The 72089-nt window shown below is 39.9% G+C and overlaps 1 protein-coding gene across 1 annotated transcript; it reads left to right on the top strand.

The window, feature by feature from the left end:
* The first annotated feature begins 32474 nt into the window (after positions 1 to 32474).
* On the top strand, positions 32475 to 57183 carry tmem185 (transmembrane protein 185). The gene is made up of 7 exons (XM_039766562.1): positions 32475 to 32659; positions 34630 to 34806; positions 38203 to 38410; positions 42236 to 42319; positions 44998 to 45174; positions 52391 to 52514; positions 54133 to 57183. Exons 1-7 carry the CDS (start codon positions 32622 to 32624, stop codon positions 54372 to 54374), a joined length of 1050 nt encoding a protein of 349 aa, XP_039622496.1. The 5' UTR covers positions 32475 to 32621; the 3' UTR covers positions 54375 to 57183.
* Positions 57184 to 72089: the final 14906 nt, after the last annotated feature.

Raw genomic sequence — 72089 nt, 5'->3', positions numbered from 1 at the left:
ATTCTTGACCTGTTTGTCCATTCCCTGAGGAATAATAACAAGTAGACGATATAAACTAAAGAATAACCAGAAAAGTTCTTCAATGGAAATACGCAGCATTGACCCTCAGAAAATGAACCTGAAATGCAGAGTCTGTACATCATATTCATCACTTCTGAGGTGTAATATCTTTGTTACGTCAACACACATTCTAATAATGACTTGGTCACATGAATTATCATACATCATTTACCTGGTTTAACTGCTAGCCCTTCTTGATCAAGGGTGTCATCATTTCCCAGTTTCTCCAAAATGTTGCTTACTGATGAGTCAGAGATAATGTAAATATACATGTGTTCCCCTGCTGAGTTTTCTTTTATAAATCCCGATGTTTGCGTGGAAAGCTGTGTACACACATTTTGAGCCTCTTTTTATGTATATGCAGTTTTAAAATTCTGACGCACTGATAGCATCACAAGCTTTCAGCTGATATATTCCATTATGTAAAAGGTTTGATCAAAAAATGCAAGAAATTGTTTTTTTGAATTTTTAGGACCGCTGGAATAGAAAGACTGGTCCCTGGACAAAGGAAATCATAGTTGTATGCTGTTGTCTCAGAATATTAACAAAAGTGTTTCCCTTTTAGTACAAACTGCTATGAATACTTTTCAGCCAATCAGCACTTTTTCACCCAACATAACAGTGTGAAGTTTCACTATTGGTTGCATGAGTCAAACGTTTCATTTACTGTTATCGAGTTTCTTAGTTATTTATAGGTAATCATTGTAGGCCTAATGCCTCCATTGCCATAAATATTGTGTCACATTCTATTTGCAGAAGTTGAGGTTTAGAAGAAACACCATTTAGGATTTGGATCATTTTTAACAGTACATACTATAACATCAAAATGCTTCAACTGTGTACTGAGATTTTGTTTCATACACAGTATACACATATATTTACTAGTGAGATTTTATTGAATTGACTGTAACAGACTTGTGATGTATTTCATTAATCTGCCTGTTATTATCAATTTTTAAAAACTGAAAAATTAAGGAAATTGCAAAAATCTATCTATCTATCTATCTATCTATCTATCTATCTATCTATCTATCTATCTATCTATCTATCTATCTATCTATTGCCTTTACCATTAATCCGTATTTTTATTTGTTTGTTAAAGGTAAGGAGCTGTTGATACTTGTTATGTTTCCTGAATAGTTACTTCTTTCAGCTCCTCTAAAAGTCATGATGTATTTTATTACTACTGGTGGCTCATATAGAGCAAACAGAACTTCTCTATTTTTGGAATATATTCTTTTGCTTTCAACCAAAATCAACCATTGATCACATCCCTTGTGAAGCTTTGCTAAGTAGTAGTCTTCAAAGGAACAATGATGTAAGGATATAAAAACAATGCTTTCATATGATCAGAAGTTTCACGTGTGTTTAGAACTTCTTGATTGTCATCATGCATTTCTGTCTCTGGTGTGTTCTTGTATTCTGGACTTTGCTTTACATGCCTATGAGCCATCATGTTTGTCTGCTGCTCAGTTGTTCTATACTTATGATTACTTCTTGTTTTTCAATGTGGGTCTGCACCTTGTCTTCTTCTTTACCCTTTCCACATAACTTAATCAGCTTCTGCAATTTGCTTGACATTCAGCAGATGTTATCTTTCTTCATTTCCTTTCTGTCTTAATGGTGCTTATTACTTGGTTTTGCAACCACTTTGCTGAAAGCACACAACCACAGGACACTTTTCCATTCTTTATGTTTATTAAAATAATTTGATGATCAGTAAGCATAATGCTTACACTTAATTATGAATTCTGTATAAGTATGCACTGTATCCTGGAGGAATTTTCAAAACATATCAGGCCATATTCAGGATTACTTCTTGCGTTCTGTTTCTAAGTCTTGTCTTCTTAGTTTTTCTTGTTCTTCTTCACTTAATTGCCTTCTGTGATGTGCTTGATGCTCAGCACATGTCACTGCTCCTCTTTCTCTTTATGCCATCATGACTGTTATTACCTGCTTTGTTAATCACATTTCCTTAAACACATCACCACTGATCACGGCCATCAGGTATCACCACTAGATAAAATGTTTTGAATTTGCAGAGGTTTTGGCTTCATCAATTTGTAAGGGTGATCATGTGACAGACCTATGGATTTTAGTATTTTATCTATACTGTATATAGGGTGGTCCAGATCTAATTATGCAATTTTCATTACGCTATAACTTATTAAGTTTATTACATAGAAAATCACCCAAACAATCCCGGACCATCAGAAGTGTGCGAACTGACGACATGAAGAATCATCTTCTCACCAAACAGGAATCATCCCTGAATAAATCGAAGTCATCCAGACAGTCTGGATCTGCATAATTAGATCTGGACCACCCTGTAGATTGTTTCATATACATGAATTTTTCTCATTCAGTACTAAACTAGTTAACCTTAGTTATGTGCACACAACTGTATTTTGTGCTCACTTAATCTTCACATACCGCATACTATACAGTATAGCTTAAAACAGATCAACATATTCTTGTAGTGCTATTCATAATCATATATTACATAGTGCCTATTCATTTCTATCTATTTGCCTATTTTTTACTTGTTGTTTTTATTCTTATTCATCTTGAATCGTGACCTATTCATCATAAGGAGCTCTCTAAATGACTATCATCACCACAAGGATTGCATTTTTTGGAAATAAAACAAATAAGGCAAACAAACAAATCTGATGATTAGATCGGAGAGTTGAATTAGTACTCTTGAGGATGAGAATTTCCTATAAGCTGCATTATCATAAAATTCTTTGTATTTTTTTTTTGCTTCCATCTTACCAGAATGCCAAGATCTCATCAAAAAGTGCTTTTCATTTAGTCCGCTGGAGAGACCCACACTAGAAGAACTCCAGTTTCATCCATGGATATTTTAAATTCTATCTGAGCAGAAGAGAGGTCATTCTGTAAGTTTTCAGATAGTCCATCATGCACAATATTTGCTTTGGGATATTTTCTCTTGGTGTATGCCAGCCTGGCATGTGAGAAATGACCCTGTCATTTGTTTTGTTGTGTAGCCGTTCAGCCAGAGTACCCATCAGGCTAAGTGTAAGATCTTAATAGTGCCAATGGACTCTTCACTAGCTCTTAAAACAGATCTAGAAAAGCACTGATCATGAAGAGAATGCCAGTTAGTGACAGTGAGTATCAACTCCTCTAACACGAAATCCAAACTAGGGAGCTGTAAGTGGCCGTGAAAGGGAGCCAAAGAGCTTGAGAAAATCTCAGTCTTCATCAAGGCACTATAGATGAATTAATTTTACAATCCACAATACAAGTATAATCATTTATAATTTTAAAATACTAACAATGTTATTTAAAGTATAATAAAGTGCTTTCACCTCGTAAATGTAAAGGACACTATACAAAATCAAGCAGAATTAAAATAGCCATATAGATTAAAGTAACAGCTATGTAATTCATTTTTGTGTTTAAACACGTGGCTAAGCACACAAGTGCATGCTATAAATTGATAATATATATACATTTCACATCAGTTGTAAAATCATGCTAAATATACTGTATATTTGTGTACCAACTTTTATGAAAAAGCAGACTGACTGATATATAACAAAGATTTGAGTTACTGTCAGGCAGGATAAGAGTAATAAATTGGTCTCTTTTCAGGAACTAATGCCAGTTTTAAAACCTCAACTACAACTGGTTTGTGTATCATCATTATTAGATCACTTTTCATTTTTAATCAAATGTTAATATTAAAAAAAAGAGGTCCACCAAGATGTCCATTTAAGAATTTCCTTCCCTTCTGATAAAGGCTGTCTTTGCAGTATAGCAGTGGCACATGCAGGAGCGACCATCAACATAACATCATATTGTGTTTGGCTTATAATATGTTTGCTTTTTTAAGCAACCTTTTTAAAAGACAAGTACATTACCAAGATATTTTCAAACATATGTGTAGTTCATTAACTAAAAATTGTTTCTTCTAATTATTAGTAAAATGGTTAGAAAAAATACACAGACATGTACTGGCAAGCTGCGGAACAGTAAACTGTAAGGAATTACACTTAAATCCTCCAGGAATCAATAAAAGACACACAATGGAAGTGATGTGAAATTGACATCTTAAAGGACATATATTTTGTCTGATGAATTTTATACTTATGCTAACTTCTGTCTGGAAAAAAGTCATAATTTAAAAAGTGGATAGGCTTTATCTTCCCCCTGCAACCGTAAAACTGAAATAACCAAAGTTAGAAAATAAATGGATGAATACATTAGAACATTAGAACACTCTAGACAAGAACAGGCCATTCAGTCCAACAAAGCTCGCCAGTCCTATACAATGATTTCTTCCAGAAAAACATCAAGTCTTGAAAGTCTCTAACGTCTTATTGTCTACCACACTACTTGGTAGCTTATTCCAAGTGTCTATTGTTCTTTTGGTAAAGAAAAACCTCCTAATGTTCATGCAAAATTTACCCTTAACAAGTTTCCAACTGTGTCCCCGTGTTCTTGATGAACTCATTTTAAAATACAAGTCTCGATCCACTGTACTAATTCCCTTCATAATTTTAAACACTTCAGTCATGTCACCTCTTAATCTTCTTTTGCTTAAACTGTAAAGGCTCAGCTCTTTTAATCTTTTCTCATAATTCAACCCCTGTTGCCCCGGAATCAGCCTAGTCGCTCTTCTCTGGACCTTTTCTAGTGCTGCTATGTCCTTTCTGTAGCCTGGAGACCAAAACAGCACACAGTACTCCAGATGATGCCTCACCAGTGCATTATAAAGGTTGATCATAACCTCCTTGGACTTGTACTCCACACATCGTGCTATAAAACCTGACATTCTGTTAGCCTTCTTAATGGCTTCTGAACACTGTCGGGAAGTTGATAGCTTGGAGTCCACTATGATTCCTAAATCCTTCTCATAAGGTGTACTCTCGATTTTCCGACTGCCCATTGTGTATTCATACCTAACATTTTTACTTCCTATGTGTAATACTTTACATTTACTGACATTAAATTTCATTTGCCACAAATCTGCCCAAGCATGTATGCTATCCAAGTCCTTCTGTAATGATATAACAGATTCCAGATTATCTGCTAATCCACCTTTTCTAGAGACACAATTCTAGCACACAACATGTCCACTGCACGACACACCTACTGTACTTGACAGCTGACATTATTCATGAGTCACATAAATCTCCCACAACCCTAATCTTAACCACAGTGTAAGGATGTTTTATGATAACAAAGCACAAGGGCACGTTGAGAAAAGCATAAATGACTTGGGGTGTCGTGTAACATCACTGACGTGTAATGTAAAGGCCGCTAAATATTATTTGATGTGTGGAATTTGATTGGCTCTTCAATGTAGCGGAGCTCTGGAGGTCTGCAGCTAGACTCTAGTGGGTATTTAAATACTTTACTCATAGATGGAAGTCATTCATAGCCATAAATCATTAGATTAGTGGTCATAAAACCAAGTCAAGTGAACCAGACTGTGAACCTGTACTTCTCATACAAATTCTCATACGTTAAACAAAATGTTATCAGACTGTACTGTTGCTCTGTCAGTGGTGGAATCAGGCAGAGACAGAAAGTAAATAAGGACCGGGAGATGAATGATCCAAATATCAGAGACTAAATACAAGCAGGGGTCATTAATAAAGTTAATATTACCAAAGAGGCCGATGGCCAATACACTAGCCAAAAGAAGAGTCAAGAAAATACAGCTAAAGAGTCTAAAAAACTGCAGATTTACTACAAAATGCACAAGATGCTTTATATCTGTTGTGACACATAGGGGGCGCTGTCTTCCCCTTGAACCCTCAGACCAGACGCCAGACACCATATAAAAGTCCAAATGTTGACTTTATTTATTTTCAAACGTGCACAAAGCACCTCCACCTCCACAGTATACAATAAACAATCAATACAATCCACAAAAATTAATCCTCCACACCTCCGGGCAGTTGAATCACCCTTCCTTCCAACTCGGCTCTCTGCTGGGATCTCCCACAGTCCTTTTAAACTCCTTGACCCAGAAGTGTTTCTGTCCCTCAGTCCATGTGACTATATAACACTTCCGGGTCGGGTACAACTCCTTTTCTTCAGTACGTCATTTCCTCTGTCTCCTCGACTGGGAAGTACGTCCGGGCTATAAGGCAAATAGAAGTCCCTGGTCCTCCCTGCAGCGTCCCCTGGCGGTCCCCACGTTATCCAGCAGGGCTGTGAAGAAAGACTCCAATGTCCATGATGCCCTGCTGGAATTCGGGGCACCTCCATGTTGCAGTGGGGGCTCCATCTGGCAGCTTGGGGGTATTGGCCGGGAGCAGCTGCCGGCCATATTCCACACTGTCCAGAATGTCGAACAATGAGAGGGCTGCAATGCCGACCTTTACACTGTCACACTAGTGATGTCCAAGTTCATCCCCCAAACAACAGGTCACCATGGATGGCAACGAACAAAAAAAATGATGGTGCCTGTGAAAAAATCATAGGCACCAGCATTCATTGATCAGTGGGTCATGATGTGAAATATTTTTAGGAGCTTAAATCAACAAAATATTTAAGTAAATTAATTCCTCATGCTGTAAACACTGGAGTGGAAAACAAAAACCTGGAAAATTAATAGAAAAACTGGAGAACAATTTAAAAAGGAGTCAATTGATAACAACAGTCCATTATGGTATACACAAACACATCACGTAGATGTGATACAGTAAAATGATGTCATCAGCAAGGCTGGAAAAAAACACTGTTAGGGTTCGACACAGCAGATCATCTTCTTCCATATCTTCCTGTCCTCTGCATTTTGCTCTGTCACACTCACCGCCTCCATGTCCTCCCTCACCACACCCATAAACCTTCTCTTTGGCCTTCCTCTTTTCCTCTTTCCTGGCCGCTCTATCCTTAGCATCCTTTTTCCCAATATACCCAGCATCTCTCCTCTGCACATGTCCAAACTAACGCAATCTCGCCTCTCTGACTTTATCCCCAGACTGTCCAACCTGAGCTGATCCTATCCATCCTCGTCACACCCAATGCAAATCTTAACATCTAAATAAAAATGGATTAATAAAAAACTACAGTTAAAAGTTTCAACCCAAAGCTGGTCTAAAAACAGCAAATCTTGACAGCAGCAGATCTCATTAACTTGGAAGGTTTGGCTGACTCTTTATACAGACTCTGTGTGGACCACCAGTGTAGTTGGGGGTCCTAGTATTGGTCCCTGGAGGCTCCCATGGCTGTAGGTTGTCATTCTAATAAATATCTGCTTTTAACAGGCCTGCTATTTCATACATATCATGTTTGCTTTCCATTTCTATTTTTATCATATCAATACAGAAGGGTTTGTTTACTTTTTATAGGGAATTTAAAAAGATTTGTATATTTTTTCTATACAAATAAATGTATTTTCTGAATCTTGCGTGTTTTGGCTCTTGTTAAGTTATCTTTTGCCAATATTGATAAAAGCTGCTGTAAGAGAATGAACACAAACAGATCATGATGGGTTGGGGCACCAAAGTGATCCCTGTGTATTGTAAAGAAGAAAATAAGAAACGTTCATCTTTGCAGATGTGGATCCCAAGCTTGACTGCCTCAAAATGGTGGAGGAGGTGGTTTTAAGAATGGCAAAAGGGAAGAGCCAGGCTCAGTAGAAATGGAAACTGGAAGCGACAACATTGGGGACTAGTCCATCCATTCTCTTCTCTGCAGCATTAGGTGACAGCGCCAACCCCTAGTTTGGAGTGTAATTACAATTAAATTAAATGTACAGTACGTGTGTGTGACACTGCATTCACCAGCTATCAGAATTTACGGAGTTGTCATTTATGATGTGACACCTTCCCACCTTAGTCTGTGGATTTAAATTTCATGTTGGCATTTTAGGAGAAACACAAAGTCCTTGTTAATTTGCTGCTTCTCAATCCAGATAAAAGGTAATTAAAGAATAGCCAGAATTCTTTGTGAAAATGAAAAGCAAAGGAAAAAAAATTCAGTGCACCTTAACAAAACAACCACCAAATCCTGTTTCTGCATAATATGTTGAGAAGTCAATGGTACATCAAATGAAATTTCCAACTAAAAGATTTTCTTTATTACCTGATCTTTGTTCATACTTGGGGAAAGTTAATGGAGTGAACTCTGGAGAGAAACATGCATTCAAATATATAAAACATGTATTAACACCTATGTAAAAATGCATCATCTTTGAAAAAAAAATCACATGATGGTGTCTTGCAGACTAGGAAATAAGAGGACAAGAAAAGAATTTTATTGAAAGCAAATCAATGATTGTGAAACTGACCAGAACAGAGGATCTCTTTGCTTAAAGCGTATCTTAGGTGCAAAACAATCCACACTCAGTAAGGCCTAAAAGCAGCCACATTTTTGATTGATTATGGAGTAACACAGTGGTTAGCATTGCTGCCTCCAAGAGACCAAGTGCAAATCCCAGCTCACCCACTAGCTATTATAAGAGATGGCCAGCAGCCTAACCCAGCCGAGACATCCCCAAAACACAAGTTGGCAGCTCCCCAGGATTATAACAGAGCCCCATATTCCCACAGGGCAATATGGGACTTGGAGTTCTTAATTTCAGTCCTGTTGGGTACTGTGTGTACCTCCAGGGGGTGCTGTGGAGGAATTTATGTGAAACGAGGTTTTTGCCTAACCCGATAGTGCTGGCATGCCAAGTGGGCGGAAGAACAGAAGTACTTCCAGGTTAGCCAATATAAAAGCAACCACTTCAAACTCAGTTGAGGAGCCAGAGTCGGGTGGAAGGTGCATGAAGTTTGATGAGAGGAGTGGAGGAGAAAAAGAGACAGAGAGAATCATTTGTGTGCATAATTACTTGTGACTGTAGTGGTGGAAAGCATTGTGAAGGGTTTCTTCACAATAAAACATTATTGTGCTTTTAACTTATACTCACATAAAGGATTATTAGGAACACCTGTTCAATTTCTCATTAATGCAATTATCTAATCAACCAATCACATGGCAGTTGCTTCAATGCATTTACGGGTGTGGTCCTGGTCAAGACAATCTCCTGAACTCCAAACTGAATGTCAGAATGGGAAAGAACGGTGATTTAAGCAATTTTGAGCGTGGCATGGTTGTTGGTGCCATACGGGCCGGTCTGAGTATTTCACAATCTGCTCAGTTACTGGGATTTTCACGCACAACCATTTCTAGGGTTTACAAAGAATGGTGTGAAAAGGGAAAAACACCCAGTATGCGGCAGTCTTGTGGGTGAAAATGCCTTGTTGATGCTAGAGGTCAGAGGAGAATGGGCCGACTGATTCAAGCTGATAGAAGAGCAACTTTGACTGAAATAACCACTCGTTACAACCGAGGTATGAAGCAAAGCATTTGTGAAGCCACAACACACACAACCTTGAGGCGGATGGGCTACAACAGCAGAAGACCCCACCGGGTACCACTCATCTCCACTACAAATAGGAAAAAGAGGCTACAATTTGCACAAGCTCACCAAAATTGGACAGTTGAAGACTGGAAAAATGTTGCCTGGTCTGATGAGTCTCGATTTCTGTTGAGACATTCAAATGGTAGAGTCACAATTTGGCGTAAACAGAATGAGAACATGGATCCATCATGCCTTGTTACCACTGTGCAGGCTGCTGGTGGTGGTGTAATGGTGTGGGGGATGTTTTCTTGGCACACTTTAGGCCCCTTAGTACCAATTGGGCATCGTTTATCATTAAGCTCGAATCATTTCAAATTGGTTTCTTGAACATGAAAATGAGTTCACTGTACTAAAATGGCCTCCACAGTCACCAGATCTCAACCCAATAGAGCATCTTTGGGATGTGGTGGAACGGGAGCTTCGTGCCCTGGATGTGCATCCCACAAATCTCCATCAACTGCAAGATGCTATCCTATCAATATGGGCCAACATTTCTAAAGAATGCTTTCAGCACCTTGTTGAACCAATGCCACGTAGAATTAAGGCAGTTCTGAAGGCAAAAGGGGGTCAAACACCGTATTAGTATGGTGTTCCTAATAATCCTTTAGGTGAGTGTATGTCCTCAGTGTCTGTTCTGTTGGGTTTGAGGAGCGGCAGTGCCCTCTAGTGACCACACTATGTTATTAGATTTCCCTCCCACATCCCAAAGATAAGCATGCTAGATTGACTGATTCAGATTGTCCCCATATAGTGTGCCATGTGACAAATTGGCATATTACCATAGTGTTTATCCCTTTCTAGCACCACAACACTGGCAGAAGCCTGAACTGGATTAAGTGGGATATGTGCAAAATTTGTATTCATAACCATCTTGATATGTCCCGATTATTTTTATGCAAATTGGATCACTGCTTCTGGGTGCAACTGTTGTCTGTCACAGAGTGCTCTAAAGGCAGGAGTTAATAAAGACACATGAGGAGAATTGGGCTCCCACGGGGTAGGCCACATTAATTTCTGTTATGGCAATATTTGAAAGAAAAGGATATCCATCAAATTGGTGAAGGTACGAAGAAGGAATGGCATGGAAGAAATGCATAGTCAGAAACAGGTATCAGTCAAAAACCAGGAGAATGAGCCAACCAAATAGTCAAAATACCGACCACAAGAAAGGAATCGAAACCAAGAAACATGAGCACAAAGTCAAATACCAGGAGTTCAAAAATAAATAAATCACAAGGACTAGGAATAGAAAGAGTTCTGGAATCCTAAAGATGCATGCCATGGCTTCATTTTGGACGACCTTTAAACCTGTTGGCAATTGGATACAGAAAATGCATACAACACAAAATTGTGGCACCCATCAGTATCCAAGATGGCATTGCAGTAAACAAAAATAATTGGTTTTAAAATGAAGCATTCAATTAGAAAACTGAAGGAATTCTCATAATACTTGCTCTGGAAACACCCCAGAACACCATACAGAAATTTGGCTTGGGATGTTACAAAGTCCACAAAAAATAAATAAAAATTGTCAACGTAACATCTTGAGGATGGTTATCAAAAACTAAAGATGATGTGGTGGTGGTTCTGCTGGCTCTCATAGAGGTGGTACTGGAAAAGTCAGAGTGGACAACGGAGAGGCAGGGTTGGGTTGTCTACTTCCATCCTATAGAAGAAAAGCTTAGCCATATGAGTCGCTGTGTAACTCCACATCTCTCTCCACCCAAATATGTCCTCTCTAAATTGGACCAAATAATAGCTGTGTTTTCATCACACATTTGACAGTGTAAAGTGTACCAAGTTTGTGCCCCCATAGGTCATGTTGCTCTGATTGTTTCAAAATTGCAGAAAAATAAATGATGTATCTGTCTGGGCAAGAGAAGCATTCTTGTAATCTTGGATGTTAGAGTCACTCCAACTTGCTCAAAGCAACATGTTTGCTTCTTCAGATTTTTTTATTCATTAATATTGGATCATATTGATATTGTAGATCGTTTTAGGTTGGCTCTTACCTGCACTTGAACACACCATGTTGTTCTGATCTACCCAGCCATAGTCTGGATCTCAGTCCAATCGAATATCTATGAGATGCACTACAAAGTCCAATCCATGGATGCCCCACCTTGTTACTTATCTCTCTATTATAAATAAAAATCTTGAGATGAGACCAGACTCTTTTAAAGAGATTTTTTCAAGTGCTGCCCTCCTCTCAACCATTTACATTTAACAGCCCACGCCCACGGTCCTCTCACCTTTCATTCATGCGAATGCGTTTGTCAGACACAGTTCCTGCGCTCTCAGCTCTTAGAAATTTTTACTTTTTCCTCCCTTCAAGTTCCCAATAAAGAAGACTTATTATGTCCAAATCTTAATGAAGAATTTCATCCCGAAGGGTTATCAACAGAAGAAATGAGTTCACAGGCAATCCTAGCACAGAGAAATGATGAAGTCAAACAAATTAACGTGAAAATTGTCAATCGGTTACACGGCAGATTGGTTAAATGCGTATCAATAGACTATGCTAAAGCAGTTGGTGGTGATGGTGTGGAAGATGAAAACATCAACTTACAATATCCTGTAGAATATCTATAACCGTTAACACCATCCGGTTTTCCACCTGACAAATTGCTGTTGAAAGAAGGGTGCATAGTAATGTTATTGCATAATTTATGTCTGAGTGATGGGCTATGCAATAGGACAAGATTAGTTGTATTCAAAATTGGTCAAACAATTCTGACATGTAAAATTTTAACAGGCGTCAAGAAAGGTAATGTAGTACATCAGATATACGTTGCATTGTCATGATGTAACTCCAAACACAGAATCAAAATTCAAAGCGATATTGATGAAAATTAATTCCAAATATTGTTTTTACAGAAGTGTTACAGTAAAAGTGTAAGTTTAAAAAGTATTTGCGTGTTAATTTCAAAGCCAAACAGAACGAAAATGTATAACGCAACTAATACCTCTAACGCTACATGAAACATAATTTTCTTTCAATTTATTCTTCTTCTTCTTCTTTCGGCTGCTCCCGTTAGAGACTACCACAGTGGATCATCTTTTTTAATACCTTCCTGTCCTCTGCATCTTGCTCTGTTACACTCACCACCTGCATGTCCTCCCTCACCACATCCATAAACCTTCTCTTAGGCCTTCCTCTTTTCCTCTTGCCTGGCAGCTCCATCCTAGATAGATAGATAGATAGATACTTTATTAATCCCAAGGGGAAATTCACATAATCCAGCAGCAGTATACTGATACAAAAAACAATATTAAATTAAAGAATGATAAAAACGCAGGTAAAACAGACAATAACTTTGTATAGTGTTAACATTTACCCCCCCCCGGGTGGAATTAAAGAGTCGCATAGTGTGGGGGAGGAACGATCACCTCAGTCTGTCAGTGGAGCAGGACAGTGACAGCAGTCTGTCAGACAGCTTGTGAGACATGTCTTTCTACTGCAGCTCTTATGAGATATAGACCTTCTAGATGCCAAGGCAAATGGACTAGTGTCCTCACTGGGATGGAGAGTGAATCATTACCGGGCAAGGAGGTCATAATGGAAGGACAGCATGGAAGAGACTGCAACCTGGCTAAGATGAGTGGCAGTCCTTATCCCATTCACTGTAAAATACTAATGGATGGGCTGTGTCTGTGGGTAGGGGCTCAGTGGTGCCCCTGTGTGGTTACAATTGGCATAGTTGTCCGAATTTCTGGCCATCCAAGTGACTGAAACCTGCTTTTTATTTAGAAAAAATATATCATCACATGTGGCACAGTGGTGCAGTGATAGCGCTGCTGCCTTTCAGTTAGGAGACCTGGGTTCGCTTCCCACGTCCTCCCCGCATGGAGTTTGCATGTTCTCCCTGTGTCTGCGTGGGCTTCCTCCAGGTGGTCCGGTTTCCTCCTGCAGTCCAAAGACATGCAGGTTAGGTGCATTGGCGATTCTAAATTGTGCTGTGTATGTGCGCCCTGCCTGGGATTTTGTTTCTTGCCTTGCATCCTGTGTTGGCTAGGATTGGCTCCAGCAGACCCCCGTGACTCTGTAGTTAGGATATAGCGGGTTGGATAATGGATGGATGGATATCATCACATGGGGACTTTACTGAGCACTGAGTGTTACTGCATTGTAGCTCCAGAATGGCAAGTCTAATGAAGAAAGGCGTCAAACTGAATTTTAGATCTCTTAAAATGCAGGTCAGTTTTTAAAATATCTGAAACTCATTTCTAGATATCTTAAAATACTTTAAATTTTAAGATATCTGCAATACATTTTGAGGTATCACCAATGCTTTTCAAAAGACTCTAAAACATTGTCACATATGTCAAAATAACTTTTTGTGCATTTTACTAGGCACTCTATGGCTGCAAGGTTTTGTTCCAGTTTTCTTCACAATCAGTCACTCAAAGGACCTCTTGTTGATCTCATTGTTTAATTAGCTGACTTCTTATTTTACATTCACAACACTGCAATAGGATGAGATTTTCATTTATAAAAAAAAAATTATATTTGTGATATATCTGTAATTGCTTAACTCTCTGTTTTTTTTCTTAATAATTAATATTACCACAAATGGTGCAGCTGTTTCCATATTATCCAGCTGTGTGCTTACTAGTAAACTACCTGTGCTACACATCTAAGGTGGCAACAGCATTATCAAGTTTGCCTCATCAGCAGGTGGGAGGTAAAAGCAACAGGCTCTAGTTGCGGACCTCCAGAGCTGCACTCCATGCTTAATTTTACACGTCAGTGATGAAGTCTGGTTACACTGTGGTTAAGATTAGGGTTGGGGGAGGGGTATCTGACTCAAGTCAAGTAAACCAAGTGACAAAATCCTGCAATCCAATTGGCTGTCCAGCAGAAGTACTGAATCACGGAGCTGCGGAGGTCTGTAGCTGGACCCATTTTGGTAAGAGACTGCCCTCTTTAGGCAACCTGTCTAAGATGGATTGAAATCTAAGTAATCGACATAGACCTCAGCGTTAACGTTTATAGAGCTCCATCTAATGGAATGTATTTTGTAATGCATTTAGTAAATAAATGCTTTGCATTTTTCTCATTCCAACAAATTCCTTATTTTGTAGTAATAAAATGCATTACTACAAATGTTTGTGATGTGCCATCTGTTGGAATGACAGGGATATAGCAACTGGAAAGACATACAGATACACACACACTCATCCATGTATTAATGTGGATAACGGCAGATAATTAAAAAGATAAATAAAAAGATAGCATAACCAGGGCTGATACAAAAATATTAGAAACTGAGAAAAAACATTTATTTATTTAGGGAAGAGTCTAATTGAAAAAAGAAAATTAATTGGAGCAAAAATCTGCGGCCACCATGGGCCCCTAGGACTGAACTTTGAGGCCAGTGCACTTGATCATCTGCCATTGGTTTTTTGAAGTGATCGCATTCTTTCTCCATGATCATTTCTGGCAAAACAGGTGGATCCTTTATTAGGTGCCTTTACTGGTTCAGTATGGATTTCCTTCGCTTCTGGTTCCAGCTGAATTTACTGTATACCCCTTGTCAACCCCATACCACTGGTCTTTGTTGCTGGTGTACACATATTCTAAGTATGTGGTACAAACAGCACCCAGACTACCAGATCTGCTCACTTTGGACCATCAAAATGTTTTATCATATCTTCCTCTGAAAGACAGACAATGCAATCCACCTGTGATATTCACAGATGGAGTGTTGTTACTGTAAATATATATAATCATGTATGGAAGTTGTTCTATCCATCAGAAAGTGATGGTCACCTGTAGTGAATCCTGTAGCAGATGGACCACTCGCCCATTGCTGCAGGGTACTGCCTGAGTCCTACAAAGGCAGAGGGTATCCCATAGTACCTTTCAGTTTATTCAAATGCACTTGGGACTTTAGTGAGTTTGGTTTCTTTGCAATTTTTGTTGTGTTTTTGTGATTTATTGGATTTTTTTTACCTTCTGTGTTCCCTAAAGCAGGAAGTTCCCATGGACCCTAGCAGGGTTGCCTCATGGAACGACCATTCCCATGATGCCTTGCAGTTATGGAAATGGGTACTCAAGCCCAGGGACGCTGCCATCTAGTGGTTTGGGAAGGCATATATTTCTGAGACTGAGCCTCCTTCCATTGTTCAGTCATATCAGCTTCCCAGCTGGTTAAGGCAATGATATCAATCCTGGCCGGGACACCTGCCCATGAATGTGTTCCTTCACAATAGGCTCTGGCTCCTGGAAATGCCGTAATGGAAAAAGTGAATTTATAAACAAAGCAAGTCTCAGTATTTACTTCTCAAATAGGTTTTTATGTGTAGACTTGTTGTCTTTTGGTTGTAACAACATCATCTCAAAAATGTTCAAGCAATTGATTTTTAAATGATTAATGAAGGCTCATTATGGCATAAGGCAACCACATTTAGTATTTAATATCATTATCTTGTTTGAGTCAAAGGAGATAATTCACATTTAGAAATGTTGTTAGGGTACTAGTGTAGTTTTGTTTTTGTTTTTTAATTGGTGGTTGGTAGATCCATAGCTCATTTTAAATTTGATGTTTCTCTTCTACAGATGGTGGCCCTGATAGTGAGTTGCGTGGCACAGCAAATCCTGCAGGTCAAGGCTGACATTTCCCATTCTGGTAATTTGAGAAACTTGGTAAGAGCTGATGATGGTTCAGTACTAGAGTGGAGTGTGACCAGGACAGACAGACTGGGGGGTGAGAGATTGATTTTTTTAGTAGCGGGGGAAAATGAGCAAACCATTACCATTACAATCACATATGACATACTGTTGGTGTGTTTTCATTGCACTCTAGTTTTCATTATTGATGAGTAAAGCTATGAGAACCCAATAAACAAAAATGAATAAACACTGCTTGGAGCCACATGAATATGCATTACCTACAGCTATCACAGCATAGTTTGTGAATACCAGCATATTAGTGCATTTTGAGTACATTAATTTTAATTACATTTGGATACCGAGAAGCTGGCTTGAAATTATCTTTAATTTAGGAATGCTACACGCAAAATACAGCAAATGGAGATGCAGTAACAGGATCAAATTGGACATTTGTGTCTGAAAATAGTGGACATGATCCAGATAAGGTGGTCTTCACATGTTATTTTCCTATTAATATGATCGGTTATATGAAGACACAGGGTATACAGCAATTCTGTATGGGAGTATGCCTTGACAATTGGCTCAAGAAAGCAATGCCTTTACAAAGTTTGTTACTATGAATGGCAGACTAATAAAACTGCTTTACTTCTGAATTCTGTTTTCATTGTCATCCCTTGCTTAAATGACAATGGGCAGTCTTTCTTTTTGCCTCCAAAAATATTTTATTACAACATTTTTACAGGCCCAAGCGAGATCCAGTAGTTCTTACTGGTAACTAGATATTTTTCATTCTTTACTGCAAAATAAATGTGCTTTCCTAACATCTTGATTTATGGTGACTTATAAGATCAGAATCCATTACACTGTTCACATACTTTTGCAGCTGGAGCACAAGTAGGTTAAGGGAGCTAAACAGGGTCACACAGTAAGTCAAATTTCATTTCTGAAAAGGTCCAAAACTCAGCCCCTCCACAACCTTGAGCTTTACAACCTTTACTAACATTTTAGGAATTTAAATCACAATATTCAAATGTGTCATCATCTGACAGATGTCCATAGAGAACTAGAAAATCCAACTTAACTTCATATGTGTAATTATTGATCTTGAAATAGTCTAAAATGATACCCCATATGCTTATATTTGAAATATGTCATTTGTAACCTTCTAGGAGTAGCTCTAAGAAGGTTAGGACCACTTGTTACGGTATTACATGTATTTATGTATTTGTATTTTGTATGTATTTTCGGTAATGTTTATAATTGAGCACTGTCACGTAAAATGTGTTATCATGCATGTGTGCATGAGAGACGGCTTAAGGGCTTTGGCGAAGGTAATTACCCACTCAACCAGGTGTTGCCACAATGTTCTAATGTCTTCTCCTCTCCTTCCTCTGCGGAATGGAAGACTGACAGCCACTCCATTGCCGATGTCACTTCTGTCGTCCGTCCACCTGGACCTGCCTCTTTCTGCCACATGACCACTTACATGCTTACTTATCTGAACTTATCATTACTTACAAACCCAAGTGCACATTAAGATCTCAAGATGCCAGTCTGCATATGATTACAAGGATTAATAAAATAATGGTAGGAGGTTGAGCTTTTAGTTACAGGGTCGTGGAGCTATGGAATAGTCTGCCTCTTCAGTTACAGCTTTTAAATCCAGGGTGAAGACTCACTACTTCAGTTTTGCATACCCTGACTAGAGCTGCTGATTAGATGTGTATACTGCATCTCTGTGGTCTGTCATTAGTACTGAAATATAATAGGATATGTACAGTATAACTGTTACTAACACTGTTCTGTTTCTCTTCTGAACACTGGCCGCAAGCTTTTGAGTAGCAACTGAAAGAACTAGATTGTAAATACAAACTGTGGAAATGAGCTTCCTTCACAGAGTGTCTAGGCTCAGTCTTTGAGATAAGATAAAGAGCAGAGACATTCAGGAGAAACACAAAGTAGAGCCGCTGCTCCCCCATTTAAACAAGAGCCAGCTACGGTGGTTTGGGCATCTGATTAGGTTGCTGTAGGCATGTCCAACTGGGAGGAGACATTGGGGCAGACGTAGGACACCCTGGAATGATTATATCTCTCAGTTGGCCTTGGAATGCCTTGGTATCCCCCGAGAGGAGTTGGTGGGCAGAAGCTGCATCTGGGCATCTTTGCATAGGCAGATGCCATGGCGACCAGAACCGGCTAAGCAGTAGAAAATGGATGGATGGATTGATGGACAAAGTTGAGTGGTTTTATAAACATTTTCATACTAAGTTAAATTACTGAGGGAAGCTTATCACTTATTTTGTGTAACAACTGCTTCATACAGAAATGTCACTGACAGGGGTGGATCTACCATCAGGGTATATTGGGTGCACGTCCAAGGTCCCGTAACAGAAAGGTGACTTTTCAGTTTTTCATGGTGAAATATCCGAGAAATGAACAAGGACTCCTCCAGTTTGATGAATCCGTCAATGAAACTCTCTGCTGAGTTAAGTAACCCAGAGGCCAGAGAATATCTTAATCTGGGCTTGACAACTGGTCAGCACACCAGCTGGACATGACAAAGAACAAAAAATGAATAAGTGAAGATGTAACCAAAAAACAGGTGAAATGCATAGCAAGCTAAAAAAACAGACCCAAGGAGATTTATATTACATTTACTTATTTGGCTGACACCTTTATTCAAGGCAACTTATAACATTTATGAAACAATTGGTTACATTTCTTTTTGGTTTTTGGTTTTTCAATAGGAGCACAGGTAGGTTAAGTGACTTGCTCAGGGTCACACAGTGTCAGGGTGTGAAGTCCAAAGCCTTAACCACTACACCCCACTGGTTTAAACAAAAAAGCAGAGTTTGCATAACAAGTTTTAATACTTGATGCAGGCTACATATTTCATACTTAATTTAAAAAAACTCTAGTATAATAATTTTTAATTGAACATTCATCTGCGGTGGACTGGCACCCTGCCCGGGGTTTGCTTCCTGCCTTGCGCCCTGTGTTGGCTGGGATTGGCTCCGGTGGGCCCCCGTGACCCTGTAGTTAGGATATACCGGGTTGGATAATGGATGAATGGATGGATGAACAATCATGATTTCAAACAATAAAAAAATAATGTTTATTCTTGCAATGAGTGAATATGACGTCAATAAATGTTTGACAATCATGATACCTGAATATATTCAATACTTGATGGACATTAAATAATATTTACTCGTTATTCCAAACAAGTTGAAAAACAAATGCTCAAAAATGCGGCCAGATTCAGTTTTGTTCTTATATAGTACTCTTCAATAAAAACTGACAGATTAAAACCAGAGGCTATAGGCATCAGCAGTAATTTGTAAAACTGAATTTCATTTTGGTTAATTGGCAGGACACAAAGCGTACAGATAAGAGCAGAATGAGGTCATCAGTGGAGTGAGATCATCATTAATGGAGTCCCTCCGGGGTCTGTCCCGGGACTGTTCATTTTTTTTGATTTATATTGTAGCAGTTGGAATGAACCGCTCAGAGTCTTCATTTTCAAAATGGTGATCTTTTTATGAATTTTGGGGACCCCAGGAATACTCCCAGCCTTGGCCCAGCTTGCACACTTATAGACAGATGAATGAAGAAAGGATAACAATAAACAAACAATGCACAAGAAAAATCCCACCCATATTCCTCTGGCGTCAATAACTATTTAATGACTGAAGAAATGAAACTGAAAGAAACATTAGGCACTCACTACCTGGTAAACATACTAACAACACACTCCAAACACAGTTCAGTGCACCAGGTGTGGGTGACAATGGTGTATGGAATAGAAAACTCTGCAGAGACCTCTGAATGAAATGTATAGTTTTGTCCTGCAGGTTCATGTCGTTGCAATGAAAATTTGCCGTAATTGGTAGTGCTCCAACAATTAAAGCGTATCAAGCCAAAATGAAATTATATGAACAAACGAGCACAGGATAAGCATATAAATCTGAAAAGAACTGTAATCCACGGTGGTTGTATCTGTAATCCAAAAGAGAGTGAAGCATAGTAACAAAAAGACGCAAAAGATTGTGATTCCGTTCAGCTCCTTTTTAAAGAGGGTGTCTAATCATCCTTCTTCCCAGCAACCCCCACCCCACTCTGAAGCTGCCCAATGGTGTTATACTATTGGGGCTGCTGGGATTTGTAGGCCATTTAAATAGCACTGCTGCGATATAAATGACATTGATTTCAGCATAGTTAGTAAACTTGTGAAATTTGTAGATGACACTAAAATTCGAGAAATGGCAAGACACTGAGGAGGCAGCAAATACAATTTAAGGACACTTGGAAAAGCTTCAGAACTAACTAAACATTTGGAAAATGCAGTGTAACGTAAAAACGTGCTAAGCACAACATGTGTGCAATAGGGATATGGAAGACAATGAAGGAAGTAAACTTTGAAAAGGATTTAGGGATTTATGTTAACACAAAATTTTCATCATCCAACCAATGAACAGATGTTATTAAAAGGGCAAATAAAATGTTAGGTTATACCATAAAAAATGTTGAATATAAATTCAGAGATGTTATACTAAGACTATAAAATGGAGTATTGAGACCACATCTGGAGTATTGTGTGCAGTTCTGGTCACCACACTACACGTAAGACACAGCAGCACATCTGTGCACAGAAGAGCAAGTAGGTGCATCCCAGGACTTAATAACATATCATACTCTGACATACTCACAGAATTAAACTGTTTCCTCTCAAGCAGGGTAGATTGTGTGGTGACTTAATCCAGCTCTACAAATTTCTCAAAGGCGTTCATAACATAGATCCAACAGAATTCCTTCAACTTCACTGTGAATCACGTACACTAAAACACTAGTTGTATTTAAGGGCAGCTACATTTAAGAACGAAGCTAGGCATCACTTCTTTACTCAGAGAGTTGTGGGAATCAGGAATTCTGAAGCAAAAACCTTGACAACTTTTTAAGATGTACAGTATTTGGATAAGATATAGAGATAGTTTAGCCATTAGCTAAACAAATGAGCATGATGGACTGAATGGTCTTCTCTCATTTGTCAAATGTCTTACATTCTTATGATTACATTTTCGGGAAAATGGAGGAACAGAGTATTATCCAAACTCTTTAAAGAAATTGCAACCATGTATAACAGACTGGTTTCATTTTTCAGGAATTATTCTTATGAACCCACTTATACCATTCGTGAAGACAATCCTAAATTAAGGCAAAAGACAACAACCAAACCCAAATGGGACATCATTCAATTGTTTGGCACAATCTCGCACATACAGAACCACCAAAGAAAACTCTATAAAGAGGGTAACCATCCAAGGACCTGATGGCAGGTGCCTGGTACTTTATGGCAGTAGCACTAACTTCTGCAACACTAGGCCATCTTGCTCTCAGCTGAAATGACTCAGTGTTTTTAACTCTGTTTAGGATTCTGATCAGTCAGCTTCTGACAACAAGGAGCTTGTCTAAAGCTAAGTGGAGGAAAGGCATCAATCAGACCATAGAGTAAATATGAAATGAAATCAAATGCCTTTGGAATGTAGTTCTCTCCATCCATGCATCCATTTTTTACACCTACTTACTTTAGTAGAAAAACCAAACCCCGATTTGGCAGCATTGGGTACAGGGCATGAAAGAGCTGTAGACCATCACAGATCAGGTGTATATGTAATACACTGTATCCCCATTGTTTCAGATGTATCAGCAGAAGTTGTAAAAATATGGCTGGTTGATTTAGTGGTTGTGTCTTGTATAGTTTATATTAAACTAAAACTGGCCCAACGCAATGATAATTCTTTCTATTGGTAGCATGTGAGTTTCTAGAGCTGATTTTGGTTTATTTATTTAAGTGTCATCAGTAATTCAGGAGATATGCCTGCATATATAAAGCAAGCAGGGCGAAAGGCTTCCCGTTTTCTCTTAAATTGTTGCAAATTTAAAAAAGATTTTTGCCTTCAAGCCTCAAGGTCCAAGAAGTATTTATTTTAAATGGTTGCCTAGGCCCCTTTGTAAAAGAGTAAATGCAAGACACATTGTCTCTGGTGTGACCATCTCTTGAATCATTTTAAGGTCAGTTTTGAAAATTCTCCCTCATGTCTTCCGGCACTGTTCAATGACCTGTATCTCATGTCACTAATTTATGTTATTGCTGTCAAATGCTATTGCACCTAGAACATCATTTAATGGCTGCATCCCAAAAACATCCTCTCTGTCTGTATTTTGATATTCATGCTCCGTAATGTTCAGCTCCTTGCAAACAGTTTCCTGTTCTTTCAACAGTTCCTGCACTTGTACCTTTAGGAAATGAAGTTCTTCTTGAAGATTCACATTTATGTGGTCACAGATATCCGTGTCTCTGTTCTGTACCTGTTTCCTGATGATTCGAATTTCCTCTTGAAGGTCCTCAGCCATGTTAACCAGTCCAGAGATTTCATTATCTTTGTTCTGCAGGCATAGATTTTCCCCATTTCCATTCCCCTGATTAGCTATTTCCTCATCTGTCCTTTCCTGCTGTTCACTGATGATATAAAACTCTTCATGAAAATCTCTGTTCCCTGTAGAATGTGCACTTGACTCCATAATTCTTTTGTTCAGCTTGTCCTTGACAAAGTGAAGTTCTTCTGTGTTCTGATTCTTCCTTACAAGTTCATTGATTTTCTTGTCTCTTGTCTGCATTTGCATCTCAACAAAGGACAGTTGTTCTTTTTCAACTGCTTCTTGAACTTGCTCAACAGTTTTCTTATTTTTGTCATTCGCATCTCGTGGGCCTATTGTTAGCTTAATATGTTGACAGCTTCCCTGTTCACCAATTTCTACTCTCCCTTTGATGATACAGAGTTGCTCTTGGAGTTCTCTATTTAGTTTAACTTGTGCACTCATCTCCGCTTCTCTTATTTGCATCTGCTTCTGCAGATGCTCTATTTCCTCTTGAAGGCATGCATTTTCTTTTACGTGTTCAGTGATTTCTGAATTTTTTCTCTTTACCTCGACCTTAAGGCTTTGAACTTCATCTTGCATGAGAACATTCATTTGTAAATATTCCCGTATTTCTGAATCTCTTTTCTCTATCTGCTCCTTAAGACCATGAAGTTCTTCCTGTAAGTCTCCAGTTACATTTACTTGTTTGCTCCCATCTGTGGCTATTTTCTGCATCTCCAATTTAAGACTTTGAAATTCCTCTTGCAGACAGCCATTCACTTTTATTTTTTCACTGATCTCACTGTCTTTTTTCTGAACCTGCCCTTTCAGACACTGTAGTTCCTCTACAAGATATTTATTCACTTTTCCATATTCAATCATTTCCACATCTCTTCTACATACTTCTTCTTTAATGCTCTGCACTTCCATCTGTAGGTCCCCATTGGCTTTCACATACATACCAATCTCCACATCCCTTTTCTGCACCTCTACCTTAAGACTCTGAAGTTTTTCTTGCAGGTCTACATTCACTTTTTCCTGTTCAACAATCTCTGCCTCTCTCCTTTTCACCTGCATGTTAAGGCTTTGAAGCTCCTCCTGTAAATATCTTTTTTCTTTCACTTGTACAACAATTTTCTCATCCCTTTCCAAAACCTGTGCCCTCAGACTCTGAAGTTCTTCTTGCAGATCTGAATTGGCTCTCTCAAACTCTCTGATCTTCTCATCTTTTCTCTGTACCTGAATGTTAAGGCTTTGAAGGATCTCCTGAAGATCGCTATTGGTTTTCACTTGCTCAATGATCCTCTCATCTTTTTCCAAAACTTGCACCTTAAGGCTCTGAAGTTCCTCTTGCAGGTCTGAATTGGCTTTCACATACTCTTTGATCTTCTTGTCTTTTTTGTGCACCTGAATCTTAAGGCTTTGAAGTTCATCTTGAAGGTCTGAATTGGCTTTTAGATGTTTTTTGATCATTTCCTCTTTTCTCCACATCTCTTTTTCAAAGCTCTGAAGTTCCTCTTGAAGGTATCCATTGTCTTTAACATGTTGACTGATCTTCTCATCTTTCCCCTGCACCTGCTCTTGGAGACTCATCAGTTTCACTTGAAGTTGTCTGTTGTCATTAGCATATGCACCGATTTTCTCCTCTGTTCTCTGTATCTGCTCTTTAAGCTTATGAAGTTCCTGTTGAAGATATTCTTTGTCTCTTACATGCTCACCAATCCTTTCCTCTCCTCTCTGCACTTGCTCTTGAAATTTCTTAAGTTTCTCTAGAAAGTCTCTATTGCATTTAATATAGTCTTCAATCTTCTCATCTCTGTTCATTACTTGCTCCTTAAGGTTCTGGAGTTCCTTTTGAAGGTCTCCATTAGCTTTAAAGTATTCATCAATTTTCTCATTTTTTGTCTGCACCTGCTCTTTAAGGCTCCGAAGTTCCTCTTCCAGGACTACATTCACTTGTATGTGTTCACCGATTTCTGCATCTCTTTTCCTTGCCTGCATCTTGAGGATGTGTAGTACCTCTAGCAATTCCTCATTCACTTTAACATAATCATTTTTCTCTGTATCCCTCTTCTGCATTTCAATCTCAAGTAAATGAAGTTTATCTCTCAGACTTTCATTTGCTTTTATATGTATGATGATCTCTTCAGATCTAACTCTCATCTGCTCCTCAAGAACCTTCAATTCGCCCTGCAGGCGCTCATTCAACTTTGCTTGTTTGTCAGTCTCCCCTTCTCTGCTCTGCATTTGCATCTTAAAGAAGATCAGCTCACCTTGCAAATTCTGGTTCTCCTTTGCAAGTTTGTCAATTTCAGCATCTCGCTTCTGCATCTGCACCTTGAGAAGAGAGAACTTCTCTTGCAGCTCTAGATTAATTTTTATATATTCACTAATCTCAGTTGTTGTCTTCTGCATTTGCTCCTGGAGCACATGAAGATTTACTTGGAGATCTTCATTTAGTTTTATGTGTCTGTCTATGTCAGCATCTCTCTTTTGCACATGTATCTGCAAGACTGGAAGCTCCTCCTGGAGTTTCTGAATCATGATCACACTTTCACACATCTTGGTGCTTCTCTTCTCCTCTTGCTCCCTGAATAATTTCATCTCTGCAGAGCAGTTCTGTAAGAAAGCTTCCTGTTCATGCAGAGCTTGTTTCAGTATGTACACCTCAGTATCTCTAGCCTTTAACTGACAAGTCAGGTCCATCATCTTGCTAGCATCAGATAACATGCGCGTGACCAATTCTTTGTTTCTTTTGCTCAGGCTCCAAAGATGACCTGCCATGCAAACCCCTGAAACAGCCAACATCCCTTTAACTGCCACACACACTGAGAAGGAATGTTCAGGTAGAAGAGGCAGACACACTCCAGAATGGGTAGCAATAGGAGCCATGACACTGATCGCTCTGCTGCAAAAGGAAATCATATTAGAAGTGTAACAGGGATTCATGTAAAGAATCCCTGGTTAGTATTTATGAAACATGTGTGAACCTCCAACTAAAAGATGTCCCTATCTCAGAGAAGACTGTCTACAGCAAACTCTCACTGGACTTATATGCATGCATCGTTGCTAGGAAACCTTAAAAAACGCGAGATGTTTTAAAGTGGAATACAAGGAAGTCAAGTTTGTAATGAAAGATATTGTCAGGTTAAATTAAACTCCTAAAATGAGCATTTTAATATTGCTTTCTTTATATTTGGCACTGTTGTTATTACTTTCTGTATCTTCTAATACAACCTAACTGCATCCTCTTCCAAAATGAATCACCATTGAATTATTTTAATCCTCACAGGAAGCCACAACATTTTCTTGTAGCCCTCACTACAAAGGCAAGAAGAAACCCTAGAAGAAGTAAACTCAGTTGTGGGACATCGAGGTTGCAATATTGGAGCTCTCCAGGGAACTGTCCTGCCTCCCTTACTGTTTAAGGGACTTCCGGTACAATATCAGCATTCGCTACCTACATATATTTTCAAATGACTTCTCCATCATAGACTGCATTAATAAAAGGGATGAGCTCAAGCTTGTGGAGGACTTTGTCTTGTGGTGTAGGGAGAACAACCTGCAATGTCAGCAAGATAAAAGAGATGGTGGTGGACTTCTGGTGTACCAAAGAGCCTCTGAGTCCAGTCACCAATCAGAGGGAGGATGTGGAATTGATGCAGAGTTACAAGTACCGGGGAGTTCACATAAACCGCAAACCAGACTGGTCTGAAATCACAGTACGGTTGTACAAAAAGGACCAGAGCAGACAGTACTTCCTAAAGACAATGAGGTTTTCTGATGTATGCAGCAAGCAGCTAGAAATGTTTTATCAGACAATACAAGTCAGTATGTTGTTCTACACTGAGATTAAAAGAAGCACAAAGCCTGAACAAACTTATTAGGAAAATTGGATGCCAGCATGAAATATCCCCTCCAAGTGGCACTCTCATGAGCACTTTTAACCATAAACTCTTCCTCCATGGTGTGCTAAGAAGCTCCTCTGGCGACCTTTTCTACCCACTACATTCAGGTATATTTAATGATTCCTCCCCACGTCCCAAACTAAATGCTTATACTTTTTAAGTTCATTTTGCACTTTCTGTACAATATATTTATTATTTATATATGGATTTTATTATTTGTTCTGTGAATCTATAATTTTGTTTTTATGTTTCTGCTGCTGTATGCATCTAAATTTCCCTTTGAGATTAATAACATCTAATCTAATCTAATCTAATTAACAATTCTACAATAATGCCTACCAAGTGAATATGGTAATTAGTACATAGAATATAGTACATCTAAGCTGTATGTTCTAGAAATACAGAAGGGAACAGTAGTACCTGAAGAAAATGCATCTGTACGTTTGGCCAAGAAGCAAACTTCACACAGACAGTAAACGATCCTCTAAAATGGTCATTATCTATATATATGTTCTCAAAACCTTGCATACTACCAATTAATTACATTGATTCCATTATTAAAGATTTTGGCTAAAATCTTATGATCAGATGCCTACCCTAACATTAACCCTCTCTATCTAACCAGCTTGAGACGGGCACCAAGTTAGGCTAGTTTGGGTAAGTTTAAACACCTAGGATCAGTGGTAGTTCAAGATCGAGAACTAGATAGGAGAAAGCCGGCAAAAACAAAATGGAACACAATGCAAAAAGCATCAGAAAATGTAAATGAAAAGGGTTTGACTGGAGAAAAGGTGTAGGACCATTCTGTAAAGAGAAGTTTGACCAGCAACACCACATAGTGGGAAAAGACGAAGAATCAAAAATGAGATGAGAAGCCGGAGTCTATGGTGGCAACACTAGGTAACTAGCTGGAACCAATTCCAGATGAGATGCTAGTCCACAACAGGAGACATTCATGAAAACATTCACTCACACTGATGATGGCCAAGCAGACACTGAGTGAATGTGCAAAGTTCACACAGAGGAAACTAAGCCAGGACTCAATCCAGTCTTCTGAATGTGCTTTGTGGCAGCACTAAACACTGTCATTATTCATACAAGACTTGCCTATAAAAATTATTCATCCATTGGAATATTTCACATTGGCTTTTCTGACAGTGATTAAGAGAAAAGGACTCTTAAATTTCAAAGTTAAAACAAATCTCTGTAAAGTGGTCTGATTTAATTACCACTAGTGAGTGTCACCAAGCCCCAACCACATGACACAACTCAGCCAGACACAATTCCAGTTTAAAATATAACATCTTGACAAGGTTAACTCAGTCCAGCACACTATAAACAAACACATATATACCTTTCCTCTCCTTCCATTCCTCCCTTGCAAGTGTTGCCCTCTACCTCACGACTCCGACTTGCCTTCCAGGTGAGACAGCCCCCTCTTCCAGTGCAAAGGGAAATGCATGACAAAGTCCTTTCAGGTCATTTGGAACTTTCCCAAAATAGGGAAGTGCATCCTTAATGTGGTACCCAGGGATCCTGACAGGGTCACCTTTGGCATACTACACGTCTCAGGCCACACTGTGGGCATCCAAGCTGGGATCCAGTCAGGGGTGTGTTGCCACCTGTTGTGCTGGGGTTGAACTGTTCATAATAGCCAGTCATCCCCTGTCCATCCATTATTTGTTCATCTTGCCTGGGATATAAACTGAGGATCATCCCCACTGAGTTGCACCTTCATCCCTGTGATCCTTCAGTTATGACCTCCTAACGTGGGTGGGACCCAGTCAGTCCCCAGTCCATCCAGTTCGGCACTTACTATATATACACTATATATCCATCCATTTTCCAACCCATTGAATCCGAACACAGGGTCATGGGGTTTGCTGGAGCCAATCCCATCCAACAGAGGGCGCAAGGCAGGAACCAATCCCGGGCAGGGCGCCAACCCACTGCAGTACACTATATATATACTTCTAAAAAAAATTAAAGGAACACTTTTTAATCAAAGTATAGCATCAAGTCAGTAAAACTTCTGGACTATTGATCTGGCCAGTTAAGTAGCAGAGGGGGTTATTAATCAGTTTCAGCTGCTTTGGTGTTAATGAAATTAACAAGGTGCACTAGAGGGGCATGAGGCAATACCTGGGCTCTACAAAAGTTGCGCAGATAGTCCAATTTCTCCAGGATGGCACATCAATACTTACCATTGCCAGAAGTTTTGCTGTGTCTCCCGTCACAGTCTCAATGGCATGGAGGAAATTCCTGGAGACAGGCAGTTGCTCTAGGAGAGCTGGACAGGGCCGTAGAAGGTCCTTAACCCATCAGCAGGACCAGTATTTGCTCCTTTGAGCAAGGAGGAACAGGATAAGCACTGCCAGAGACCTACAAAATGATCTCCAGCAGGCCACTGCTGAGAATGTCTCTGACTAAACAATCAGAAACGGACTTCGTGAGGGTGGCCTGAGGGCCCAACCTCCTCTAGTGGGCTCTGTGCTCACTGCCCGGCACCATGGAGCTCAATTGGCATTTGCCATAGAATACCAGAATTGGCAGGTCCACCACTGGGTCCCTGTGCTTTTCACAGATGAGAACAGGTTCACCCTGAGCACATGTGACAGACATGAAAGAGTCTGGAGAAACCGTGGAGAACGTTATGCTGCCTGTAACATCGTTTAGAATAACCGGTTTGGTGGTGGGTCAGTGATGGTTTGGAGAGGCATATCTATGGACAGACCTCTACAGGCTAGACAGTGACACCTTGACTGCCATTAGGTATTGGGATGAAATCTTTGGACCCATTGTCAGACCCTAATGCTGGTGCAGTGGGTCTAGGGTGCCTCCTGGTGCACGACAATGCCCAGCCTCATGTGGTGAGAGTACACAGGCAGTTCCTGGAGGATGAAGGAATTGATACCATTGACTGGCCCCCACGCTCGCCTGACCTAAATCTAATAGAACACCTCTGGGACATTATGTTTCGATCCATCCAACACTGCCAGGTTGCACCTCAGACTGTCCAGGAGCTCAGTGATGCCCTGGTCCAGATCTGGGATGAGATCCCCCAGGACATCATCCGTCGTCTCATTAGGAGCATGCACCTCACCCAATATTGTCAGGCATACATACAAGGCCATACAAAATACTCCGAACAATTTGGGAGTTGCTGCAATGAAATTTTGGCAAAATGGACTAGCCTGCCACATAATTTTTTCACTTTGATTTTTGGGGCGTCTTTGAATTCAGGGCTCTGTAGGTTGATCATTTTCATTTTCATCAAACGATGTGGCATCCTTTTGTCCCTAACACATTACCCAGTCTATATCAGTACAGATATCCAGCCTGATTTTTTTTTCCCATTGAGATCTCATGTGTTTTCAAAGTGCTACTTTAATTGTTTTGAGCAGATCATATAGAGTATATATACTGTATATACAGTATATATATACATACAGTATACAGATATATACATACAGTATATATAAACTGCTCAAAAAAATTAAAGGAACACTTTGAAAACACATCAGATCTCAATGGGAAAAAGAAATCCTCCTGGATATTTATACTGATATAGACTGGGTAATGTGTTAGGAACGAAAGGATGCCACATCGTTTGATGGAAATGAAAATGATCAACCTACAGAGCCCTGAATTCAAAGACGCCCCAAAAATCAGAGTGAAAAAATTATGTGGCAGGCTAGTCCATTTTGCCAAAATTTAATTGCAGCAACTCAAAATTGTACGCAGCACTTTGTATGGCCCCTGTGTTTTTGTATACATGCCTGACAACATCGGTGCATGCTTCTAATGAGATGACAGATGGTGTTGTGGGGGATCTCCTCCCAGATCTGGACCAGGGCATCACTGAGCTCCTGGACAGTCTGAGGTGCAACCTGGTGGCATTGGATGGACCAAAACATAATGTCCCAGAGGTGTTCTATTGGATTTAGGTCAGGAAAGTGTGGTGGCCAGTCAATGGTATCAATTCCTTCATCCTCCAGGAACTGCCTGCATACTCTCACCACATGAGGCCAGGAATTGTCGTGCACCAGGAGCCACTGTACCAGCATAGGGTCTGACAATGGGTCCAAGGATTTCATCCTGATACCTAATGGAAGCCAAGGTGCCTTTGTCAAGCCTGTAGCGTTCTGTGTGATCCTCCATGGATATGCCTCCCCAGACAATCATTAACCCACCACCAAACTGCTCATGCTGAATGATGTTACAGGCAGCATAATATTCTCCATGGCTTCTCCAGACCCTTTCACTTCTGTCACGTGCTCAGGGTGAACCTGCTCTCATCTGTAAAAAGCACAGGGCACCAGTGGTGCATCTGCCAATTCTGGTATTCTATGGCGAATGCCAATCGAGCTGCATGCTGCTGGGCAGTGAGCTCAGGGCCCATTAGAGGACATGGGGCCCTTGGGTCACCCTCATGAAGTCTTTCTGGTTGTTTGGTCAGAGACATTCACACCAGTGGCCTGCTGGAGGTCATTTTGTAGGGCTCTGGCAGTGCTCATCCTGTTCCTCCTTGCCCAAAGGAGCAGATACTGGTCCTGCTGATGGGTTATGGACCTTCTATGGCCCTCTCCAGCTCTCCTAGAGTAACTGCTTGTCTCCTAGAATCTCCTCCATGCCCTTGAGACTGTGCAGGGAGACACAGCAAACCTTCTGGCAATGACACGTATTGATGTGCCATCCTGGAGAAGTTGGACTACCTGTGCAACCTCTGTAGGGTCCAGGTATCGCCTCATGCTACCAGTAGTGACACTGACTGTAGCAAAATGCAAAACTAGTGAAGAAACAGTCAGAAAAGATGAGGAGGGAAAAATGTCAGTGGCCTCCACCTGTTAAACCATTCCTGTTTTGGGGGTCATCTCATTGTTGCCCCTCTAGTGCATCTGTTGTTAATTTCATTAACACCACAGCAGCTGAAACTGATTAACAACCCCCTCTGCTACTTAACTGACCAGATTAATATCCCATAAGTTTCATTGACTTTATGCTATACTCTGATTAAAAAGTGTTCCTTTAATTCTTTTGAGCAGTATATTTAGTTTACACTAAATTGAGGAATGTATACTGCTGCTCCCACTTTTCTTGAATCTGGACATTTAGAACAACCTGTATATAGTCATACCAATATGGTGCAATATCTTTTTTCAAAACATGTTGACATTCTCTTTTATTATTTATCATAGGTACTGTGGCAAAGGTGCTATATAGGAGTCGACCCGATACAGACTGACAGAGGAGGCACATATAAATGAACAAAAAGATTTATTTTCTTCACCTGTGGGGCATCTAATGACTGATCCAGTGTCAAAGGGGCGTCCCGACCGGGCATAGGTCCCAGCCATATTCCACAGTACATATTTCCTCTATGGAGAGATCAACTATAGTATTTTAAAAAATAAAACTGGGTGGAACTTTGGCCCAATAAATTCTACTAAACACTTCCCCACATATTTTTAATTTTTAATACAGTTCTCCCAACGCTACCTCCATATGCTACACATTGGCAACACTTTTTTAGTCGGCTGCTCTGATGTCAACTTTACCCAGCATGAAACTCATCTTAAATCTAATGGCATTTCTCCAGTTTCCATTTGCAGAGCTAACATAAGAGATGTACAAAAAGCTCTTGTACATATTCTCAGGGCTGATGATTATGTCAGTTCTAATTTCTTTGACCATTTTTTAGATGCTGCTCCATATGCCTCATCTCATCTCATCTCATCTCATCTCATCTTCCTATCCGTTTTGCCTGGTGAGGTTCAAGATATCAGGAGGCCCAAGCACGTCAGTCAAGACTTTCCTGACCCCATCTATAACTGATCTTATCATGCAACACCTGTTACCAAATAGTTTGTTTCATTTAAATATTTCCCCCTCGGAAGCGTATTGTTTTTGTTTTTCTGTCCGCCTAAATGGTACTCGTCTGGTACACGATGATTGACAACTCAGGAACCAGTCGAACACTTAGTTTTATCTTTCTCCCGCCCATAGTGCTACGTGATTGGTCAAATTTCCAGTTTCATTCTCCACTTGGGTTTATTCCCCGCCTTTCTCTCTCTTGGGTGGGTTGAGCTTATTGCGGTCATGTTTGGAAATCGGTTGGGTGTTACACGTTCGGGCTTGGTATTTTATTATTGGGCAGACTCGTCAGAGAATTTACACTCTTAAAATTATATTAACGATGGTTGTGAAGAAAAAATAATCAGCAATGAACTTAAGGGGATTTTTCCAGGATTTCAACCCGAGGTAAAGATTCTGGTTCCACTAGGAAAAGGAACGATTATATCAGTGATTTAAGGCCTGCTAAAACTACAGAACTGAGCAACGCACTGAATAGCGCTTTAATTGGTCTTTCCGACGTATGCGATTGCCTCCTTATAATCCTTTCGCGTGCTTTTCTATAGATTTTGTTAATCGCCCACTTAACCTCTTATCATTTCCCACAACACTGTCCCCCCCACTGTTTCACTCGTAGCTTCAGGCCTGGGGTTCAAGTAGGAACTTATGCCGGAACGATGAGTTGCAAAGTCGGTAATCGTGTCCACGCTGTACCTTCCTTACTGTCAAGAACCACTTTCGTTACTCGTTGTGAGACGAACGGCTCGTGTACTTTGAGTTCAATACAGTAAGGGGTTTTTGTGTCATCGGGACTGTTGATGAGGTTGGCTCACAATCGAAACTAGATTACTGCCGGCATTCTGCTACATTTTCTGTAGTTTGAGAGTCGAGGAAATTAAGGGAAATTGCTGTTGTACTGTAAATCTTTTTCTCTTTTATGTGTATAGCCGGCTTCAGCGCATGGTCAAATTACCTATCCAGTTATCTAATTTTAAGAAGCCCTTGACTCTTCAAAAATTGCTTATAAGCACAAAATCTCACCTCACTCTTCTCTCATCGTGAATTAAGGAATATGCTTTGTGTCAGACTGTTTAATAAAGAATGTGCTTTATACTCCTACCAAGAATTTATAGACCAGCATTATATTGGATTTAAGCTTACAGGTTATTTATGCAATTACCATTCATTTTGTTAGCAGTTATAAAAATCACATTGGTTGTATTCTCCGTTTGAGAAAAAAAAAAAATTCCAGCTCTTTCAATAAATGGGGTCCCATTTTTTAGATGACAGATGTAACAACATTCTCATTAGGATTGCCACTCGCATGTCCGATAACTTCATATCCAATGCCCCCAATAGATGGAGTTCCACAACGGGGCACATGCTTTAGAAAATAATCTTTTTTTCTACTTCAAAATTATAAATCCAGTTCACCCAACTGAGCATTCAATTGATAAGTATCATATTAATATATCTTCAAAGTGTAGTTTTTATAATATGAAGACAAATCGCCTTTTCTTATTTCTGCATCAGTTCTAAAATATTTTGAAATGATGTATTTTTACTTCTTTCTAGAATGACCAGAAAATCTTTTCTAGTATGTTTGAATGGACTGTAGTTCCTTTTTTTGTTTTTAAATCTGAAGATAAAATGATAGAAAATATAGGAAGCGTGCTTTCCTTACTTGGCAAAAATCAGATACACAAGTCTAAATCTGAGAATGTTTTGTTCAACGTTTCTCTATGGAGATTAAAGTGTTAGAAGTAGGATTAAGAAACACAAATGTAATAAAAAGTGAGAAAGGTCTTCAGTTCTTTTCTTGACAGTTATAGTCTCGAAATCCTTCCTTTCCTTAATGGTTTAACTGTCGTGACTCCTGTATGTTTGTTTGCTATATTAATGGGTACTTTGGATTTCTAATGTATTTGAATATTAATACAATAAAAAGTATTGGAGGGGGGTGTCATTTTGGGAAGTGGGGCTCATATGTTAGTTTTATGTGGTCATCACTGCTGCTTCACCATTTGGGATTTCCAGCTTTGAAGAATCCTGCGCAGTCTGTAGATTTGTGACATTCTTTGGGTGCCTGCTTTGAGTTCTTTTTGCTGTGGCACCTCATCATCCTCCACACGTTAAAAAGGGGTACAAGTTAAGTTAGTTTGCAGTGATAAAGTATCTAGTCCAAAATTGTGATTGGGCTGCCTCAATGTCCAGGTTTGGTTCCTTGGTACTTGATGATGTTGAAATGCTGAAGTGAATGAGGAAGGATTGATAGCTGAAAGGACTGCACATTTCTCCTTGCTTAACAATGGCACCACTGTTTTTTTTTTTTTATTTTGCTTGCCCATAAGTTCATTTTGTTTCTTCCTATGTTTCAGTAAATTCCTCATCTATGCCTGCCTGCTACTCTTCTCCGTCTTGCTCTCACTAAGGCTTGATGGGATCATCGAGTGGAGTTACTGGGCCGTCTTTGCACCAATATGGTTGTGGAAGCTGATGGTTATAGTCGGTGCCTCAGTGGGCACAGGAGTGTGGGCACGCAACCCCCAATACAGGTAGGCTATAGGTAGCTAATATATGTACCAGATCAACTTTTTTCAGTTAACTTAGAATTGAAATGTAGAATGCGATGAATCAAAATTTCACTGTGTGATTGAAATGTTTTAAAGTAAGGAGAGACATTTTACTAAAACAGCAGACAAAAATAACAAAGTAGTGGAAGACAAAGCCCACATTTAGTAGTTCACACTGTACTGTAGGTCTGTTCAGCTGTTCAGTTCATTTATGTCTTAAATAGGACAAGGAACATTTGCACGAATAGGGCTCTCTATGCATTTTCAAACCTTCTAAATTAAGGTGCACAGTTACATGCAATGCACAAAAACACAAAGTTGAGGAGGAAATCATCATAAGGTATGTGAAAAATACACAACTTTTAATATTTACTTCGGATAAAAGGCTTCAACTATGCAAGTGCTTTATTTTGACCATATAGCCTAGGCGGAGTGGTGGCTCTGAGGCTAGGGATCTGCACTGGCAATCGGCAGGCTGCTGGTTCGAATCCCGTAAATGCCAATAGGGACTCTGCTCTGTTGGGCCCTTAACAACAACAACAACATTTATTTATATAGCACATTTTCATACAAACAGTAGCTCAAAGTGCTTTACATATTAAAGAATAAAAAAATGAAAGACACAATTATAAAACAAAATAAATCAAAATTAATTAACATCGAATAAGAGTAAGGTTCAATGGCCAGGGGGGACAGAAAAACAAAAAAACTCCAGACGGCTGGAGAAAAATAAAATCTGTAGGGATTCCAGGCCATGAGACCGCCCAGTCCCCTCTGGGCATTCTACCTAACATAAATGAAACAGTCCTCTTTGGATTTAGGGTTCTCACGGAAGGGCTTGATGATGATGATGGTCACGTAGACTTCTTCCTTTTAATCCGTCCATCATTGTTTGAGCATCATGAAGCTTTGAGTAGGTGGAGGTGGCGCAGGCCACCACCACAAAGAAACCGGAAACCTGCGATTGCTGAGCGCCTTGAGTTGTGAGAAAAGCGCTATAGAAATGCAAAGAATTATTAAAGAATTCTTAGTTCTTTTAAAACCGAAGGCTTCTTTTTTTAGTGATTTGCCTTTTACAATAATTTGCATCAGAACACCATAATGAGTATTTAGTGAACATTTTGTGGCTCTTGGAGATTTTTTTGGTTAACTTTTTCTTGAGCTTAACTAAGGCCACATGATGATCAGTATCAATGGATTAGTAGGTCACAGTTACAAGTTTTGGATGCTTAGCACATCTAGCTGATATATGTGTTACCGGCAATGTATGAAACGCGGGTATTGTATAGAATGCCTAGGCAATGTATAGAATGGCTGGTGTTTTTGGGCAAAGTATGAAATATCCAAATTATTTTAATATTAGGGTTGGCGCAGTGGTAGAGCTGCTGCCTCGCAGTTAGGAGCTTCAGGTTCGCTTCCCGGGTCCTCCCTGCGTGGAGTTTGCATGTTCTCCCCGTGTCTGCGTTGGTTTCCTCCCACAGTCCAGAGACATGCAGGTTAGGTGGATTGGCGATTCTAAATTGGCCCTAGTGTGTGCTTGGTGTCCTGCGGTGGGTTGGTTCCTGCCTTGCACCCTGTGTTGGCTGGGATTGGCTCCAGCAGACCCCCGTGACCCTGTGTTCAGATTCAGCGGGTTGGAAAATGGATGGATGGATTTTAATATTATATATACTTTCCCTAGGCATTATATGTAATACCTAGTTATTATATAGAATGACAAATGCTATTTAGGCCAAGTATTTAAAGAGAGTCATGAAAAGGCTTTGACATATATGAAAATGAAAGACATACAAAATAAAGTACAGTATAGGACTTTCTTATTGAGGAAAACAAAAGAAAATAAAATATGAACCTATTTGTTGCAACAAGGAAGGAAAGAGTTTTATTTTAAATTGCACTTAATTCCGAAATAAGACTAAAATGCAAATGGGGAATTCTCCATCTGAGGCGAGTGTCGAAAGTCACGTGACATTAGAAACGTCATTAGCAGGAGTATTTTATACTTTGCCAGTTTATCTTTTGGCATTGCATAGAATGCCTAGGAAATCGTTTCATACTTTGACGTCTAATTTTTGGCATTCATATACTGTATATAGCCTAGGCATTCTATACAATGCCTGCTTTTCATACATTGCCGGTAACAAATACACTTAAAAGACACTTTTTTTAGGTGCGCTTGAATAAAACCTAAAAAGCACATAACATACTACGATCACCGTGTCAGCCTGTCTGTCCTCATGAAGCAACTTGCGTTAAAAGTGGACCAATTTTGTTGAAAATTCAGTTTGGCGCACTTTGATTCTTCAAGGAAATTTGTGACAAGCTTCATTTTTCATTGAAACATCTTAGAACACAGCAGGCCCATTGAAAAGCATTGGAGAATTTATAAGCTCATGTGTTTTAAAACCAAGAAGCATTCTGACCAACTTCAATTGCAGATTAGTTTCCTGTTTCAAATTTACCTTGAGCGAGAGATCACTTCGAATTTCTTTTATTTTGTATTTTTGACACTTTAACTCATCTGACAGCGTCCCCTAGCCGCGAAACAGATCTCGGATACAAGCTAGTTAAACGCAGGGAGAGATGTGCAGGCACAAGCTGCGACTCGGGTACACCCGCTCAATTCTCCTAAGTAGGTTATCGGTATCTAAACCCTAAAAGTAAAACCTTTTAACTGAACCGCCTATCTAGAAATGAACAGAAAGGGAAAGGAATTACGTAAGCATCCCCCTGTAAGCATGAATCATGCAAATATGTACACAGTATTTACAATATGTGACACTCTAAACAATATTGTGGCTACATTTTCTGGACATTATAAAATGCATTACTATTATTTTTATGTTTATTTATATTATTGTTACTGGAATATTTAATTCGTATAAATATAACTGACTCTAGCATGTAACAAAAAAATAAAATAAAGTTCCAACTTTCAGATCGGTTAACGAAGTCCCTGAATGTTTTGCCATGCGTACATTTTGTAGCTTCTTTCAGATATGATAGTGTAGACTGCCGTAAATTGAACAGTTAATTCAGTACTTTCATTGTAAGTTAATAAAGACAAATCCTGCTTAACTAATGACATTATAGCAGAGTTTCGCTTCATTCCACTTAGCTGAAAATTGCTTTCAGCGTTTTAATGAACTTAATTACTGTGTACCATCTTATGGCCTTTGTTTCTTAATGGTGCATAAGAGCGCTGGAAACAATTGTGACTTGAGCAAGTTGCTTAAGCAAAGTGAAGTTCTAGCTGTAAACTTAAACTTTTTCAAATGTGTATTTTTTCCTCTTGTTAAATACATTGATTTAGCTTTGATTGCTCAGTGGAGGTGTATAAAGAGCGTATCACAATTATTTTCCCCTTCTTCTTGACAGAGCTGAAGGAGAAACATCTGTGGAATTCAAAGCTATGCTCATTGCAGTTGGAATTCACTTGCTGCTGTTAATGTTTGAAGTTCTGGTCTGCGACAGGATTGAGCGAGGCAGTCATTTCTGGCTACTGGTTTTCATGCCTCTCTTCTTTGTGTCACCAGTATCTGTGGCTGCTTGCGTATGGGGATTCAGGCATGATCGTTCACTGGAGGTTGGTCACACTAGTAGTTATTTATAATTTTGGACATTTACGTTTTGCAGTAATTAGAATAATACTTCATAGATCTGTGTGGTAGGACGTTCATATTAGCTGATAATTCAAGTTCAAATGGTCATATTAAAAAAATTCATGTATATTTGAGCTTAGGTTACAAATTTGGGTAGCTTGCAATGTGTGCTTTCCTGTGTTAAGTATATTACACTAGCAAGGGTGCCATTAGTATGCTGTATCAGGTTATGGTCCTGATGTGCAAAATATTTTGAAAATTATTTGCGCTCATTGCAGACATAAATTCCATACTAAGTAACCGCAGGAGGGATTATCCTGTTTGTAAAATATGCATACACATAGACTGATGAGCCAAAACATCATGACGGCTCCCATATGAAGTAAAGATGTTGACTATTTCATGACACACTTTACGTCAAGGTCAAGGATATATTACATGGTAAGCGGACATTAGGTACTCACAGTCATTGGGTTGAATACAGGATATGTGGACAAGTGTAAAGACCTGAATTTCTTCGGTAAGGGCCAGATGACAGGGTCAGAGCATTTCTGAAACAGCAAGGCTTGTGAGGTGTTCATGGTCAGCTGTGGTGAGTAACTACTTACCGTGGGGTCGAGGAGCGTACTTTGAAACCACTAACTGCCAATAGGGTGTCCCAAGATTCAAAAAAGGCTATCCCGTCTGGTACAAAGCAACAGAAGGGCTGCTGTGGCACAGTTTGCAGATCATTTTACTGAGGTTACAGGGAAGGAGTCATGACACACAGCACATTCAACCCCGCCGCATATGGAATTGTGTAGGAACAGGCTCATGCTAACCCCTGCCCATTGTTGAAAGCACTTGAGCATCAGTACTAGTCTTTGGATTAATGGAAGAAGGCTACCTCTGGTACGATGGTAGGATGCACCATGGGAAGAAGACGAGAAAATGGAAGGAGTGTGATGCTGGGAAACCCCCCCCGAGTCCAGGCATTTGTGTGGACATTAACATGTGCTTAGTAAGCTAAACACATGACTCTGGCAGTCTGTTTTTTATTTTTTTGGAAATGCCTCACTGCATGTCTGAAATTTACTTGCAGATTTTCTATAATAATCATGTTTGAGGACTGAGAACGCCATTCCAAAACCTTACTTAAAAGAACTGACTCTAAATGAGTAATGCTGTATTGGATGAATAGTGCAGGCTACCTGTGTGATGTAGTGCTGATTGTTTAGATTTGGTGTCTTATGTATTTAAGAGAGCGGTGCATTTTTGGAAGAGCATTAGTTTTCATTTTAGACAGAATATGAGTGTTGGAAAGAGAGGCAATAAGTCTTTAGATCAAAATAAAGAGATCACCGTGAAAGGGAAAGCCCCAGCTCACCAAAGAAGCGACTGTGAGATAAAATTCTGATACTTCAGTCAGAGGTAGGAGAAATTTTGAGCCTCATCATTTTCTAAAGATAAAAGAGCAAAACAAATGGGAAAAAAGGGGCGTCGTCAGTAAAGTTAGATAGTTGACAGGCATAACTTTAGGCCAAACAAGTTCTGATAACTGTGTCTAGTAATAACAGTTTATACACTGTGGTGGATTGCTGGCATTTTACTCCAGCCCTCACCCCCAGGCTGCCAGGAGGAGCTCTCCCGACAGCGTGATCATGCCCCGAGTTCCAGCAGGGCATCATGGACTATGTAGTGTTTATACACAGCCCTGCTGGATACCTTGGGGGCCACCAGGCGTCACTGTAGGGGGGCTCGTAGGCTCGCATGTGCCCTATAACCCGGGAGTACGTCATAGTCATGTGACAGGAAGAAACGACGTGCTCCCGGGGTGAAGAAAAGGACTGTTTGCCCTGACCCGGAAGGAATAAGGAATTGTGGACTGATTGGGCAGGAACACCTCCGGGTCAGGGGCTATAAAAGGACTATGGGCCAGTCCAGACACTGAGCTGAGCTGGGAGGTAGGAGGGCGAGGAGGAAAGAGAATAGTGTTTTTGTGGTTAATTTATTTGTGGTTTATGAGTGTAGAGTGGAGGTTGCTTTGTGCACTGTATAATAATAAAAAGTATAGTTATTATTACTCTCACCTGGTGTTCAGAGTGGTACCTGAGGGTGTCAGAGGTGGACCACACCTCTATCTGCTACAACTCCTTAAGTATTTTAGTAAGTAGTTTAGCCTCTGTTTTTTGTCAGTGACAGCAATCTGTAACTTAAGCATGTCCAGAGATCCTTATTTTTTATATAATAGTGAAAGAACTTATTTATTTTATGCTGGATATTTAATGGGATTGTGAGACAGGACAAAAGCAGGTAGCCTCCCTTCAGAGTTCTTATAGTTGTGAGGGTAATAATTGGGCATCCAAGCCTCTTGTGACAGCTTTGAGGTTGTTTGGCTCAGCAGGGGTTATGGGCTCTGAAGATAAAGAAGTATTAACATTGCAGAATTTGTTAAATTAATTTTATTGGAGTCTATAGATAAAATGCTGCTTTTGAGTTTCATTGTAGAGATAGAATTCAGAAGGATTTATTTTTTTGCCATAGACAAATAATGTGAGCATAGTAAACCAGAACATATATATCAGAACATCCATCCATCCATTTTCTAACCCGCTGAATCCGAATACAGGGTCACGGGGGTCTGCTGGAGCCAATCCCAGCCAACACAGGGCACAAGGCAGGAACCAATCCTGGGCAGGGTGCCAACCCACCGCAGATATCAGAACATGCTTGCTTATAGTGTTGTAGTTTCAATGTCAGCTCTTTTTTTGGAGTCAGCCAGGTGGGACATAAAAGCTGCTGAAAAATCTGACAAAGGCACGCGGGGCCGTGGGTATGATTTAGAAAACAGTCGGGATTTAGGTCACTGAAGTGACAGCTGGCCGCTGTATTGCTAGTTCTTCAGCAGAGTAGTGCTTGAGTGCCATCTGGAGGTTTCAGTTATTTGCTGCAAGACCTTGGCAACAGCCAGTGTTAACTAAGAAAGGTAACAAGATTAAGACTGGCATCTGTCATGAGACAAAAACATGTGCAGTAACAATAATGTCAGCTTGTGTCTGTTTTCTGTGAAGACAACTGCAGAGGGATTTTAAAGATTGAAACTATCCACTACATTTAAATGAATGCATATTTTATATAGTACCAAAGTGGATGGGTATGGGCACTTAATAAGAACTTTAGCGTCTGTGGCAAGAATAATGCAGTGATTTTGGAAATCAATTAATATTTCCTGCAAGCTCATAACAAAGGTCCGTTTGGAAGGAGGTAGGTAACATGATAACAAGTACAAGTTTGTAGTTAACCGTTGCACTCCCGAATGTAATTTAAAGTTTGGAACACTGATATTAGTGTGCCAATGGTTTGGATCCAGTGTTTTCTTTAATTAAGCAGTTTTTTTTGTGCTAGCACAGAAACACAAAGAAGGAAATGCCTTTAACCATAAACCCTGAACATTTGACAAGGCAGCCACAAGAGGAGCCCTAACCAAAGATGGAGATACAAAGTGAAAGCCAAAATCTGTAAAAGGACTGAGTTGTGGCCCCACAGTAACAGCCCAGTAGGAAGAACAAGTTTGAATGTCTGATTGTGTCAAAATTGCTCTTTCTTTATTGATACTTGTGTAGCTCTGGTTTCTGGAAAAAAAAAAAATAGTTTACTATTTTAAACTTTCTGGATTTAAAAATCCTCATCAACCCAAGCAAGACTGGTTTTGTTATGATAGTCAGCAAGTTCCGCTTAAATAATTTCCTTTTAAAGAAAATTGTTAAAAAAAAAAAAAATGTGAATTGTAGAATGAAGCTTTGTTTTACATCAAGATTTTTTTTCCCCAGCTGGAAATCCTTTGCTCTGTAAATATCCTTCAGTTTATATTTATTGCACTACGACTGGACAAGATTATCAATTGGCCTTGGCTGGTAAATATGATTTTAAATATATTATTGTTATTGTCATTATTATATGTTTCTAATTATAATTTGCCCAACTGAGTCAGGAGAGCTGTTTTTTCCAGAAGCAGTAATGGACAATTACTTAAGGCTCACTCTATATGCACAATTGTGTGATGGAGTGCGAGAGACTAATCCATTTCAGTTTCTTCACCAACACTTGTGCCACTGCTACACACTTCCATAAAGGCTGAATGGTAAGAGCAGTAGATGGGTTTCAGTACACTTTCCATTTTTCAGCCTTTCCCTTTAATTGCTGTGCATTAGTTCACATGATTACACATCAAGCAGATCTCTTTAATGGTATTAAATGTAATGAATAAGGTCTTCTTAACTGTCCGTCTCCTCATATAATATTCGTCGAGACAGAAATCTTTGGTACAGGAAGTGCAAAACCTTACAGTAAGATTCTCAGACGGTGAATGAAAGCCTAGACTGAATGCATTCTCCCTCGGTCTGCATAAGATGCCAGTTTGGTTTAGAATTGTACATACATTTCCCTTTACCTAGACTGATTAAATATACCTTGGACTCGACCCTATTGGTCAGAGACATACTATACTTCTGTATTTATGTACTTGTCTGCCTCAGACAAAAGTTTTAACTGTGTCCTGGGCTACACTTTTTCCATACCTTTCAGACAGCGCAGTGATCCTCCATTCATCTATCCATCTATTTTCCAAACCCACTTATTCAGAACATGGTTGCAGGGAAGCTGGAGCTTATCCAAGCAAGCACTGGGCGCTAGGCAGGAACAATTCTTGAACAGGACACCAGTGTATTGCAGAGTTAACACAAACGCACACTAGAGCCAATTTAACATTGCCAGTCCACCTACCCTGCATGCTTTTGGACTATGGGGAGGAAATCAGAGCACCTGGGGGAAACCCACTTTGGCACAGAGCGAACAAGCAAACTGCAGGACATGAACCCTGGTGTCCTTGTTGAGAGGCATTAGCACTACCACTGAGCCACCTCAGTGACCATACACACCTTGTTTTGTTCACACGTAACCAGCTCTCTGTGACACAATGGGAAAGTGATGTCGACCTCTTAAAGTCATGGTTATCAGTAAACAAACTCCATTGTGCTTTAGATACCTCCGTTATGTTCACACTGTAGTTAAGTGATTTTTTTTGTTGACATTTTATATTAACAAGCAGTTTAAATCAGATATGATTTTGTGCAAATATCCACCCATCCTTGATGTGCCCTCATTGCAGTATGACGGGTGGTCGCGGACATTACCTGGCCGGGACACCACCAGAATCGAAGGACCAGGGGAGAGAACATCAGTTAGGCAGTACCTCCCCTGGGAACGCGAGAGGGCAGGCCTCATGGGTGGATGTGGCACCATGGATACCTGCTGGGCACTCTGGGAGCTGGAGTTTAGTACATCCCTGCTGGGTTCTCTGGGGGCCGCCAGGGGGATGGACTTCTACCACACCTGGGAGTATTTCCAGGTAATCTTGATGAGCCACCTGGAACACTCCCAGGACCTGTAAAAGGAGCTAGTCACCATCACTTAATGGCGGGAGGACGTGGACGAAGCTCGTGACGAGGAGTGGAGGCGAAGGGACTTTGGTGCTGCAAGGACTGTGCTGTATTTTGGGGAAGCAAAGAAGAAACGCTTCCCTGGCTGTAAATAAATCGTGTGCTGCGTGGTGAAAATTATGTCCTGCCTGTCTGTGTCGCGTTAGGGTGGCTGTACACGCCCGGGCTTCACAGCTCAAAATTAATAACAATATACATAAGGCAGATACGACTTAACAGACCACCTCTAATAACAACAGCATACTGACTACATTTCTAGTGCAGGATGTCTCCGAATTCATCAGCCCATGACGGTAAGAAAGAGAAAATGAAAACAAAAAATGATGATCACAGTGTTTCTGAGTGTAGTCAATTTGCCGTATTGCTACACTGAAACCCGTGGACATGAAAAAGGAGCCAAGGCTTTTAAAAGTGAGATGTGGATGTTTTGGATAGAAAACAGTGGTTTGACATTTTCCAAATTTCAAGAATGGCATTCAGTCGCCTATCACAATACCTATCAGAAAGACATTCTCTGAAAAATATTTGCTTGAAGCACATATTTTTATCAGGCAATACTTATTAAGTTGGTCATCTCACTGTCTTTCCATTGGCTTGCTGCATTTGTACTGTAATTCATCGTTACTTTCAATGTAGGAATGTGGTGATAGTTGGGGAGTATAAATTTCCATACACTTCCACTCGAAGCACTCAAAAACAGATCACATTCCACTTGCATATGTGTACTTTGGGTTTAGTACCACATGTAAAAGTGCTCTAAATCCAATTTGAAAAGTCCCGATTTCTTGGGTTTTTTGCTTTGCTCTTCACACTTGGCTGAAAAGGTCAAATTTGTGCCACATATAATTGAAAAAATTAAAATTAAGCTACAGTGTAGCGGTTGACTATACTCTGGTCCATTCTTACTCTCTCCTGTTTGGTATGAAATGAGGTTATGAATGTGAATGTTAAATGGAACAATTGCTGTATAACAATGTTTGATTTACTGAATCATAATAGGCATTATTATTAATTCTTTAAAATCAATGAAGGGAGGAGGTATTGTAATCATATAGCATGGCCTTTTTTTTTACGGTGTGTTCACTATTTTCCAGGTTGTTTGTGTTCCTCTGTGGATCCTTATGTCATTCCTTTGCCTTGTTGTACTGTACTACATAGTGTGGTCAGTACTGTTTCTCCGTTCCATGGATGTCATAGCTGAACAGAGAAGAACTCATATAACGATGGCAATTAGCTGGATGGCAATTGTGGTGCCATTATTAACATTTGAGGTATGGTTTTACTTGCATTAAACAATTCTCCAGTAATTCATGTAACTTTTATTTTGATATTTGTTTGTTTTTTTATTCAGCTTTTTTTAGCTACAGGTTTCACAAATTTACAATACAAAAGCACAAAAAGTTCTGTACCTAAACTCCGGAGATGGATTAACACAACACATCTGGTTAACTATCTCAGTGGAGTATCTTTCTACATGCTTAAGGCTATGTGTTTGTATCCTAAAGTTGTCTGGTGCCTTGTCTAATGGTGTTTACTTTTTGCAGTGATGGTACCAACCAGGTACCCTGTATTAAAATGAGTAATTTCAGGTAATGAATAGGTAAGTGGGTGGGTGGGTGGAATCTAGGTTAATGTTGGGTGTGAGATTTAAAACACTGCTAAGCTTAATATAGGTCATTTCTCGCTAATTTTGGCCAGCAGCCACATGCACTTAAGAAAAGGAAATCCACCTAAATCTAAGCATGTTTGGGCCCAGCCAGTACTTTAGTGGGACACCATCTAGAAAAATCTTGGATTTTGCCTAAAGATGTGTTGGTGTGGCCAGCAGGGGTTGCTTACTGTGTGGTCTGAGTGTGGATCGCAATGCCGGGGATGCTGTGCTGCAAAAGTGGCACAGTCCTCGCTGAGGTCCTGACTCTCTGTGGTCATACTGTAAAAGATCCCTGGGCATCTTTCATAAAGAGTAGTGTGTTTTCTGATGTCCTGGATAAATTGCCCATCCTGGCCTGGTCATTCTGACCTCCTAATTGTCCTCCATCTCTAATTGGCTAGCTTTCCCACCTGTTCATCACTTATTAACAATGTGTGGTGAGAGTACTCACCGGAGTACTGGTGCAAAATGGCTGCCGTCACATCATCCAGATGGATGCTGCACAACTTCTCTGTGTTAAGTGCTTTGGAAGGCACTATATAAATGCAGTGTCTCTTAATTTTGTTTAGAGTGATAACTCGTGACCTAAATGTACCCACATTCTCAACTATTACTATGTGTTTTCGATAGATAGATAGATACTTTATTAATCCCAAGGGGAAATTCACATAAAATAGTCCAATTTTATCAACCAACCTGCACTTTGCTGCTGTCTTTTTACTGCAATAACTGGTTAGTAGTAAGTAAAATTTATTTTACAGTATTTTATTGTTAATGTTCTACATTCATAGTGCTTGCTTAAATTGCCTTTTGCATGTCTATTTTTGAGTTTTTGACAAATCTATAGTTTAATACAAAGTAAGCTTTGAAACCAACATGGCTTTCTGCAGTGTGGCAGGGTCCCAAGCTGTGTGAATTCAGATTGAGTGACTTGATGAACAAGTTAAGTCATTTTGACAGTCTTTCGCTAGCAGTGCTCGGGAGGCTAGTACAACAACAACATTTATTTATATAGCACGTTTTCATATAAAAAAATGTAGCTCAAAGTGCTTTACAAAATGAAGAATAGAAAAATAGAAGAAAATAAAAAATAAAAATAAGCCAACATTAATTAATATAGAATAAGTAAGGTCCGATGGCCAGGGTGGACAGAAAAAACAAAAAAAAAACTCCAGAGGCTGGAGAAAAAATAAAATCTGTAGGGTTCCAGACCAAGAGACCGCCCAGTCCCTCTGGGCAATCTACCTAACATTTCCTCATGGAAGGACTTTCATGATGATGATGGTCACGTAGACTTCTGGCTTTCAGTCCATCAATGTTGGTGCATCATGATGCTTTGAGTAGGTGGTGGTGGTGCAGGCCGCCACCACAAAGAAACCGGAAAAAGAAACAGAAGAGAGAGTAGGGGTCAGTGGATTTTGAGCCACTATGAATAGTTATTATGATGAATTGAACATACAGAGTATCAGGATTAAGTTAAAGTGAAGTTATAAAAGGCCATGTTAAAGTAATGTGTTTTCAGCAGTGTTTTAAAGTGCTCTACTGTATTTGCCTGGCGAATTCCTATTGGCAGGCTATTCCAGATTTTAGGTGCATAACAGCAGAAGGCCGCCTCACCACTTCTTTTAAGTTTAGCTTTTGGAATTATAAGGAGACACTCATTTGAGGATCTAAGGTTACGATTTGGAATATAAGGTGTCAGACATTCCGATATATAAGATGGAGCGAGATTATTTAAGGCTTTATAAACCATAAGCAGTATTTTAAAGTCAATCCTGAATGACACAGGCAACCAGTGTAGTGACATCAAAACTGGAGAAATGTGTTCGGATTTTCTTTTCCTAGTTAGGATTCTAGCAGCTGCATTCTGCACTCGTTGCAAGTGATTTATGTCTTTTTTGGGTAGTCCTGAGAGGAGTGCGTTACAGTAATCTAGTCTACTGAAAACAAAAGCGTGAATTAATTTCTCAGCATCTTTCAATGATATAAGAGGTCTAAACTTTGCTATGTTTCTTAAGTGAAAAATGCTGTCCTAGTGGTCTGATGAATATGCGATTTAAAATTCAGATTACAGTCAACAGTTACCCCTAAATTTTTTACTTCCGTCTTAACTTTTAATCCTAGTGCATCAAGTTTATTTCTGATAACCTCATTGAATCCATTATTGCCAATTACTAAAATTTCAGTTTTCTCTTTATTTAGTTTGAGAAAATTACTATTCATCCATTCAGAAATACCAGTAAGACATTGTGTTAGTGAATCGAAAGAGTCGGAGTCATCAGGTGCTATTGATAAGTACAGCTGTGTGTCATCAGCATAGCTGTGGTAGCTCACGTTGTAACCTGAGATAATCTGACCTAACGGAAGCATGTAGATTGAGAAAAGCAGCGGACCCAGGATAGAGCCTTGTGGAACACCATATCGGATATCATGTGTCTTTGAGATTTGATTACCACAACTCACAAAGAATTTTCTCCCTGCCAGGTAGGATTCAAACCAATTTAAGACACTGCCAGAGAGGCCCACCCATTGACTAAGGCGATTTCTAAGAATATTGTGATCAATGGTGTCAAATGCAGCACTCAGATCTAAGAGGATGAGAACAGATAAATGGCCTCTGTCTGCATTTACCCGCAAGTCATTTACTACTTTAACAAGTGCAGTTTCTGTGCTGTGATTTGTTCTGAAGCCTGACTGAAATTTATCAAGAATAGCATGTTTATTGAGGTGGTCATTTAACTGCATAATGACTGCCTTCTCTAGAATTTTACTTAAGAAGGGCAGGTTAGAGATGGGTCTAAAATTTTCAAAGCAGAGGGTCAAGATTATTTTCTTGAGCAGGGGTTTAACTACAGCAGTCTTAAGACAGTCTGGAAGACCCCGTATCTAATGACGAATTTACTATGTCAAGAATATTGTCAATTAGCACGCCTGATATTTCTTTGAAAAACCTTGTTGGTATTGGGTCAAGGACGCAGGTGGAGGGTTTCAGTTGAGAGATTATACTATGTAATTCAGGTAAATCTATCCTGGTGAAAGCATTTAATTTGTTTATAATGGAGTACCGGGGCTTTGGAGGTTCTGCAGTGTTGGGGAGATATACTATGTTATCTCTAATATCATTAATTTTTTGATTGAAAAATACAGCAATGTTCTCACAGGTTTCACTGGAAGTATTCTGGGGCATTCCTTTGTGTTACCTGGGTTTAACAGACGATCAATTGTAGAAAATAAGACTCTGGGATTACTAGCATTGTTATTTATAATATTAGAGAAATAGCAGCCTCTCAAGACGGACAGTGTTATTGTATTCTGTTATTTTAACCTTCAATATCTCATAATGGATAGTTAGTTTAGTTTTCCTCCATTTACGCTCAGCTCTACGACATGTTCTTTTAAATCAGACACTCTTTGGGTCTTCCATGGAATAACAATGCTAGAAGATTTTTAACTGTCTTTTCAGGTGCAACTATGTCAACAGCAGCTCTTACTTTAGAATTAAAGTTTTCCACTTTACTATTTACACTATCCTCGCTATTATAGTTGGCACTATAAACGGACTGATTGCTTAGAATAGTTGTAAGTTTTAAAGCTGCTGATGAGTCAAAGAAGCGTTTTTTAACAAAATGCTTCTCATGAGTGTTTTCTATCTTTATTTCTATATTAAATAGTAGAAGGAAATGGTCTGATAGACCAATATCAATGATCTGCTTTATATCAACTTTAAGTCCTTTAGTAATCACTAAGTCTAACGTATGACCTGCTTTATGTGTAGGTTGATTAACGAGCTGTCTCAAATCAAAAGAGTCCAGGAGGTTCATGAATTCTTTTACTTTTTGGTCACACTGATTGTCGATATGAAAGTTAAAGTCGCTGACTATTAAGAGTGTGTTCGTAATTAAAATTGACATTAAGTCAAAGAATTCCTCAAAGAAAGACGCGTTATATTTAGGAGGTCTATACACGGATAATACAAGAACGTGAGAATCTCCATGAATAACAAAGGCGAGATGCTCAAAGGACTTAAATTTACCAAAACGAACATTTTAACCGACTCGAGTAAATGTTTGCCAAGCTACCCCCCCTTTTTTTCCCTGGCGGTCTGCACGAATAAAACTGTAATCCGGAGGCGCAGATTCGATTAAAACAGCGGCGCCGTCTGAGTTAAGCCACATTTCACTTAATGCAATACAGTACCTCTACCCACTATACTCTCTTCTGCCACACACATGACATCTCCAGTTCTTCCATGTTGTCTCACTCTGCAGATCTGCAGGTTACACACATCTCTACATGTGTTCGTTCCTTATTTGTCTAAATTGCATAGTTTTAATTCTAAGGCATTTGCTTTATAAAATTACAAGATTCCCTCACTTTACGAAGCAGCTCCGTTTCTGAAAGCTCCTTCATAACATGAATATTTCCTAACAAGAACACCTAATTACAATTAATTTAAACACTTTGCCTAGCCCCCCAAAATGCCTTCCGTTTTTGTTCAAAGAGTAACAACATGAAAATGAACATTAGAGCAGTCCCCTTGTATTCACAGGGAATACGTTCAAAGCCTCACCATGGATGAATGAAATCCACAGATGATACCAAACCCCTATATATGCAGTTAATCCATGGGGGCTTCATTACTGAAAAACCCTACGGATACGGAAACCACATGTGGATAGGTTACTGATCCTATGGGCAAAAATGTAGTTGGGTTCCATCCGGCAGGATATCGGGGTCAGGTGGATACACCAGCAATCTGCTCTCTCCACTGCAGGTCAGTAAGGATCCTTCTGCAGAAACGTGTTAAGACTTTTAAATCCTGTATAGTCAAGTTCGATCTAAGCGCTCCACCAGAGGCTGTTAACGACAATGGCAGTGCTGATCTGAGGACCTCTCCAAACTATCCAGTTGATAGTAGCAATTGGCAGTGTGTGCAAAGGGCAGGGGCTTATGGCATGCACTTACTGGCAATTCCTCATTTGTAGGGAATGATTGCAAGCCCCTGCCCCCTCACGAATGGTTTTCAAAAGCTTACCCACGCACCAGGTAGACATCCTTTGATCCATTCAGTGCAGCCCCTGGAGATGGGAAGGACACCACAAACTGTTATTATTGCTGCATGAGAATTTTTGCAGAATTTTATTTTCTGCTGTGCCTGGCTGTGAAAAGGGAAGAGTAAACTGCGGGAGTTGCAAAATGGGTTACACTTTTGTAGACGCGCATAAGCAAATCCATAGTGTGGTTTTATTGTATTAGGCAAAGTTAGTTGTATTTAGAATTGTACTACAAGCGTGGGTAACTTTTACACTGTCGATGCTATAATAACACTTAATGAGAGGGTGGCCGGAGTGGGTGATGTCAAAACAGTGGACAAATGGGATCATTCATGCTGGATGCATTCTTACAGGTGAGTGCACAGTTAATTCTGTTTTATGAATTTCTAATTTCTGGGTGTTTTTCTTACTTAATATTTTCAAACCACAGATAACTGGAACTATAGATGAGGAATCCATGGTTGAGGGTGATACTGGTGAAGTTTAATAACATTAACCCTAATTAGACATTGGCCTTCAATAAACACTGTTTAGTAATGCTGTTTATCTACACTTCATCTCTTCAAGTTTCCAGTTGAAAGAAAAGGCCTTTCAGTTTTTCTTGGGCTTTTCTGTCACCTTTTTTTAGAGCCATGATGCTCAAGATAATTAGAGAAGGCAAGTGAGCAACACACATGTGTGTACTGCTGCACGCCATTTGACAGACTGCCGCAAGAGTGGTCTGTAAACGTAGCAGCGTGGTGGAAGACTGTGATATTGTTTGATCAGTATCTACTCCTGACACAAACAGTGAACTGTAGTAAGGTATACCTAGAATAACTGCCAAGATGATGGTGTGTTCGCACATTTTGAAAAAATCTTACTCGTTCATAAGATGAGAAAGGGCATTAAGACTTTATTTGTATATGCAGCCCGTCAGTCATTTTCCAACCCGCTATATCCTAACACATGGTCATGGGGGTCTGCTGGAGTCAATCCCAGCCAGCACAGGGCACAAGGCAGGGACAAAAATCCTGGGCAGGGTGCCAGCCCACCACAGGGCACACACTAGGGACAGATTAGGACTGCCAATGCACCTAACCTGCATGTCTTTGGACTGTGGGAGGAAACCCACACAGGGAGAACATGCAAACTCCTTGCAGGGAGGACCAGGGAAGCGAACCCAGGTCTCCTTACTGCGAGGTCATGCATATAGGAACCTAATCCTCATGCACTTTGGGCATTTTACTTCATACCCTTTTGCTTTCTGGGACAAAAATACAAAAAAAAAAAGTAGAATTAGCATGAAACATGCATGTACAGTGATGTACAATATACAATGGATTAAGAAAGTTCTCAGACTCCTTTATATTCTGCACACTTTATTCTGTTGTAGATTTAATTCTAAATGGATAAATTTGCCATTTTTTGCCCATAAATCTATACTCACTAACCCATAAAGTTAATACATGGTTTCTGAAAGATATGCAAATTTATTAAAAATCCAAAACTGAAATCTCACATCCTGTTGCTGATAGACAAAAGACAATGGCACAATACTTTTTTCATGCTTAAGCCTTGGGTAAGCTCAGTTGTGTTGCTGTCTCACAGATTTTAGGTTGGAGTCCATCTTGTTTAGGTGGGTTGATAGCCTCCTTGTGCTGTCCTGAGACATCCTGAGACATCCTGAAGTCGATTTAGTGGTTAAGAGAGTGCAATAATAGTGTGTTTATAAAACTGTTTGTAAGTGCAGTGTTCTTGAAATGTGATCATTTAAAGAAGTCAATCATCATTTTGTTACAGATTCTTCTGGTTCACAGACTGGATAATCACAACAAATTCCCTTACGTTCCTATCTTCATTCCCTTGTGGCTGTCCCTCATAACACTGATGGCAACAACCTTTGGACAAAAAGGGGGAAATCACTGTAAGTTGGTGTTACATAATTTCCAAAATAAAGACACTTGCAAATAATGCGATGATAATTAAATATATTTTTCATGCAGGTAGGTGCATGGTGTACCTGGGAATTTTAGGAGGGCTACTAGGCTAGGAATGTTTTTTTCCATTACAAGATGAAGCACATCTTTATACATTAACTGTAGCCGTTTAAATCTCAACCCATAACCAATAATTGATGGATTACACAAAACAATAACTCCTTATGACACATCGTGCCACAAAGTGGGGCTTTGAACGGCAAGTGTGGTTTGATTGACAGTTGTATCTTTCTGACAGCAGTGGGGAGTGCAGTGAGCAGAGCAGGTAGTGTGGAGGTTAGCGTTGACGCATGTGCGATTGTTCACATCAGCTCAGCAGCTCCTCATCTAGCAGCCCCTGGTCTCGGGTAGAGAAAGTGACCTCCTTTGCTGATAAAAGTACAGAAATCAGCAGAGAAGGAAAAAGTAGATGTAATGGTGTGTGTGTGTGTGTTCACGGAATTAAAGGCGACAAGATGCAAGCAGGCTGAAGATTGTCAGGAGTGCGTCAGGATGGAGGTGAACTTTTCTTGAAGTTTGAGTGCAATCCCAAAGGAAGTGTTGAACCTGCGGTGCTGCAGCAGGTGAAAGGGAGACTTCGACTCTTTTGATTCATCACAATTCCACGAGGAAAGGAGTAGTAAGAAAGTCGTGGAGGCCATGTTCTGCGTCGAGGGTTATAGCTGAAGGCAGACCGAGTTTACGGCTCAGGATTTCCGTGAGCGATCTTGTGTGATGATGGAGTAAATGATGCAAGATAGTCATCGGCTAGTTTTTTTGAAGTAATGGGACAAAATTGGTGATACGGCAACATTCATGTAGAGGACACTTGTATTTGCATTTCTCTAGACATTGTTGGTTTTAGTGGATTGTTTTTAATTATTTATTATTGACCTCACAGCACTGATTTTGTTTTTAATTTCCATATTTATTTACGATGAATTTTTTAAACTGTACTTTTAAGTGTCACTGACCTATCTTTCATACTCTCATTCATAAGTTACTTTTATTTTTTACATTTGTGGACATGAGCATCATATCACTTACCTGCTTCAGTTTCAAGGAGCCAGAGGAGCAGGCTGCTGTGACTGGGGTTTGTGCAAAATGCCGAGCAGCCACTGCGACAAGTGCAGGATGGGGTGGAGGCAGAAGCCAGACTGTTGGCATATAAAGAGACCTACCACAGCATTATGGTACAGTAAGAGACGGTACTTACCTTGTACGCTGATGAATAAGTATAGAATATCACTATTGGAGAATTAAATACATACATACACATCTAGCGACAGACGATCCTGATGTGGTCACACGCAGTCATCCAGCCTCGCCTACATCTGGTGCCCAGTCCAGCACTGTTTCCTGCCTGGTGCCAGTTACTTTCCACATATTCTCTGGCTCACTGATACCCTGAATTAGATCAAACAGGTAGGGCAATGTCATGTTGTGTTATTTTAAGAAAAATATTCTGAACAGCGTAAATCTGGTCTGTGATTTCTCATGGTAGTGGGGTATGTTGAGAGACCATTAGAAGTTTAATATATAAATTGAATCTTTTTTTTTTTCCAGGGTGGTTTGGCATCCGCAAAGACTTCTGTCAGTTTCTCCTAGAAATCTTTCCTTTCTTAAGAGAGTACGGGAACATCTCTTACGACCTCCATCATGAAGATATCGAAGAATCTGAAGAGACTCCTACACCTGAACCACCAAAAATTGCTCCCATGTTCCGCAAAAAGACTGTCGTGATCACCCAGAGCCCAGGCAAATATTTTGTACCGCCGCCAAAACTCTGCATTGATGTTCCTGACTGATTTGTGTCCCCTAACTGGACAATGACTTTTAACTGGAAAGAAGATGGAAGAGAAAATCCTCCTCCCATGCCCACTCATCTTTTTGAAACACTTCCTTATAAACAAAGTTCTGTGTGACTTTTTAAATAGAGCAGTTCTAGTTGTCCATCTGACGGCTAAAACAGGAGTTCCATTATATTCAGAATAAAGGACAGAGGACAAACAATGAGGAGTATAGAAACAAAATGAAGGAAGGCTGCAAAGATTTGAATCATGTTTAGTCGAAATGTGTACTCCTTTAACTGTCAAGGGGAAGACTTTACTAAAGTCACACAAACAAACAAGACAGAAGGATTGAAGTCCATTCCTGAAGAAATAAGCAGTACTGTTTCGGACAATTTTCCCCTTCAGTGTTGCTGCTGTTTACTTAAATGTGATCTCCATTTTTGATTCCTACATTTTTAGGGAAATAAATGCACAGTAGTTAGGCCAGAATTTTTTGAGATTACGTTTTTGGAAAATAAATTGTATTATTTATAGTTCCTACTTTAGCCGAAATCCGCCGTGACGTAGAGTCGAGTATTCCTGTGTTCAGCATCCATTCAGTGTCGCCTAACCGTACCTGTTCAGCACTGATTGGCACACTTCTCTTTGCTTTTGCAAAGAATTGTATAAAATGTAAATTTGCGTGTAAATATAATTTAATTTTTTGCTAATCTGAAAAGCTCTGGCTCAGCTTGGAAACGTTGCCGTCAGGTTAGAACAGAAGTCATTGTAAAGAAGCCTGCACCCTTCGCCACCGCCTTCATATGGGCTTCATTGAAGGGCTCATGGCGCCGCAATACTTGGTTTGAAGCCTGTCTAATAATATTTACGTACATTTCATTCTACTTACTACACGCGCGCTATTGCATAATGGAATGCTTGTCACAGAGCTTTGGGGAGCAAATAATTGTAAGCCATGTGCTGGTTGTCGCTTTCTGTACTGAAATTTATATTCATTTTATTGATAACTTCAAGTAGTAGAGGTAGCACCTCCATGTTTGTTGAATGGTTGTGTTTGTCTTCAAAGCAGAAGAAGCAGTGCTGTGGTGAGCATCCCTTCATGTAAGGAAATTTGCCTGTTTTAGAGAGCGTGATCTTCATTGTTCAACAGTTGAGGGTGTTAGCTGGGGGGAAGGCCTGACCGTTTTTAAAAATAATTTAATGCCAGATACTGAATTACAAAGCGATGTTAGCTAACAGCATCTGAGTGGTCCTTTTCTGGGCTGCGACTATCTTATAAGGCCAATGGAAATCCATTGTATATACCGAACCTCCATCTGTTTCCTGAAACACTAGTAGAAATATAGCGAAACTTACATAGGAAGACATCCGAGCCAAATACAAAATTCTGAACTATTAATCTACAAAAAACTACAATTTGAAGCCATTTTAAATGTAACAATTAACGACGACAAAACAAATATTGTTTGCTTGTGCAACCGTTTAAGCAACTTGCACCACGTTGAATTAATATTTCAGTTTATTTGTTGAGGCTCATATGTTTTTGCTAAGAACATTTGTAATTAATGCTTTATCTTTTAATGCAGAATAACTGCTTGCCATGCATGTGCTGAGTATGTGGGGGACCTGAGCTCCTTTAAAAGCGTATTCCTCTGCAAATATTCAGTTATTCCAGATGTTCATTTTCACCTGTGTGATTTTGTCACAAATGCCATCATGGTGGCTTTGTGCCATATAACCTCGGCCCCCGACAGTTCTTCTCTTTCTGTGGGTGCCCTGCCGTGACACGTGGCGTGACTCGTCGGTGCTTTCCAACGCAAATCATTTAGAAACTGACCCCACCGTTTTATTAGCCTAAAGTGAAAGTAAACACTTGGAATGTTTTATCTCACTGTCGGTTTACTGTTCACAGCACGTCAGCCATGTCAGTTAAGAGTTTCGATGGAGAAGTGGCACAATCTGATGCTAAGTTTGTGACCAGAATGTTTGCACAGAAAGAGAGAGACATGAACGTGGAATTCAATGTGAATTTGCGCAGCGGCCTTCGGTCTACGTTTGACGTCAGTTGTGACTCTTGTGGCGCGGTGGACAGAGACGTTGCTGGTCTCTTTCTAGCCCATAACTGAACACCACTGCAAGGCTGTGACGCCGCCGCTCCTCCGCTTGGCAGGCCAAGTCAGCCTTTGACGTCTGCAGTTGTCATGGAGTGTTTTTATCAAGTTGGAATTGTTCGGTTTTACTGTGTCTCGTAGGTGACGTATCCTTTATAATTACTTTGGCCTCTGAATTATAGCTGGGAACTGGCGCAAGTGCTCTGAGCGCTCCACAAGAACAAACTGAATGGTTTTGGATTAGTGGAGAGTTCAACTTACTCTTAGATGGGGGGAAATTCATGTTGTTCAGTTGTCTCCTCTGTTTTTAAAGCATTGGCATCTTCAAGTTCACCATCATGTTTTTGATTCATCCTTCAGAAAATGTTCTCGGCAGGTCTGAGAAAACAGAATGCAAAAGCGCCTCTCGTTTGTGTCGTTCCTTACTTTTGGACCAATTTTGTTTTTATTTGCAACTTGTGTTTTATTGAAGGAGGTGAATGTTAATAAAAAGTGACCATGATAACGGCCATGGTTAAGATGCAGGTGTCTGTCAGATCCAGTCGGAAATGCTCCTGCACTGCAAGGTTTTGCTCATTTTCTACAAAACAAATAATATAATAAGTGGAATTGTACTGACCTGGAAAAATTTATGTTAACAACTGTTTTGTGATTCATCGTCCACCTCCCTTTTCTCTAAATAAAGGCTTTTGTTTCATATTTCTCATTCGTCATTTAAATACATAAAAGTTCAATCATTTTATTTAAGTTTATCTTTTCTCTGAGGTGGATATTAATTTATACCCGGCTGTCTCAAAAATGGAAGGCCGTCTTCTGTAAACTCTTGTGTTTTAAGATGTAGGGAACAACAAGGTTTGTGCTGAAATACTGAAAACGAAGACATGTTACACCCAGTCTTGTAATTAACTTTCATTATGTTCATTTCTATGCGTATTTTTAACATATACAAAATTATTCATTTTCTGCACACTTTATTGTGTGGATTTCATTTTAAATGAATGCATGAAAAATGAGTCTGACCAGGTAAGAATTTGTAACGACATTTCTGTCATCTGCAGTTGTAATGAGCTTGTCAAGTTCATTCATACTTGAATGTCTCCTCAGAAAATGTGACAAACATACAAAAAGTATAATTAGCCTGAGAAACACGTATGTGCAATTATGTACAAGATACAGTGGATTAAGAAAGTTCTTGGACTCCATTCTGCACACTTTATCCTGTTGTAGATTTAATTTTAAATGGATACAATTGCCATTTTTGCCCATCAGTCTACACTCCGTAACCCATCATGATAAAGTGAAAACATGTTTTCAGAAAGGTTTGCAAATTTATTAAAAGTTAAAAACTGAAATCTCTCCTTTCTATAAGTGTTCAGACCCAAACTGTGGTCAGCTGCATCGCGTTTGCTTTAATTCTCCTCGAGATGTTTGCAGAACGTGATTGGATTGAATTGAGTGGACGTCGTTTAGAAAGGCACACGGCTGTGTTATCTAAGGCAGGGGTCGCCAACTCCAGTCCTGGAGGACCACCGTGACCTCAGGTTTTCATTCTACCCCTTTTCTGAACGAGTGACCTGATTTTGCTGCTAATTAACGTCTTTTGAAGTCATTTGAACTGATTTGCTGTTGAAGACTCGGGCCCCTTCGTTGTTTCTTAATTAGCAGCCAAACAGTAATGAGATACAAAATGAGCCAAAACAACTGGTGTCCATCATACAATATCTGAAAATAAAGAAAGGTGAAGGTCTCAGGAGTGTTGATCTGCTCAGGTCCCCAAAACATTTTTACACCACTCCTAGAAAAGAGAAAACAAACAATTTCGACAATGTCTGCTATTGCATAATGAGAGCAACAACAAGCCATGGAATTAAAGAGCGGGTTTAGTTAATGACAAGACTTGGCACCTCATTAAGCAGCTGGTTGGAGTTTGAGGCCCTGAGTTAGTTGGCCTTCTGTTGGCTCCCTCACTTCACATCTTATTTCTGTTTGGGTGCCATTTAAGGAAAGAAATGAAGTAATTCAGAGGAACGAATCCTAAAAAAACAATTCAATTATAATGAATTCACAAGGAGTTAATTAGCAGCACAAACAGGGCAAGTCAAGTTGGGGAGCATGCACTGGTACCCACTACACGGCGAAACAACTCGGGATCCCAGTTGGCAACCCCCCAGGCAGACATGCAGTCCAATCCCACCCTCCAGAAATGACCCTCTATCTGCTGCAGCCAGGTGTTACGTGGGCGACCCCTTGGCCTGGTCCAGCCACTCGGGTCACCAACAATGAGGATCTTACGAGCCGGATCACCCTCGGGGAAACGCGCCACATGGCCGTAGTGCTGTAACTGACGCTCCCTCACAATGCAGGTAATGTGCCTCATTTGGGTCTCCATGAGCAACCACTCCCAACGGTACCCAAGGATTTTCCGGAAAGACACAGTACCAAAGGAGTCCAGCCTTCGTCTCAGGTCACTGGATAGCGTCCATGTCTAAGCACCAGGACTCTAAAGACTTGGACCTTCGTCCTTTTGCACAGATATCGGGAGCGCCACACACCCCTTTCCAGCGACCTCATGACCCCCCATGCTCTCCCAATCCATCTACTGACTTCACAAGAAGAGTCATCAGAGACATGAATGTCACTGCCAAGGTAAGTAAACCTCTCGACAAGGTCGACACTCTCTCCGCAGACAGACACACTGCTGATGGCTGTGCCCAAGAGGTCATTAAAGGCCTGGATCTTGGTTTTTATCCAGGACTCTCGCAAGCCCAGACACTCAGACTCCTCATTCAGTCTTTCGAGCGCCCCGATCAGAGCCTCCATTGACTCCGCGAAGATCACAGCATCGTCAGCAAAGTCAAGATCTGCGAATCTTTCTTCACCAACAGATGCCCCACAGCTGCTGGACCCCACGACCTTGCCCAACACCCAGTCCATACTAGCATTGAACAGAGTAGGAGCAGAACACACCCCTGATGAACCTCAGAGTCAACTGGGAAAAACACAGAGGTCCTGCCTCTACTCTGCACAATACTCACAGTACCAGTGTACAGGCCGGCCATGATATCCAGCAACCTCGAGGGGATCCTGCAAACCCACAGGATGTCCCACAGGGCAGCTCGGTCAACTCAGTCAAACACTTTGTGAAAATCGACAAAGGCTGCAAAGAAACTCTGCTGATATTCGCGTTTGTGCTCTATGAGAACCCTCAGTGCCAAGATGTGGTCAATGGTAGACTTCTTAGGCGTAAAACCAGACTGTTCCAGTCACTGGTAGGTGAGCAAGAGATCACAGATCCTATTGAGGACAACCCTAGCAAGGACTTTACCCGGCACTGAGAGCAGTGTTATCCCCCTGTAGTTGCTGCAATCAAGCAAACAGGGCACTCATTAAAAAAGGTTAGAATGAAAACCTGCAGCCATGGTAGTCCTCCAGGACCAAACTTGGCGATCCCTGATCTAAGGCCCCACAATCCACAGTGTACGTCAGGACCAAAAACATGCCATGAAGCCCACATATCTCTCTGTAGACCTCCACAATTAGATTGTGATGAGATGGAGATCAGGTCAAGGGGACAGAACTATTTCTGAAGATTTGAGTGTTCCCAGGGGCACAGTAGTCTCAAAATTATGAAATGGAAGAAGCACCCCCAAAGTGTTCAGGAAGCAAAATCAGAGACCACAAGTGTGACTTGAGCTTTGTGCGTGTGATGCTGTCAGTGGTGGAGTGTGCCCAGTTCACAGGGACAATGAGGACATGCTGAAGATTTAAAAGGATTTGAACAGGGCAGAGGAGTGGGTGTCCTTGGTGAATTAAGAAGAGCGCACTGCATTGTTATTCATTTATTTCTTTCTTTTTTTTCCATATGCGACACATGTAAAGACTTGGCCACAGGCTGAAGAGCTGCTTATAGGAGGCATTGCAGGCTGAAGAGACTTGTGCAGCGCAACACACAGGCTGAAGTCCGTCAAATGACAGCATTAGTGACAATAACAGCAGATGGCAGCTGCACCGGAGTAAGGAAGGCTCTGACCCGGGAAATTCACGTCCTTGTTGGGGAGATTAGGATACGTGGGCGGAAAAAACACCCACAAGAGCATAACTGTATCAAATGTCAATAAATGCAGGCTCCTCGGAAAAGCCATTCCATACGTAATGTCACATTAAGCACCCTAACAGGAACAGCGCACTATTTCAGTGTCATACGATATTATAACTGAACAGCTTATCCTCCTACAAAAGATGACTTTTTTAAGAAACATTGTTGCCAGATAAGTACCAGGAACAGCTTGGAAAATTCAGCTAAGCCCAGTGGCCTACATTAACAGCAGGTCAGTGCCCGTATTTATCAGGCGTCTCAGAGTAGAAAAAACAGAAAATCCAACAGTGATGCAAATTTAGTCCTACTCCAAGAAATACAGGTATTTATAAACGCATTGTATCAATATTCCTAATTTAGGAAACGACTCCTAACTTCACCAGGATGTAAGCAGCTACCAGAAGATGCCGTTCGGCCAGAAATCGATCACACATCCTGGATAATGATGAGCTCATAAAAAGATACCAGCTTCACAAAGATGAAATAATATTTGTAGCAAATCTTATACATCACAACAACAAATTTTTTTCTTGCGTACCCCAAAATCCCATAAGGAAGTGCTTCAATGGGCTTTAATAGGCCCTTTTCTTGACAAACCCCTCAGCCTTGACCACCTAAGAGGACAAGAAAAAACCTGCAAAGAAAGGGAAAAAATGCAATACATCTTAGGAAAGGCAATTCAGGGAGAGATGAACTTCTAGTTAGGATGAACTTCTAGTTAGGATGGGCATACAAGGGGTGTCAAAAAATACTCCAAATACAACACACAGAATAGAAGACAAGCCTTCCTCTTCACAGAGCGAGATGGGCAATCTATCATGGCCACCTCAGAAATACACTCACCTAAAGGATTATTAGGAACACCTGTTCAATTTCTCATTAATGCAATTACCTAATCAACCAATCACATGGCAGTTGCTTCAATGCATTTAGGGGTGTGGTCCTGGTCAAGACAATCTCCTGAACTCCAAACTGAATGTCAGAATGGGAAAGAAAGGTGATTTAAGCAATTTTGAGCGTGGCATGGTTGTTGGTGCCATACGGGCCGGTCTGAGTATTTCACAATCTGCTCATTTACTGGGATTTTCACGCACAACCATTTCTAGGGTTTACAAAGAATGGTGTGAAAAGGGAAAAACATCCAGTATGCAGCAGTCTTGTGGGTGAAAATGCCTTGTTGATGCTAGAGGTCAGAGGAGAATGGGCCGACTGATTCAAGCTGATAGAAGAGCAACTTTGACTGAAATAATCACTCGTTACAACCGAGGTATGCAGCAAAGCATTTGTGAAGCCACAACACGCACAACCTTGAGGCGGATGGGCTACAACAGCAGAAGACCCCACCGGGTACCACTCATCTTCACTACAAATAGGAAAAAGAGGCTACAATTTGCACTAGCTCACCAAAATTGGACAGTTGAAGACTGGAAAAATGTTGCCTGGTCTGACGAGTCTCGATTTCTGTTGAGACATTCAAATGGTAGAGTCAGAATTTGGCGTAAACAGAATGAGAACATGGATCCATCATGCCTTGTTACCACTGTGCAGGCTGGTGGTGGTGGTGTAATGGTGTGGGGGATGTTTTCTTGGCACACTTTAGGCCCCTTAGTGCCAATTGGGCATCGTTTAAATGCCACGGGCTACCTGAGCATTGTTTCTGACCATGTCCAACCCTTCATGACCACCATGTACCCATCCTCTGATGGCTACTTCTAGCAGGATAATGCACCATGTCACAAAGCTCGAATCATTTCAAATTGGTTTCTTGAACATGACAATGAGTTCACTGTACTAAAATGGCCCCCACAGTCACCAGATCTCAACCCAATAGAGCATCTTTGGGATGTGGTGGAACGGGAGCTTCGTGCCCTGGATGTGCATCCCACAAATCTCCATCAACTGCAAGATGCTATCCTATCAATATGGGCCAACATTTCTAAATAATGCTTTCAGCACCTTGTTGAACCAATGCCACGTAGAATTAAGGCAGTTCTGAAGGATAAAGGAGATCAAACACCGTATTAGTATGGTGTTCCTAATAATCCTTTAGGTGAGTGTATAATACAATAATACAAACTACAAGGCAAAATGTAAGAATAGATTACATCACTAAATACAGAAGTGTCATACATTAGAATACAGATTTGTTCAGAGTCTTGGAGACCACAGCCAATGAGCTGCCTCCCCCTACTGGCCATTTCACAGCTGAATCAATGCTGGCTGGCCAATCAGATGAAAGAACTCTTGTCCCCAATAATTCCAGTGCTCCTCTATCAGAGATGACTTTTCCTTAGGCAGGCAAACAACTTGGCAGTAGAGCAGTGACACCAAGTGCCACACGAGGATACAGAGAAGACAACCAGAATAGGCGAGCATTAGTAACAAATTGCAAATATCATCTTACTTATGTTTTAGTACCAATGACTAACAACAGAGATGCAGTATGCACAGCTAGTCAGCAGCTCTAGTCAAGGTATGCTAAACTAAAGTAGTGAGTCTTCAGATGGGATTTGACAGCTGAGACTGAAGGGACACCTCTTACGCCAGCCGGCAGGCCATTCCACAGCTGTGATATTTTATTAACCCTTGGAGTCATAAGCAGGCAGGATCTGTAAGTAATGATACGTTCAGATAAGTAAGCAGGGCCTTGACAATTAAGGATTTACAGTATATGTTAAAAGCAGGATTTTGAGATCCGCCCTAAATTTAACCAGTAGCCAGTGCAAGGACTTGAGAACTGGAGTTATTTGTTCGCATTTTCTTTTTTTTGTAATAATTCTTACAGCAGCATTTTGAATTAACTGAAAGCTGTACGGTATAAAAAGCAGTTTGAACAGCCAGTGAACACTGCATTACAGTAGTAAATCCTGCTAGATGTAAATGCATGAATTAGTTTCTGAGTGTCCTGCATATTTAGAAAAACAACTCAAATTTCCGGCATTTTTAAGATGGAAAAAAACATGTTTTGGACAATTTTGTAATGTTGTAGCGGTGCTACATGATTAATGTCGTCGTAAATGCATTTTGTGCCGAGTCCTGTCTTTCATTGTGTTGTGCTGTTTTCATGGTCTGTGTGTATGTAAATATGCTCCCCTAGAAACAAAAGGGGAAGGATAACACTGTGGAACCGTGGTCCCTCATGATAATTGGTCCTGTCAATCCCATCACCTGCATCTGATAATTCGCTATTTAAATGGAAGGACAGAAAGAGAAAACTACAGAGACAGGAGAAAGCACCGATCTAAATCATTCACACCTTTGTCTACCTGCCACTTTCAACACCCAACAACAAATCTTTGCACCACAAAACCCCGGGGTTCTGGATTACACCACATACCGAGGATAAGTACGGTGAGACTGTTTCAAGCTGTTTGGGGAGAGGAGCACGCCATCATTGTGTAGTTTCTGTAGGAAAATATTTGCAGCTAAACCAGGTTCACAAACATTATTCATTTTCCGTTAAATCTTCTGGACTTTTATGCGCGTTTCTTGCTTTCTGTGTGTCTTACTGAGTTTGTGTTCAGTGTGGGGTCAAGGGAGGGTTTGTATTGTATATTAACTTTGTGCTGCACTTTTTCTTTTTATTATTACTTTCTGCCGGACACTTTTGGGGTTGAATGTTAAATTGGGGTTGGGTGGGGTATGACATATATATTGTTTGGAGTTTGTTCATTTCTTTTTTATAAATACTCACCTTTTTATTTTACATATGGTTTGTTTTTTGGCTTATTTTTGAATGTCAATTGTAGGACGTTTATTTGGAAGAAGTACGGCTTGTCGGGTCTAATGTCCTCAACTTGCCAGGCCACGGGTCTTGGTGGTGTAGCAGCTGGTTTTGGAGAGTGAGTCGGTTGTTACAATGTGAGCTTTAAATGACAGCTAGAGTCAAAGATAACGCCTAGATTGGATTGGGGGCTGATTCAGTAAAACTAATAGTGATTCCTACTGAGTTAAATAATGACAAAATACTGTTGTAATCAGCATTAATCCCTCCGATAATTAGCATCTCTGTTTTATCTGTGTTTAAAGACAAGTAGTTCTCATCCATCCACTCCTTTAACTCACTAGCACATCTAATTAAGGACAACATTGGAAAAATTTGTTCTAAAAGAAAGGTGTAACTGGGTGTCATCTGCAAATGAAAATTAATGTATGTTATGTTTTCTAATGATAGATCCCAGTGGGAGTGTGCAAATTGAAAACAGTAAAGGTCCAAGTAATGAGCCCTGCAGGACACCATATTTAACTTTTGTGTATAATGATGGGATACTGCCAGCACATTTCTGTACGTATTGGAATCAGTTTGATAAATAAGAATAAAAAAACTAGGCCGGGGCCTATAAATCTAATGTCGATTTTCAGAGTCTGTAATAAAATAGAATGGTAAATGGTGTGAAACGCTGAGCTTAAATCTAACAATATAATTATAGTGGAATTTTCTTCATCAGAGGATATCAACACGCATTAGTGCCATTTCTGTACTGTGACCAGTGTGGAAGCCATACTGGAATTATTCAAATAAACTGTGATGTGTTAGATGAGACTGAAGCTGATTGGGGACTACTTTTTCAAGTATTTTAGAGAGAAATGGTATATTTGAAATGAGCCTATAATTATTAAATATATATGGGTCTAGGTCTGACTTTTTAAGTAATGGTTTGATGACTGACACTTTTAGTTCATCAGGTACTGAGCCATGCAATAATGGGCCACTGATAATGCTAAGAACGGGTGCTAGAAGAACATCCATTGTGCTTTTCACTAGTTTTGTTGGCACCAGATATATGGAACAAGTAGTAGGTTTCATTTTAGAAATATGTTAAGAATTCCTGTTCTTTCACAGGATTAAAATTTCTAAAGTGCAGAATGCAAGGTGTGACAGGGTTTGCAAGGCTCCTATGCTGTTTACACTGTGATGCTGAGATCTGGGGTCTTATATTTTAGATTTTCTCATTAAAGAAGTTCATAAACTCTGAATTGCTAATGTATGTGGGAATTTTGCACTGCAATTCTGAATTCCCATTTGCTAGATTAGCCGCTGTTCTAAACAGTATGTGAGGATTATTATCGTTATCTATTATTTTAGAATAGTAGTTCGAGCAGGTTTTAAAGAGAGCTTTTTTACATTTTTAATACCCATGCAATTCGAAGACCTGCAGCTTTGTTGTTCTCCATCTGCTTTCCAGTTTTCAGCACTCTAATTTAAGAGCTTGAGTGCTCCCAATAAACCAGGGTGAGTTTCTATGTGCTTTGATCACTTTTGTTTTAAGGGGAGTCGCTGTATCCACAGCACCTCTCAAGGTTATATTATAATTTGATGTTATTTGACATACTCAAAATATCTACAAAATCTGAAGCAGAATTACAAACTAGATGTCACACTGTTTTGGTTTTAATCTGTGAGTGTATTGGTAAGGACCGAACCAAATCAAATATAATGAAGTAGTGATTAGAAATAACTTCATTTAATGGAGTAATATTTACATTTTTAATTTTAACTAAATCTAATGTGTGGTTACCATTATGAGTTGAACTAAAAAAATCCTACTGAATTTAACAAATAAGTAAAACATTTGCTTAAAGTGTCAGTTTCCACATTAATGTGTACAATAAAATCCCCCATCAACACTACACGATCGTAATTTATAGCCAAATCAGATACAAGGTTGCCAAATTCAGTCATGAACAATGAATATGTTCCTGGTGGTCTGTAGATTAGCACTACAATTTTATTGGAATCTTTTTTTAATATGGTACTAGTACAGGTACCCCTGGTGGAGGATCTGGTTTTATCTCAGGGTCTAATTATACACCTTCTTTTTTAGTTATCATGTAGTTTAAGGTTTGCATCAAGACTAAATTTATAAGATGCCCCACAACAGGGATTCTGGGTACCAGCTACATGATAGTAACACGTGGCAGCCTGTGATTTAAGATCACAAGACTGCACATCTGGGTGGTGCTCTGATCAATCAGCCAGGCAGCTTTGCTGCCATATTTTCAGATAAAACAAATGATCCCCTCCAGTTAGGATGAAAATACATTATCATTTCTTTCAAAAAATCCAGGCCTTCCCAAAAATCAATCCCCAAAAGTTCACAAAGGCTACACTTTTTTTTTTTTGCACACCAGCAGTGAAGGGAAAGCAATGTGCTATAATTCACATTCCCTTATAATCTTGGTAAGGGCCTAAATAATTCAATTTCAACTTTTTCTTTTTACTTTAGTGGAGAGAGAGAGTTAATACCTCAGACTGCTGTATATAAATATTGTTAGTGCCGACAAGCAGGGTGGATACTTTATTTTTGGCCAGAAGATCCAATTTACCCTTCATGTCAGATAACTTTGCCCATGTGTGGTGAATTAACGTTGTTTAGAATTCTAACATTTCACACTCGTGAGTTGCCAATTTTGAGCACTTTACTGATCTCAGGCTCCACAGGCACACTCCAGAGTGCTGAGAATCCATTCTGGGTCTGAATTGGTGACCTGGGTGCCAAGAGACTAAATTTTGGCTCCGTAGACCCCTGTCTTATTGTTACCCACTCTCCCTGTGGTAAAATTGGTTGCTGCTGATTTTGGCCAAAAAACTGATTACTGTGGGACCCGGAGAGACTGAGCCCATCACGTGATCGCTCCATGTATGCGGAGAAGCCAAGCCAAAATGAAAGTGTGGAAACATTACATGTAAAATGCATCTTTGTAATAGTAATGATTTGTGTTTGTCACAACCAACCATTTTTCGAATTCTGAAGCAAAATTTGAGAACCCTTACAACGCATGAGCTAATAAGTAGACTTATATATACATTTTCTCTACCACTCCACGTGAGATGATATTAAGGCAATGCCGCACTCATGTACATCGGCATATACACATATGTGGATCACAAGCAAAATCACCGGAGCAACAAACAGCAGCTCATGGATGCCATCTGAACTGTAGTTGCCACCATATTATCCTGAAAATACACAGGGGGCAGGATGTGTGGCTGACAGTGAAATGTCACGTGGAAAAGCAGAGCTCTGCATACAACAAACCCCTGTAACTCTCGCATTACACTTTACAAGCCTGGGAAGGCTTAAGAAGGCAGGTGGAGACTCCCGAGGTACTGAATAAAGAGAGCCACGCAGAAGATAAGGGGGGAAATCACAGAGAGAGACACAGAACAAGATTCTGTAAGACAATTGGGGACCCTAGAAGAGTGCAGGTGACTTTAGAAACAACACAAGAACATGCTACTTTCAGTATGTTACTTTGCGAGGCCTTTCCCGTGGCCGTAACAATGGGAAGGCGATTCCCTTGTGGATCATTTATTGTTAACTAAGCGTACCTGTTATTGGGGTTTACTGTCATTCGATAGGCGTGTCCCGATCTTTCCATCCTGGTGGTCATTACAGTATTATTCTTGATGTTGTTTCAATCAGGTGGCAACAATTATGCACAGCTTAGCGCAATATCCTATCTTGTTTTTCCTTTTTCTTCTTCTACGACTATTTTGAATATTGTTATTAGTATTATGATTATCAGCTTTGGGTGAAGCCTTAGTGTTTGTATCAGAAAACTACAACTCTTCTTCATGAGTGCCATTTTGGAGCTTGGGGTGCTGTAAAATTGTGACTTTTCATTCTCAAATGAGAAGTCTTACTCCTCGATGGGAGTAGGTGTAGGATGCTTTACAGCACATCGAAGAGAAGGAGGGGCAGGAACGGGAGGTTATGGTGATTTGTCCATCGCAGCGTCTAAAGCCTATTAAAGGGGACGGGGTGGTTTAGGGGACTGTCCCATGTGACGTCGACCAATCTTGCTGCAAACAGTGGTTTCCCCTTGAATTGTCTTAGCGCAGGGGTTCGTAAAAATTTGAATCTGAGGAAAGCTCTCTATGATGTCGCAATAAAAAGTATGACAAATAGCAGCAGGCATATCACTCAGCACAGAATTCACACTGGATGACCTTCTGTAATTTTACTAAAAGTTCATGCAGTGAAAGGATGCTTTATTCCCCATTCCATCTACAGTGTGTCAGAAAAATGAAAAGCTGAGCACAAAGTCTTTCAAAACTACGGTTTACTTCTGGTAACAAAATGACTAAAATGACTGTAATGCTGGTACCGTACCATTTAAAACATTGGGGTTTTCAGTACTGATATACTGCACAACACTACACTGACTATTTCAGCACTTCATGGCTAATATTTCTTAAGCCTGCTTTCCATTTTGCTGTATGGGAACAGAATTCTCTTCTCTGCTAGGTCAATCAGAGTGCGGGAGAAAGAACACTCCCAAAAGAGAAACTACAATGAGCAGAGTTTACAAAACCAGGATAAGGTGAATAACACAGTCAAGACAGAAACCCTGTGACCGCACTTCTGATGTTGGCCTTTGGCAAAACACTCTGTCAGAAAACAAGCGTGAGGTCTGTGATAGTTTTCTTGTTCTTTATAAAAACGTTTAGTCCTTCATGTGCTGTAAAGTGAATAACATCAATCCCCTTTTTACATCCTCGTCCCGAGTCACCAATGATAAAAGGTATGAACACTGGCCACTGTTTCGATATATTATAGCAAATAGCTGGATTAAGACTAGACTGACATTTATTGCTGTTAGTGGATTGTAAGCAGCACACTCTTCTGCTTGGCTGTGCGATTGAGCCCTGCGAGTTATTTTTACTTCAATAAAATAAGCATTGTGTTAAGTTACTCGTTAGTTTAAAAAGTAATCCGACTACGTAACACATATTACTTTTAAAGTGTGTCAGACTCAAATTCACAAAGCCAGTTTAGGATCTTTTTTTTTGGAGCCAAACTTTGGAGATGACTGAATTACAACTGTTGATTACACTTCTTAATGAAGGAATGATTTAAGCATATTTATATTAGCCCAGTTGGGGACTGGGTGGTCTTTCGGCCTAGGGGCCCATGCAGATTTTTTTTTTCTGTCCTCCGGGCCATCTGACCTTATCACCGGACTCATACAATACAATTTATTTTTGTATTGCCCAAAATCACACAAGGAGTGCCGCAATGGGCTTTAACAGGCCCTGCCTCTTGACAGCCCCCCAAGCCTTGACTCTCTAAGAAGACAAGAAACAACTTCCAGGGAAAAAATGAAAGAAACCTCGGGAAAGGCAGTTCAAAGAGAGACCCCTTTTCAGGTAGGTCAGACGTACAGTGGGTGTCAAACAGAAGGGGGTCAATACAATACAATACACAGAACAGAACAAATCCTCAATACAGTATAAAAATTAAAATTTAGAGTAGAATTTAACAGTGGATGGTATCACATAATATGATTTGGATTTGTTTAGAGTCCTGCAGACCTCAGCCATCAAGCTGCCTCCCCCATTTGGCAATTCCACAGCTGAAACAGCACTGGGCCATCCAATCCGATGAAAGGACCCCTCTTTCCCACGATTCCAGCGATCCTCCATCACAGATGACTTTACCTTAGGCAGACAAAACAATTTGGCAGGTGGGCCGGGGCACCAAGTGCCACATTTGAGTACAGAGAAGAGAAACAGAATAGGTGAGGGTTAGTATTCAATTATAACTATCATGTTACTTATGTTTTAGTGCTAATGACCAACAACAGAGATGCAGTCTGTACAGTTAATCAGCAGCTCTAGTCAGGATGTGCTAAACTGAAGTAGTGAGTCTTCAGCCGGGATTTAAAGGCTGAGACAGAGGGGGCATCTCTTATAGCAGCAGGCAGACCATTCCACAGTTTAGGGGCCCTGTAACTAAAAGCTCGACCTCCCACTGTTATTTTATTAATCCTTGTAATCCTAAGCAGACCGGCATCTTGAGATCTTAATGTGCGCTCAGTTTTGTAAGTCATGATAAGTTTAGACAAGTAAGCCGGACCTCAGCCATTTAATGCTCTATATGTTAAAAGGAGGATTTTGAAATCTGCCCTAAACTTAACCGGGAGCCAGTGTAAAGATTTAAGAACTGGAGTTATGTGTTCGTATTTTCTTCTTCTTGTAATAATTCTTGCAGCAGCATTTTGGATTAACTGGAGGCTCTGTAAAGAACAGTTTGAACATCCAGTGAACACCACATTGCAGTAGTCAATCCTACTAGAGATAAATGCATGAATTAAATTAAGTTAAGAATCCTGTTTATTTAGAAAGTGCCTTAATTTCCTAACATTTTTATGATGGAAGAAACATGATTTGGACAACTTTGTAATATGTGCTTTAAATGATATGCTAGAGTCAAAGATAACTCCTAGATTGCGGGCTGATTCAGTAAAATTAATTATGATTCCAACTGAGTTAAATGATGACAGAATATTGTTGTGATCCTCATTCACTCCAACAATTAACATCTCTGTTTTTTTTTCTGTGTTTAGAGACAAGAAGTTCTCATCCATCCATTCCTTTAATTCACTAACACAACTAATTACAGACAACATTGGAGAAACTTCATTTGATCTAAATGAAAAGTATAACTGGGTGTCATCTGCATACAAGTGAAAATGAACTTTATGTTTCCTAATGAGAGATCCCAGTGGAAGCATGTAAAGTGAAAACAGTAAAGGTCTCAGCACTGAGCCCTGCGGGACACCATATTGAACTTCTGTATATAATGACGGAGTACTGTCTGCACATTTCTGTACATATTGGAATCGATTTGATAAATAAGAACTAAACCAAGCGAGCACGAGGCCTGTAAGCCCAACATCGTTTTCTAGCCTGTGCAGTAAAATAGAATGGTCAATGGTGTCAAACACTGCACTTAAGTCCAACAACATCATCTTTGATAGACTACCGTATACACTCAAGTATACATTGGGTCTTGGGAAAAAAAAATCAATCAGAAAATCAGACCCATTGAATTGTTGCAGCAGCGCAGTTACCAATTTCTTTTGCCACTTCAACGACTTTTAATTTAAAAGCAGCTTCATATTTTCATCTGATCGAGAGCTCCATCATAGGTAAGGGATGCTCATATGATAAACGTGAGTTTCCTGCTTTCGACTTATACGGCCGATATTATAAAATACCGGATATTATGCGGTAGAATCAAACCCTGACTTATCCATGGAAGAACTTAAACGTGAGTATATACGGTACATTATGATATTGTATACAAGGATGCTACACTTCTACTAGTTATATATCTGTTTTATACCAGTGTATAGATTTGTTTTTCCTTTGTTACTTATTCATTAATATTCTTGGTTAATCTTATTTGTTTTTCTTTTGTTGCATCTTTTTCACTGGGATCTTGTAAAGTACTTTAACCTTTGTTTGTATGAAAATGTGTTAGTAAATAAATGCTGTTGTTGTGATTAAATAAACAATTACAGGAATATGTGATTATTGGACATGACTCATGTTGTTGCAAATTACTAATAAACGGACCCTCGGAGTCAGAATATCTGCTAGTCTGGCTACACTGGTTCTAATCGATGGTTAACGGAGTTAGGAGCACAGCACAGCTGAGACTGGGTCACAGATCAAAACGCTTTAATTAAAATGAGTAACAGCCAGTAGTAAAAAGGATTATAATAATCAGA

This window comes from Polypterus senegalus, chromosome 10 (genome assembly GCF_016835505.1).
Source record: "Polypterus senegalus isolate Bchr_013 chromosome 10, ASM1683550v1, whole genome shotgun sequence".
Taxonomy (NCBI): domain Eukaryota; kingdom Metazoa; phylum Chordata; class Cladistia; order Polypteriformes; family Polypteridae; genus Polypterus; species Polypterus senegalus.
Note: the sequence above shows the minus strand (reverse complement) of the source record. Positions and strands in the feature narration are given on the sequence as shown.

Coding starts and splice junctions, on each gene's coding strand:
- tmem185 (XM_039766562.1), top strand. CDS start 32,622: ATGAACTTAAGGGGATTTTTCCAGGATTTCAACCCGAG. Junction 32,660..34,629: donor TTCCAGGATTTCAACCCGAG/GTAAAGATTCTG, acceptor CCTATGTTTCAG/TAAATTCCTCATCTATGCCT. Junction 45,175..52,390: donor TGCCATTATTAACATTTGAG/GTATGGTTTTAC, acceptor ATTTTGTTACAG/ATTCTTCTGGTTCACAGACT.